Source organism: Triturus cristatus, chromosome 9 (genome assembly GCF_964204655.1).
Source record: "Triturus cristatus chromosome 9, aTriCri1.1, whole genome shotgun sequence".
In the NCBI taxonomy this organism is placed as follows: Eukaryota; Metazoa; Chordata; class Amphibia; order Caudata; family Salamandridae; genus Triturus; species Triturus cristatus.
The window spans coordinates 814138601-814210689 of record NC_140592.1 but is presented as its reverse complement, the minus strand read 5'-3'; the positions used below and the strand labels follow the sequence as shown (position 1 = coordinate 814210689).

The window sequence follows — 72089 nt, the reverse complement described above, 5'->3', positions numbered from 1 at the left end:
GGCGGCAACAAAACATGTCGGCTTTCTGCTTGTGAAATTGAGAGCGCTCACGGCACCAAATAAAATTATACTTAGCAAGTGAGTTGTACCTCGATTTAACTACTGGGAATTCCATTTCTTTTGTCACAGGGACCAGCGGGCACTTTAGTGACACAAGCACTGACAGTGCATTTACACACGTTTTTCACTGTTTCTTTCCCTTTTCTCACCTCTGAGAATTCTTTTGGGTAAGAAAGCTACCGATGATGATAAGTGGGTAAAATTGTGAGTACCAACAGCAAGCCCCCCTTGGTGTTGCTACCGTGAGGTGCTTTCTTACTTTTCTCACATTTTTGCACACTCTGTGTGGATACAAAATCTTTTCTTTCATATGATATGTGGTTTACTGACGTTTTTTTCTTGAAATTGAACAATTAGACACTAGGTTAGTGGTAGTGTGCCTTGCCTTGGAGGAAGTTTTGAAATTTCCAATAAACTCCTCAGCTGTCTTCAGAATACATTTAGTTGTTCAGAATCGGTCAGGTCTACTTGTGTTTGTAAACAAAAACGGAGCCCCAGGCATCCAAAAATGGCCCCCACCCTAGCGGCACAACGGGGAAACGCCAGGTGCCCGTTACAGACAAATCCAGGGCCACTCCACAAACAGGTGGTAGCCTTCTGGTCAGACTTTCCTGGGGTATTTATTTCAGACATTTGTACAGTAGCCACCTGGGCTGCTAAAACCACTTTTGTTTTACAGTGCAGGAGATTTTTCAACTAACTAGGTGCCACCATAAGTAATACGATATCAACTCCCTCCACATGCACTCCTGGTTAAGGCTCAATAATACACAGTGAAACACAAGTGTGCTGAAAACCCCTACATTAGGTGGATTTCCAGATCCGGTTCAGAAGCTCTGCAGAGCCTATGGGCATTATGAAGTGTGAAACATCCCCATGACCCAGTTGGGGGCTGCAGAAGCTTTATTTTGTTTTCGGTGTGGGAATGGGAAGGCAGTCAGTAGAAGTGCTTCAGGCTGAGCTCGACACAAACCTTCGCCCACTTTGCACATGATGGAAAGTTTTAGGAAGTTGGCAGTTCGATTTCTGTCTTCATCCAGATAGGGAGTCTTCACTGCTTTTTAATACTAGTACCCTGTCACGTGGTACTGCACCCTGATTTGGTGGTTTCTGTTGTGGCGTCTGGTTTGGAGATAGTTTGGTACTGCATTGCTTATGTGTACTAGTGTGACTCCTTCCCGGGAATGGGTTTGTGACTAGGGGTGGCTATATTTAATGGTGAATGTCTCAATCAACAAAAGAATAATCAAGAAAAATATGTTTAAAAGGAACACGTGAAATAATAACAATGCACAAATCAGATTTGCTGGGTGGCAAGGTATTTTTTATATAAATTGCATCATTTTATATTATCACCCATATAATTCTTTTTAGCAAAAAAGGCTGCCATAGTTATAAACAATAAAGTGAATTGTGAATAAGTGACATAGTGACATGAGTGACACAATTGGTGCGTAGAATACACAAGGTGATTAGAAAAATATATACACAATAAAACAGGCCAGTATGAGAAAAAGTAATGACACTGCTTCCAGAAATAACTCAAAAGTTTTTTAAGCAAGGTCTTGGACTGGGCCTAGGTGCTGTCGACGTTTCAACCCTATGTATGCGATCTTAAATCGTCATGCGGGTCTTCATCATGACTAAAATAAGCAATGGCAACCTAAGGGAGTAAGTAAAGCACGTGTCAAATATAATCATTATTAAAAGAATCAAGTGTTCCTAATACCACCAAATTGTGGTACCAGAGATAGGTGGCCATAACTCACCTAGCAATTCATATAGAAGGGCCTTAAATTGGCACGGTGCGAAGCAGAATCACTCATCCAATGGAGTTCTGCGGATCAAAGATTTTTAGGTAGAGTAAATTTTCGTAATTTTCACACTGTGCAATTACTTTGAAATGTAAGCTTACTGATAATTCCACAGCCACCAAGTGTGCAATAAAGCACAAAACGAGCAATATAAAGGTCTACATGACGCCCGTGAACACTTGTATCCTGAGCAACATAAAGTGAGTAAGTAATATACAAGCATCTAAAGAATGCTGGCCAAGGCAAGTACAAAGCCATGCAAGGGCATGAAAATTAAATTATAAAATTGTGCTGCGCAATATACCAGACAGTTGTATTATCTCTGATGCTCAATTACGGCTCTGGTTCGCACCTGGGTATCAAGTGCTGGTGGTGGCGCTCAACTGGATGTAAAGCAATCGTCAAGATCGATATAGAGTCATTGCTGGTTGATGATCCTATTACAGGCGTCTCTGAACAAAATCAGACGCGTACTTAGTTAAATGTTATAGTGGGTACAATCAAGATAGACAGATATTGAAAACTACTTGGGGCTCACCTTGAAAACAAGTATCGAGTGCTGGCTGCAACGCTCAGCCGAATATGGAGCAATCCTCAAGGTCAATTTAGAATAATTGTTAGTTGAGAAATCCTTCTACCAGCGTCTATAACAAAAGGCAGACGCGTACTCAGGTGTTCTAGAGGATACAATCGGGACAGACAAATTTGGAAAGCCATATCAAAACAAAAACACTGTAGCACACCACACTAGATTGTAGATCTATTGTAACCAACTTAATTTGATTCACGTCGAGTTGGTAACAATTGGCTTTTATTCCTTGTTCATAAAGATATAATCATTTTCAATTCACAGCCAGCCGACGCGCGTTTCGCCCAATGGGCTTTCTCAAGGCTGTAAAGATCATATATAACAGTCAGCATTTAATGCTTCATATGACATATGCAAATCAGTTAGAAACATATTCATTAATACATATTTGTTTCTATACAAATTCATATAAAACCAAATTTTTGCAAAAGAATATAAGCGTAAAGTTATAGACGATACTATAAACAAGCAGTATCACCGTGATATATATTATACCACAAACATGAAACCACAAATATTAACACAACAGTATCCTAATATGCCGGAAAGAGACCACCACCAGAAAGAAAAATTAGTCAAACACCATTACAGTGAACCTTAAAAACATTTCTTCGTATGTGATTAATACATATTGATTTAGTGGACCTAGTGTGTCACCCATTGCATAACTTTTGAACCAAAAGGGTGAAAAAATTATAGAAATTGTATCCATGAGGGCAAGTATATCTCACCTCCAATACGAAACAGTACTACTTCTAAAAGGATTTCTTCACATATCCACGTTCAAAAAATATAAGTCATAGTGATTCTGCAGGGAAAGTTAAAGGAGTATTTAAATTAAAATAATCACTAGGCAGAAAGCCATGAGAAGATATATGGCACTACCGTACGTCCAAAGATGTAAAATAAACCGGTACCTTATCCGTTCTGAATATGTGATATAGTCGAGTATCCAGTAAATCCCAAATCCAGTAATTGTAGGAAGAGTCTTATTGTCAAAAATAGACCGCAGAAGTCACATTCGGACCATGATAAGTCCAAGCTGTTGGGGGAATATAACAATATCTCCATTTGTCTCTGAATGATCGTAAGATCCCATCTAAGTTGGCCATTATAAGTTGGAACATCATACAGTATGATGTTAACATCACTTGCCATATTTTATGCAATTTATGTCTGTCACACAGTATTGATAGAATTTGAAAAGGATATGTGATATTATTTTAATAAAAACGATAAGCGTATAGCGTGACCGTATTCAATTTGGTCACCATACATTAGTAAGACCTTGTCCAGGTTAGCCATTATGCGTGAAAGCCTCGACAGGCACACGATTATTAAACGGCCACTCTTATTGTCTAACTCATGGACTTAAAGTGTGACACACTCATACCAAGGATGCAATAATAATAAGATTTTGAGGATGTCAATAATAACGTTCTGAATAAAAGATGAATGCGCGTAATCATATCATATTACCGTCCCTTATTCCGAGTTGTCAAAAAATTATTTATGTGATAAGGGTAAAATTCGGCTTTTACTGTCGTCCATCATTTAATAAAAATCAATCTAACACTCCATATTATGAAGGGAATTTCAAATATCCAGAATGATGCAGGACACAAAAAGACTCAGTTTTTAGACTTGAAATACAAGTCATATAGATAGAGTATCCGTTACCTTACGTATCGAGTCAAGGTCGTGTTGTGTCCGGGTTGCTGCGAGTTGGCGTTCTGATCTCGCGCCATTTAACAAATAGCAGCCATTCCCAAACACCAAAAGGGAAAAAGGACTAAGGACTCCGTTTGGCAACAGAATCGGTTTTTGGTGGCCATCTTGGAACGTGCATAATGAACGGGTTAGGCAATTATGAGCATATGAATTGTACCATATTGCTGAGAATAAAAGGCAAGAGTGGCGAAACCGAGCCCAAAAAGAATTTTAAGCGAAAAAAAATTTCAAGTCGGAAGCTGGTAGAATGCATTGTTTAATATATCAAACATATACAGAACCAATCTTAATAGTATTTACTACAAACGGGAATAAACACCCTATACTCTTTGCCATACTAACTTTACCATAATTATGTTCTAAAACCGAGGTTGATGTGCAGGTCCTCATAGCATATCCACTGCTCTTTGTTTTCAAATTTGGAAAGCTACTCAAGGGCTCACCTTGAAAAATGAAGACCGGAACACATCACGGTAAACGTGTAAACGCAGTATTTAATCCTGCTGTTTAACCACCTTTCGTCAATGTGAAAAGACCGCGTTTAAACCGAAACTGGCAGCCCGGCTGATGATTAAACGTATCCGCATACACGTCCATGAATGACGTGAAGCGTGAGATGTTCAGTGTTGGTTGCTAAGCAACAGGGGTCGCGCCAAAAGTCGGACAGAGCAGCTGATAGAAGAACGTATCAGCGTGCACGTCCGTAGGTGACGTGAGGCATCTAACGTGAGGAGTTCCGTGTTGGTTGCTAACCAACAGGGGTCGCGGCAAAAGCCGGACAGAACAGCTGATAAAGAAACATATCAGCCTGCACCTCCGTAGGTGACATGGGGCGACCAATGCTCAATGTTCGTTGTTAAGCAACAAGGGTCTCAACAAAATTAATCTAAATCCTAACGAAGGATATATAATTTTGGAAACATTTACATGCAACAACTTTTAGAACGAATAATCATGAAAAACAGGTTTGTTTCAATACAGTTGCAACATCTCGCCGCAAGCGAGGCAGGCAGAATACGGTGATAACATGCGATGGCATCCTGTGTACAGCACATGCATACATGAAACTAAACAAAGAGTTATTTTGTTCATTAATGTGTGAGTAACACTATTAAGTGTTGAAACTCCAGCAGGATAAAAACACAGAGCGTTTTGGTATGCATCTCTAAAAAGAACAACCTAATAAATTACAATGCAAACAATTTGTAATTATAAAGCCCACTTATACATACTGGTTACAGTGTGTTATCATGTAAAGGCTATACCGAGGTATCCACACCAACGACCTAACGTAATCAAAAAAATAATAAGTCTCGATCGCTAGCGATGTTTTTGTGGTACCAATACAACTAAATGCCACTCAAGTAGTTAAGATATATCAAGGCACATTTAGCAAAATGAGGTCGATTACAATTGCCCCATCTGTCTAGACATCTCTTCGTACTCATTCAAACCGTGTCGGACAGTATTCAAGGAATGTATCCATCTGCATTCCTTTCTATTTAAATTGGTGTAATGGACCCCCCTCTTGGAGCTGGACTTACTTTTTCTAACACACACCATCTGATACTCTCTGGCTGGTGGTTCTGAGAGAGAAAGTGATCCACCATTGGGGCCCCTTGTGTTCTGCATCTAATGCGGCTCATGTGTTGGAATATCCTGGCTTTTATCTTTTGTGTGGTTTGACCCACATACAGTAAGTCAGATGGACAGCTTATTGCATAAATTAAATTAGTGCTGCTGCAATTTGTAAAGCTCAATGATTTATATGTTCTATCATGGTAAGTAAAGGAGGACCCCTCCACTGTCAACGGATAGGCTTTACAGTGGCCGCGTTTATGATGGCCGGTGATGGGAGGCAGGCCCAATTGGTTTCTGAGCCCCAGAGGTTTTGGTGGCTCAAGGTATGCTTTGACCACATTATCTTTTACACTCCTGCCCCGTTTAAAGGCAAATAGTGGTTCCTCAGTGGTCGAAAGTTCACTGGCAACAAGATTCCAGCATTTTTTCATGATCTTCTCCATGTCGTTACTTTTAGTATTAAACGTAGTCACGCATACAATGCTCTCACTTCTTGGTGTTTTCTCCTTCACTTGTAAATGTTGGTCCCTTGGACAGTACCAAGCACGCTTGCGTGCACGTTTCAGTAGGCCCGTTGGATACCTTCTCTCCTTTAAACGAATGGTGAGGATCTCTGTTTCCTTAAAAAAGTCAGTTTGTCGTGTACAGTTCCTTCTCAGCCTGAGGTATTGACCATATGGGAGATTATCCCTCAGGCTGCCTGGGTGGTGGGAATCATATTTGAGGAGGGTATACCTCTCTGTAGGTTTACGATACAAATCACAAACCAACTGTCCATCTTCCACTAAATTTAATTGTAATGCAAAGTAATTGTCTGGTTATACCCAACAGAACCATTGAACTTTTTATAATTTATACCCAGGTTCTGAGGGACACAGGGTTACCCCATTGTTTATGAAATATATTTAATGGTGGTGGTGGGGGGAGGGGGTGACCGGTCACGGGGGGCAGGGGGGATGGAATGAAAATAAAAAATGAAACACTTACCTATGTGCCGCTGCCTCTCGGTCCTCTTCGCCCGCTTGCAGGACAGGATGCAGGAGCACCTGGCTCACAGGCTCCCCATAGCCAATCACAATGCTGCAATGCAGCGTTGTGATTGGTCAAAGCACCGTGGTTCAGCATACAGCCAGGGAATGGGAGCCTGGACATGTTCTTCACACAGGCTGTAATGCACCCAAACTATCAGCGCTGTAATGCAGCCGGGTGGAGAACATGCAAAGAGCTTATGACGGTTTGGCCGGCCCGAGACGGCCGGCCAAAGCCTCATGCGCACTTGGAGTGGGCAAATCACTCGCCCCCAGCCCTGCTCTGTGAGCAGAGCAGCCCCACCCCTACTCAGCTGAGCAAGGACGGAAAAATATTTTTTTCTTATTTTTTTTCCTTTTTGACCTGCTCATTGGAGCGACGCTCCTCTGCTTTAGCTGTTTGTGACAAAGACCTGGGTATACCCTCGTAGAGCATGAAGTGGGACAAGGAAGGGGTTGGGGTGGTAACGAATCCCATACTTGCTAGTAATCTATAATTCTTTGAGGTTCCCTTCCTTGCACTAGTACTTACGGTCCGACTCTCACATCCCACTCTCACATCCGCAGATGCCCCACCTGCGACCCTTGGGTATTCACTCAGTATGGACTGAATGTGCTGACAACATGGGAGCCCTTTACGCCACCCACCCCACCCATGAAGGGGTGTGGCAAAGGGTCACCCAAAAATATGATTTATTTTTACACTTGGATATTGTTGCTCATCTAGGAACGTGGGGCCCAATTTTCAAGGATTCATTCCTTAGGCTAGAAAGGAAGAATCAGAGAAATGTATATTTGCATCCTGCTCATTTCATTCAGACATACAGAGGGAACTGGGCCCAAGGGCATTAGAGTGCTTGACCTCAGCACTAACTAGATTACATTACACAAGGTCAGATTTGTATCTTTAGACAAAGAGAAATTAAGTGATTTGTCCAAAAACACAGAATATTAGCCAACGTAAGCACTCGAACCTGGTTCCCAATCTCTAATGTCGCCAGCTCCAGCTGTTAGGCCAAGTGCGTGAAATGGGCAGGTACTGTGGGTATTGAGAACCTGCACGTTTTTCATTTGAAAAGATGAGTACCTGCACCTCTCATCATGGCTGCAATGCATTTAATGGGAGAGTACAGGCACTTCTTAACAGCAAAGAGCCAGGTTCTCTAAAGAGTACCTGCACTTCTACCTCCTCTCGATCGTTATCCTTCTGAGAACGAGTTACTGGGTGGCTACAGCGTGTAATAAACTGTTAAACTATTTCATCAGATTTATTCTGCGTCAAGATTACGCTTGTACAGGCCCTCAACAAGTCCGGTAACAGTAACACTGTCAGCAAGCATCGGCGAACGTACGTAGATTGCTAAATTATTTTTAACACTGATAATTTACAAATGTCTGCAGGGGTTCAAGTAAAACATCCAATCTTCGTTTATTTTAATTTAAAGTACATTTGCATGTTAACTCGTAGGTGGCGAGGGCTTGCCCGTATTTCTATACCTACACTATATTTAGTACACAAGGACGGTGCGCCCTCTAGCGGCATTTGGTATTGTTTCTTTCTGTGACTTGCCCCACCCTGATTTTCAGTTTTTTTCCAACGGAAAGAAATGTACACACATACATGTCACCTTATCCAAAGAATCCACTTCACTTTTTAACTTTAAAAATGTCACCAAAATCTTAAAATAAGGCCATAATTTGAAGTTAGTGTTATTTAAATGTCACTTGTTAAAAGTGATGTTGGTCCCGAATATCAACTGTTTCCAGCTCATATCGAGCAGGAGGAACGTGATGAACTGTGGAGATATTTGCCGAATGTGAATGAACTTGGGGGCATATCAGCAAGCTGGCGATGAAAAATTATTACAACTTTTCTTATCGCTAACAGGCATAGCGATAAGAAAAGTAGCGCTAACCACAGTTAACGCTACTTTCCTTACGCCTGCTTTCACCCTGACTTAGCCATTATATCAAATGTAAGGTGGATATAATGGCTAAGTATACCCTGCCTTATCAGCAAGCTAACGCCAAAATGTGTGAGATTATCGCTGGATTTCCAGCGATAATCTCACTTTTGGCTGTTAGCGCGAGGAATTTTATCGCTTTTGAGGTAAGCTTTGCTGATAGCACGCTATCTCAGCTATAAAATTCCACGCTAGCCGGCGATAATTATCCTAACGCTAAGTGCGCTTAGCGATAATTATCGCCGGCCCTTGCTGATATGCCCCTTGTTCCGGCTCAGAGTACATATCATAAACGAGTATAGGTCGAGCGACGAGACCTCTTATACCTGTAAGGTGGTGTGGAATCGAGCCGTTTTAGCGCAGGCGCACAAAGAACAGGCCCTCTGCGGCTGCAAGAGAAATCGGGCCAGGGTCGTCTGTACAAAGACGAGGTGCTCTCTGTAATGATTAATCCCAAGACCCCGCGCTCGATGGTGGCATGCATTCCTTCCTGGCAGTGCATAAATGCCAACATTTTAGAGTAGACACATTGGAGATTTAGACAAAATAGAATGTATTTTCCCCGTTGACTTAGACTGAAGCAGAGGCAATCTGTCTGAATCAGGAAACATCGCGGTGTTTACACCGCAATACCTTTACAACGCAGGTATTACAACACAAGTCATTACAATGACTTGCGCTGGAAGGCGCTCTAAGATAAGGAATAGTATGATTTACTATTACAACACCTTCCCTACTGTAATGCAGGCTGGAGTTGGAATAGTAAGTCATACTATTCCTAAATCCAGTGCCCTCCAGCGCAAGTCGTTGTAACGACATGCATTGTAATGCCTGCGTTGTAAAGGTATCATGGTGTAAACACCGCGATGTAACGTCGTATATTCGTCTGAATCGGTCTATTGACATGCATGGTAACAGACATTCAGCATTTTATTTTTGGCAGTTTAAAAAGAAGGTGCAAACAAAAATAGATGTCTATACTTCTATTTTTTTGTATGATCTATGTAGAGCTGCCAAAAAGTAAATGTCGAGATCCCTGTCACACCCTCTAATTTCCTCTTCTAAGAATTAAAGGCAAAGCATTCTGTCTCAGGATACATATTTCAGAGCTCAAGCTGCCTTGTTTTCAGCAGATCATGATTTGGCAATCCAAATCGGAAACTACCGATCAGGTTTCTGCATGCAGGAATCGGGAGGCTGGAGAATAGCCTTGAAATCAGTAGAATCTGTCTGAATCGGGAGTGGTACACTACATTCCTCCCAAAGTTTTCTTTTGCATCAAACAGTAAACAATTAACAACAAGTTCTCAGTATTGTCCCAGAATAGACACAGGCCTATTTCCCTCAGCCACTGACAGACATAGTCCTGCAACCGTAGTAGTGGCTTGACATGGGATCTGAGGTAGTATGGGAAACCGCAGGGTTTGGGGTTAGTGCATGATGAACCTTCAGTTAACCCAGTCGAGACTGGGCTTGTTCTTACCTCTGACATAGATTTATTTTGGCCCTCACTTACCACCTTTGTAGGGGTGTTCCACAACAGCTCTGGCTAACCTTCTTCTCCGCTTTCCAAGCTTGCACTTTCGTCTGCTCGGGGATGTTCACCTTGCCACTTCCTGAAAACAGATGCATTTCTAGTGATCTGCACACTGCTTTCACCAGAGGCGATCATAGTGCCTTGCCGGCAGGTGACAAGGAGTGGCATTCTTTCAAATGGAAGACAGAACTTGCCTTCACCATGCCTGTTGTGTAGCAGCACCCAGTCTTCGACCATTATGTCCAACATTTTCCCCCTCCAGCAGTTGCTGGCTTGTTTATTGTTCTGGCACCAACTTTCTTGGTTGGCTGGTTTGTCAATAAGTGCTGATGTCCAAGAAGATTCATGAGGGATGTTATCCAGCACTGTCCACCCCAACATAAGGTTTCAGGGTGACAAGCAGGTGGGTCTGTTTGGTGTTCACCTGTAGGCTCCTGTAAAGGTTGTGAGAACTTTCTCACTGTCTTCCTGTAGTTCCACACAAATACTGAGGGCTTTGTTAAATGTTTTCAACAGTTTCTCAACCTCCCCGTTGGCTTGTAGCCACTGTATTGTAATTGAGTGATATTGAGGGCTGGGACGTATTCATTAAACTCGTTACTTTGAAAAGTAGGGCCATTATCAGCTTGCAGTATCTTTTGAAGGCAAAACAATGCACACATCTGGTCTATCTTATTTTTCATCTGTTGGTGGTTTTGAGTATGTCGACTAAGGGAAACTTGGAATAAGCGCCTGATACCGCTAGCATGTGGTGCCCATCTGGGAGAGAGCCGAAGCCCAAGCCAGTGTACTGCCATGGCTCTTCAGTTGGTCTCTCTGTGGTGACTGTGCCAGCCTCTCATGCAGGATTTTGGTTTGACACCACAGGCACCTCTTGACAAGTTCCTCATCTCTTTTATCCATTGCTGGGAACCACACTTTGATACAAGTCTTGCTTTGGTCTTGTTCAACCCTTGGTGCCCTACTTGGGCAAGTAGTAAAATCCACTGTTGGATAGTTCCAGGGATAACTATGCAATGCCGCCTGAGAAGGACATCTCCGTCAGTGACACATTTAGTTTGAGGCTGCTGGTGGCATAACAGCTGTGCACACCTCATACAAAGTCCTTGCACCTATTGGAGTTGGTAGCAGTGCATACTTACCTTAGGCAAATATCTATCTTGGTTGTTTCTTCTATTTCTCCAAGGCTTACAGAACATGGACAGTTCACCAATGCTACCCATGCCATGTATTCGTCTGCTCCAGCTGCACTGTTGTCTCCCTGTTGTCTAGATTTTTGGTGTGCTGGTAGATATAGTTTGTGCATCCGAGCTTGTAGCCATGGGTAAACTGGCATTGATGAAGCTGCAAAACCCATTCTTCTATCCTTGGAGGGTGGTGGGTGCTGTGTCAGCAAACATAACAAGTAAAGGTTTGAGGTTGGTCATGACTGAAGGTAGAGATGAAATTGTGTGCAATCCCATTTAATATCAAGGTCTTCCTTTTCCTTGTCTGCATAATTTTTCTCAGTGTCAGGGAACACATGGCTGGCTAATGCAATGGGTCTCCACCCGTCAAGATCAGTGTGGTGCAGTAACACTGCTCCATGCCTGATAGGACTGGCATCGGGGACAAGCTCTGACTTATTTGTGGGGTCAACTTACGCCATGGTTGTGTCTTGCATGAGGGCTGGCTTGATTTTCTGGAATTTATTTTCTTTATCTTTTCCCCACATCCATGTTGTAATGCATTGGTCAGTTCTCTGACTGGGCTGGAGAGGGTGGCTAGGTTGGGACTGAATCTCCCACAGTACATAGCAAGTTCTAGAAAACTCCTGACTTCCAATGGTGATTTGGGAGTTTCTGTGTCTTTGATATCTATGACTTTGGGGGGATCCACCTTTATCTGGTCTCCTGAAAAGTTGTAGACATAACATTCTCTTCCCTGTTGAAGGAACTGACATTTCGACCTTCCCTGTGATCCTTTGGGAAGCTGCTGCCAGGTTTTGGTGGTGTTCTCCGATGGTAGGGGCATGAATAGGGATGGCATTGCTGACATTTAACAAGTCTTTCAGCTCAGAGAATACTTCTGTGATAGCATCTTGAAATACTTTGCCCTCTGATGAGATGCTGAAGTTAGGGCAGCAAGGCCTACATGGGGGGAGATGCTTTTGATGTACCTACTTTCCTTGTTGAGCTCTAGCTAGCGGTGCCGTGAGTTGAGGCTGAGCTTTGAGAACCACGAGCTCCGTTAAGGTTGTTCATCAGGTCGTCAGTTGTCAGCATAATGTGCTGTTCTCTTCTGATTGGTTTTGATTGCTTTAAGGAGCGCATGTCGACACAGATTCTTATGCAGGCTGGCTGTTGCATGTGATGACTATCGGGGAAACCCAAGGAGTGGGCTCGGACCCCTTCTCTATGATCCTGAGGTCTGCGAGCTTCTGGAGCTTCGCTTCGTCTGTTGGGTGTTGATAGAAGGAGACCCTGTGGTGTCTGAGGACTACGGGTCCAACAGTATTGTTGATGTGGAGTGATGGTGGTGTGTCTCACAAGTTTTCAAGTCCTAGGAAGAGGTACTGGAACTGGATCTATGTGGCATGTGTGGATTGCTACTATGAAATGGATGAGGCACAATTCTCATGCCATGAAGGAGCAGAGCAGCTATTCTTCTCCGTTCGATGCAACTAAGAATGGTACTGCACACTTGGTACTCTTGTGGGATACCTGACAGTCTTAAGCACCATCAAGAAGAATGGGTTTGTTCCGCTGTAGGAAAAGGTCTTCACTTTCATGGGCTGCATGTTTGGCTTTGGTTGCAGCTTGGTAAAATTACTTCTACACCTCACATTGACTGAAGCTCCCATTGCAATTATGGCAGTGATCTGTGTTATTGTCTTGGAGATGGAGCATGTCGGTCGTGGTTTGTCTTGGGAACTCTGGCTGCCTACTCGCAAGAGATGAGGAAGCGCTCCTCTTCTTTTTCATTGATGTATACATTCACAAATGCAGTAGTACCTCAGTTGGATGTAGTGTTTCATGGCATGTCATCACAGCATGATCGTCTTGCTGTATGTCTGTATTCTGACTTCTCAGAGGTGCTGAGCGTTGACCCCCTCTGCACACCCTCGTGAAGTGGTTGAGTCACTGACAGTTGGAACAAACTTTTCCCTTGGTCAAGCACTCCTGCAGGGTATGTGAGGTGAGTCCACAGTATCAACATGACCTCTGTGATTGGGCTGCTGCTTGCTTTTGGCATAAATGGTGATCATGTGGCATGGTTAGTCACTACTGCAGACATTGCTTTTCTGTTGATAAGTCAGGTGTGTTAACCTGGCATCTTTTGACATGTTTCCCCAGTCTTTTTATTTGCTGACCTCCTGGTTTTGACTCTGTTTTTGCGGGTTTAGTGCCTCTGAGCACTTTTACACAGCTGTTCAGTGCTAAAGGGCAAGTGCTCCTATTGTAAATGGTATTATGGGTTGGTGTTTCCATGATTGGCATGTTTGATTTACTGGTAAGTCCCTAGTAGAGTGCACTGAGAGTGCCAGGACCTGTAAATCAAATGCTGCTAGTGGGCCTGCAGCACTGATCGTCCCACCCACACAAGCAGCCTTTCAAAGGGTTCTCAGACCTGCCACTGCAGTGTCTGCGCACAGTTTTTACTGCCATGTCGACTTGGCAAGTGCACCCACTTGCCACGCCTTAACCTTCCCTTTTATTACATGTGAGTCACCCCTGAAGTAGGCCCAAGGTACCCCCAAGGGCAGGGTGCAGTGTATGTGAAAGGTAGGACATGTTCTGGTGTTTGTGACATGTCCTGATAGGGAACTACAGTGTAATTTGTTTTTCAATGTTGAATGGCCATCTGTCCCATAGGACGGAATGGGGAATACTGTAACATATTACGAGGATATTTTCCCATTGGGACAAGATAGAGAAATGGAGGTTAGTATGCCTGAACTCAGAATGTAGAAATGCATTTTTTAGTAAAGATGATTTTTATGTTCTGTGTTTGTAAATACCTCTTTTAGAAAGTAAGTATTTTCTTGCTTAGCCATCCAGTGTGCTTCTGCTGGGTTGTGGATTGACTGTCTGGCTTTGGAGTGACAGGGGCTGGGGATGTGTATTCTCTTCAGACAACCACTGGGGGGCAAGGTGTGTCCTGCCTTTCCTGGATGAGTCAGGCCTGGGCTGAATAGACCTGGACTGCATTCAGAGTAGTGGGAGGAGATTTCCTTGCACCTGAATGGGCCCGGTCTGCCTTGGAAAATGCTGTTTCCACCTCCTGCCGGGAAGCTAGGCCAGAGAGGACCAAACTGGTTTGGACTGAGCACAGACACTCTCTGCCTAACAGAACAAAGAGATAGGCAGTATAAATCTTTGGGCCCAGCCCCCAGAACTTTAGAACTCGCTTGCAACAAGGAACCTGCCAAGAAGAAGAGCTGGAAGAATTGCCAGGAGGAGTACTGCTCCTTTGCTGTGTTGTCGCTTTGCTGGCTTGGCCTGCAGTTGCTGCTTCTGCATTGGGCAGTGAAAGGCCTGGACTGAACTTTCGTCACTTGTTACAGGGTGCAGTGTATGTGAAAGGTAGGACATGTTCTGGTGTTTGTGACATGTCCTGATAGGGAACTACAGTGTAATTTGTTTTTCAATGTTGAATGGCCACCTGTCCCCTAGGACGGAATGGGGAATACTCTAACATATTACGAGGATATTTTCCCATTGGGACAAGATAGAGAAATGGAGTTTAGTATGCCTGAACTCAGAATGTAGAAATGCATTTTTTAGTAAAGATGATTTTTATGTTCTGTGTTTGAAAATACCTCTTTTAGAAAGTAAATATTTTCTTGCTTAGCCATCCAGTGTGCTTCTGCTGGGTTGTGGATTGACTGTCTGGCTTTGGAGTGACAGGGGCTGGGGATGTGTATTCTCTTCAGACAACCACTGGGGGGGCAAGGTGTGTCCTGCCTTTCCTGGATGAGTCAGGCCTGGGCTGAATAGACCTGGACTGCATTCAGAGTAGTGGGAGGAGATTTCCTTGCACCTGAATGGGCCCGGTCTGCCTTGGAAAATGCTGTTTCCACCTCCTGCCGGGAAGCTAGGCCAGAGAGGACCAAACTGGTTTGGACTGAGCACAGACACTCTCTGCCTAACAGAACAAAGAGATAGGCAGTATAAATCTTTGGGCCCAGCCCCCAGAACTTTAGAACCCGTTTGCAACAAGGAACCTGCCAAGAAGAAGAGCTGGAAGAATTGCCAGGAGGAGTACTGCTCCTTTGCTGTGTTGTCGCTTTGCTGGCTTGGCCTGCAGTTGCTGCTTCTGCATTGGGCAGTGAAAGGCCTGGACTGAACTTTCGTCACTTGTTGCTGAGTATCTCCAAGGGCTTTAAATAGAGCTTGCTTCCTGTTCACGAAGTCTCAGGGTAGATAAGACTTCACTTACCTCTGGGTACCACCTCTGGAACCGTGGGTTTCCGTTGCCACGGAGGGGGAAAGCAGCCGACACCGACACTGCTGCAGGCTCCGTGTCCTGAAGGCACTGCAGAGGGCACCGCCGCACTTTGCACCACAACCCTGGTCTCACCAGCGATGACGACCGCCACTGCGCCGCAGCTTGCACTGTGACCTGTGGGCACCACATTCCGCACCTCCTTGCTTCACTCCACCACCCTTGCCTCACCGACGACCTCGCAGACTGCGACACCCGTGGCCGCACCATGGTTTGTGGGCACAGCTTGTAAGTCCCATGACGCACCATCCCGTCCCACACTGCAGTCTGGGCCGACCGATGCCAGCTCCCATCAACTGACACGGCCGTTGCACCATGACCTGTCAGCACCGCCAAAAGTACTGCCTCACTTCGCACTGCAGCCCTGGTCTCATCGCTGCCGCTGGACAAACGTCACCGAGCCGCTGCCTGCACTGCGACCTGAGGGTATCACACGCCACACCACTACGTTTCACATCGCAACCGCAATGGTTGTCGCATCCGGCCTACACCACCGCGATTGGCCGCAACTAAAGGTACTGTTTATGAGTCTGCTGACACTAACGCCGGCGCACACTGACTCTGTTGGCCGGAACTGTTGGATTCTGTTGTTTTCAGCATCGCCGTAGCCCCGGACAGAGCTACCGGCTTCAAGGAAGAGCATTTTTAAAATATTCTTGCAAATTGCATATTTTCAATTACTGTATGTTGGTCTTTTATCGTTTTGGTCTTGTTTGCACAGATAAATATTGGTTATTTTTCTTTAAATGGTGTGGTGTCAAACAACAGCAAAGAAAACAAGCATTGGCATAGCCAATAGGTCTCGCCTTTGGGACCTTATAAGTGTTTAGCCATGCAACAGTTGCATAACTAAACACTTATAAGGTCCCAAAAGCGAGACCTATTGGCTATGCCAATGCTTGTTTTAACTGCTGCAATCTATTGAAGCCTCACGGAGAACATCAATGCGGCCGTGTGGCCGAGAAAGTGAATGTGTTCGCGATCAAACGTCAAAGCGGCCGCGAAAGTGAAAGTAATCGCGGTAAAGCGCGCCGCTCGCGCACGCGCACATGCACTGTAGCTCTAGGCTGGCCTGGTAGCACTTTTTGGAGCCCTCACAAAATGTCTCGCCAGATCAGCGCATGTGCTGGGTCATGCGAGACCCGAAAAGGAAGATATAATGCAAACTCAATATAGTATCATTTACAAATTACCAGGAGGGGATATTAAACAATGTTAATACAAAATAAAGGAAGTCAAGGAGGCTTAGCAACTTCTTGTAATGAAGGTTGGGGAGAAAAGGATTTTTTCACACTATCATCTAAAAATTGTGTGACAGGAGACCATAGGTGTAATTGTTTTGTGGCGAGTGAAATTGGATGAACAAGAGTCGTGTCTAATCTGTGATTGTGACAAATAGCATACCACCAGGCGAGATATGATAATTTGGAGGTGTCTATCCAATTCTTTGTAATCTGCTGAAAAGCCACTGCTAATAGTAAATCAATGATTCGTAATTGTGAGTGGTTTTTCTGCCAATCAGGGGACAAACTACCTAAGAAAATATTAATAAAGGACAGGGGAACTTCGGTATTAAAGATGGTGGTAATTTGAGACCAAACCTGTTACCAAAACTTGAACCAGATTTTCTTTACCTTCAGATTTATATATTTTCCAATGTGTTTTCCTTTCAATTCCAATGTACCTATGTTTTATCAATATCCTATATTTACTTATTTATTTATTTATCTTTCCTTCACTTGATTATCTGTACGAAGTATTGTTGATTAATTGCTATTCGTAAATAAACTTACTTTTGAACTTAAAATGGTGTGGTGTCCTTTTGTGTTGTTTTCATTGTATTACTGTTGTTTATGTGCAAATGCTTCATACACTGCCTCTGAGCTAAGCCGGACTGCTCATGCCAAGCTACCAAGGGGGTGAGCAGGGGTTATTCCAGAAGTGTATCCCCCTTATCCTGACTAGAAGGAATGGTCACTATTTGGACGAAGGTGCAAACCATTGCCAACTAGAGACCCCATTTCTAATATTGGTTGTCAGTAATGAGGATCAGACTTGTGTTTGCACTTGACCTACAGTGATTGGTGTACACTACTACTATATCGCAGACCACTACGTCTGTCAGGGCTCACCTTCAGCTTCTTGCTGGTTTCTGTTGTCTTGCACAGGAACAGAAGTCGCTAGCTTCCCAACTCCCACTTCCAACCACTCAGCCCCAAGTAATACTTTGGCGCTAACTGATTAGTTAGGGGGAAGGGGGAAAGTGGATAAAATAATAAACTTTAAGAAGAGACTGGTTCTGGACCTTCAGGTTTTCTATCTGGATATCTTCTTCAGCTTTCGCACTGTCTACCGAAGTCTCCTAAGGATAACTAAACACACAACAATTTTATTTTTTCCCTTCCTCTACACTATCCTATCTCTTTTCTACATTTTCCCTGAGATATGCTACCTACCCAAAATCCTGAACTCCGTGCCTCTCTTCCTGACCAACTCTGTTTTCTTCTTTCCTTGTTATGGATGTCTTTTAATTATCAGCAGTTGGTTTACTGGGGGCTTTCTCTTTTATCACGTCGTTTTTTCTTTTTCTGTTCTTTAAATTATTTAACTCTTGTCTTCTAGATTATTTCTTCCTGAGTTTTTAACCCTTTTTTCTCTGTTCTCTTTCTCTCCTCAGGTTTATGCTGTGCTGGAATAACTCTGATAAGTCTTTCTCCTCACATCTCTTTCCTCTCCTAGCTTACAGTTTTTTAATTGTCTGTGATTCTGCACCACTCTAACTCTCTTCACAAAAAATCGTTAATGTTCTCTTTTTTCTTTTACAGGACCCAGTATACTTATAAATGCAGTCAACGGTAAGTTTTAATTACTTTCAGCGATATTGCGTCTCTTGGCATTACTTGACATTATTTATATGACTGAAAATCTTTCCTGTAATTCACTTAGCTTTCTACTTGTTCTCTGTCAGGTGTAGTTGAATCTTCACTCGGAACTGAAGAGACGAGCCGACTCCTATCTCTACTCCGGTAAGTCTTTCACCGCGAACTCCAAGCGTCTTCTTTTTTCTTCAAGTAAGTATCGGTTCTATGACTCAGAGACAGGTCACGAAGGGGTGGCTCTCTGAAAACTTCTTACTCAAGGGTAATACACTTCAAACTGGGAACACTCGCAAAACAGTCTTCTCTGAGGAAAAGTCTTTAGTGAAGTGCGCAATACTTCAGGCGTGCGCGCGTCACATCAGCCTCTCCGGATTTGCAAACAACTAGACCACAGACCCCAGCGCCTTAGCGGCCATCCTGGAATTGCAGACATGCCACCAACTCGACCATTGATGCCTGTTCAACCCTGTAGCACCACTTGAGTTTAACCCCTTGCGCATCACTTTGAAACTCGCATTAGGGATCCTGACAGTACCCCCACCAAAGATGGTCCTCCCACTCTAGGTTTGGTTGGATTGCGCTGATAAAAAAGTTTTATTAGCCTAGGACCATGAACATCTGAATCTAATTCCCAGGACCGCTCCTCTGGACCATAACCTTTCCAATCAACCAGAAAATACAGTCTTCCTCTAACTAATTTTTAGTCCAGAATTTCTTTTACCTCAAACTCCACTCCTGTATCTAGCTGAATAGGGTTTGGAATCGATTCTTTTCTCAAATTGGGAACTGCCTTCTTCAAGAGAGAAACGTGAAACACTGGGTGAATTTTGAATTTGGAGGTCAAGGTCAATTTATAGGTCACTGGATTAATCTGCTCCACAATAGGGTAAGGACCGATAAATCGTGGCTGGAATTTTCGGTTCCCTTTTAGTCTTAAATTTTTTGTATTCAACCAGACTTCATCTCCAATTTCTAAAGGGGGAGGTTTCTTTCTTTTCTTATCTGCATACTTCTTATACTTTTCCTTAGCCTGTTCTAGATTCTTTGATGCTAATTCATGTACAGAATTTAAATGAGTCACCAAATCCTTGACTGCTGGGACTGAGAGCTCCACATCTTGTACTGCGGAATTTGGATGTCTACCATAGTTTAAATAGAACGGAGAATACCCAGTGGACACATTCTTCGCGTTATTATGAGCGAATTCAGCTGTCCACAAGTAGTCCGGCCATTCCCCATCCTGTTTCAACGAGAACAATCGCAAATATTGCTCCAATTCCTGGTTCACTCTTTCCGTTTGTCCATCCGTCTCCGGATGGAAACTGGTGGAAAAACGAGTTTCTACTCCTAACCCTTTCATAAATGCCTTCCAGAAATGTGAGACAAATTGGGTTCCCCGGTCTGATATTATGACCTTGGGTATTCCGTGCAACCTTACGATCCGTGTACTAAAATGACTTGCTAGCTGTTTCGCTGTAGGGATTCCCTTTAAGGCCAAGAAATGTGTCATTTTCGTGTATGCATCTACTATTACTAGGATTGTATTTGTCCCATGACAGGATGGTAAGTCTGTAATTAAGTCTAGAGTGATTGTGTGCCAAGGATGAGGAGGAATGGGCAGGGGTTGCAACAGTCCCTGAGGAGCGTGCCGTTCTGATTTTCCCTGAGCGCATATCTCAAAAGTTTTTACATATTGTTCTATATCTTTACTCATCTGTGGCCACCAATATTTTCTTTTGATCAGATCTGTGGTCTTGAACTCTCCTTTGTGCCCAGCCAACAAATGGTTGTGACATTCCTGCAAGGCTTGCTTCTGCAACGCTGTAGTCGGCAAATACAATGCACCTTCTTTAAATGGTAATTCATCTCGAACTTCTCTTCCAGGCTCTAGTTGCACCCACTTCTGCATTTCTACTGGGGTCAAAACTTGGATTACTTTTTCCTTGAAGTTCAGTATATCTGTGGCGCCGATGATCTTGGCATCTGGAATGATCACTTGAGCACTTAGTGGGTTCCTTTCTTTTCCAGTTCCCATCCTCGATAAGGCATCCGCCTTTCCATTCTGTGTACCCGGTCGATAGGTTATCATGAAATCATAATCAGCAAAATACAATGACCAACGAAGTTGGCGAGGTGTCAAAGTTCTGGCTGACTTCAGGAATTTTAAGTTACGATGGTCCGTGTAAACTGTTACCACATGGTGGGCGTCCATTAAATAATGTCTCCACTCCTTGAAAGCGTCTTTTATAGCCAGCAACTCTTTTTCTGTAATTGTATAGTTAATTTCAGCTGGCGTCAACTTCCTAGATCGATAAGCCACCGGGTGTAATTGGCCAGTTTTCTTATTCCTTTGAGAAAGAACTCCTCCAACCGCAAAGTCAGAGGCATCTGTCTCAACATAAAAGGGCAAAACCAAAGGAAATGATGGACAGAGTGTTGAACATTGCAAGCACTCACCCCCAGTCAACTGATCTGGGTTTAATCCACCACCGTTCTTTAGCCCACTCTGCCACCCCAGTTCAGACATGGCCATATGCAAATCAGTTTGACCCTGTGCCTCATGGGAACAGTCCAGCCCGAACTGCCAAGCCATGTCTTCCCTGGACCGGAAACAAGCTTCCTAGGACCGGTTTCTGGCATTTCAGCCGTCTTCAGCCAGGCTTGCTTGAATCCAGTGGCAAAGTGAGCAAGGGACTCACGTCTGAGCATACCCTGCAAACTTATGGCGAACAAAGCAAAACCAAAGGAAATGATGGACGGAGTGTTGAACATTGCAAGCACTCACCCCCAGTCAACTGATCTGGGTTTAATCCACCACCGTTCTTTAGCCCACTCTGCCACCCCAGTTCAGACATGGCCATATGCAAATCAGTTTGACCCTGTGCCTCATGGGAACAGTCCAGCCCGAACTGCCAAGCCATGTCTTCCCTGGACCGGAAACAAGCTTCCTAGGACCGGTTTCTGGCATTTCAGCCGTCTTCAGCCAGGCTTGCTTGAATCCAGTGGCAAAGTGAGCAAGGGACTCACGTCTGAGCATACCCTGCCAACTTATGGCGAACAAAGCAAAACCAAAGGAAATGATGGACGGAGTGTTGAACATTGCAAGCACTCACCCCCAGTCAACTGATCTGGGTTTAATCCACCACCGTTCTTTAGCCCACTCTGCCACCCCAGTTCAGACATGGCCATATGCAAATCAGTTTGACCCTGTGCCTCATGGGAACAGTCCAGCCCGAACTGCCAAGCCATGTCTTCCCTGGACCGGAAACAAGCTTCCTAGGACCGGTTTCTGGCATTTCAGCCGTCTTCAGCCAGGCTTGCTTGAATCCAGTGGCAAAGTGAGCAAGGGACTCACGTCTGAGCATACCCTGCCAACTTATGGCGAACAAAGCAAAACCAAAGGAAATGATGGACGGAGTGTTGAACATTGCAAGCACTCACCCCCAGTCAACTGATCTGGGTTTAATCCACCACCGTTCTTTAGCCCACTCTGCCACCCCAGTTCAGACATGGCCATATGCAAATCAGTTTGACCCTGTGCCTCATGGGAACAGTCCAGCCCGAACTGCCAAGCCATGTCTTCATAAAAGGGCTCCATCGGATCGGCATGAAGGAGGATGGGTGCAGTGGTGAACTCAATCTTCAAATCCTTAAAGGCTAGCTCTGCTTCTTCTGACCATTCGAATCGTGTCCCCTTCTTCAGTAATCGCGTCAAGGGTAGTATTCGTCGAGAAAATTCTCCAATAAACCTCCGATAGAAATTTGCAAACCCAATAAACGCTTGGACTTCTTTGACACTGGTGGGTGACTTCCATTCTAGTACAGCCTGAATTTTCCGTCTGTCCATATGAATTCCTGTTGGCGAGATCACAAAGCCCAAGAATTCTACCTGCGAAACTCCAAAAGCACATTTCTCCAACTTGACAAATAATTTATTCTCTCGCAGTTTTTGTAAAACTCCTCGAACTTGTGTCTGATGCTCCTGCGTATCTTCTGAGTAGATCAGTATGTCATCAATATACACAATTGCGCATTGATCAATGAATTCACTGAGTACATCATTTATAAAGTGTTGGAACGCTGCAGGCGCATTACACAACCCATAGGGCATAACCTGGTATTCAAATAGCCCAAAGCGTGTCCTGAAAGCCGTCTTCCACTCGTCTCCTTCTCTAACTCGATTAAGGTGGTAAGCTCCTCTTAAATCCAACTTTGTGAATATCTGTGCTCCTTTGATCTGGTCCAATAAGACGGAGATAAGGGGAAGAGGATACCTGTTCTTCTTTGTTATTCGTTTTATGGCTCTATAATCAATACATGTTCTCATCTCGCCCTGCTCCTTCTTAGGCACAAAAAATAGTGGCGAGGACACTGGAGATTGGGAAGGACGTATAAATCCATTGGCCAGGTACTTGTCGATATATTCCCTCAGATGATGATTCTCTTGTTCTGTTAAGGCATACACCCGACTGCAAGGTAAATTCGCCCCTGGCTCTAGGTCTATCTTGCAGTCGTAAACACGATGAGGCGGCAGTTGTTCAGCTTCTTGTTCGTTGAAAACGTCCTCGAAATCTTGATACTCTGGTGGTATTGATTGCGTATTGATTACGCACACGGAGACTTCAGCCGAACATAAGGCGTGAGCTGGGTTCAGTTTACTTGTTTCCTTGAGAGCTCCAAAACAGTTCTCTCTACAATATACTGAGTTCATTTCGATTGTTCTGTCATTCCAATTAATTAAGGGATTATGCTCCGTGAGCCATGGAAGCCCCAATATAAGTTGAAATTGAGGGGCATCAATTAAATTAAAGTGTATAGCTTCTCTATGCCCATCTTCTCGAATCAGCTCTACCAATTCAGTGTGACTCGTGATAGGCCCTGAGGATAGGTTGGTACCATCAATCACTCTAACTGGTTCTCCTCTTGCCTTGGCGATTGCTTGCAGCCCAATTTTTGCTGTGAATTTCAGATCGCAGAAATTACCTGTGGCTCCTGAGTCCACCATCACCGCTACTCCTTTCATTGTTTCTTGACGGAATCGGATTGTCACAGATAGAATCAAATGGGGTGAAGACGACTGTAATGTATTCGCCAACCGATGTTCCTGGGGAGTTGATTTCAGATTCGCATCCACCTGCACAACTCCTTCTACAGGTGGTGCTGCGAGTTTTCCTTCGGCTTAAATGAACCCTTTGGCTTTTTTGGACAATTTCGCACGAAATGCCCACTAGACCCGCAATACATACATAAGTTGCTGACTCGCCTTTTTTCCTTTTCTTCTTTAGTGAGCGGTCCCCGAATTGTTCCTATTTGCATAGGTTCTGATCCTGAGAAACCTTCTGTGCCCTTTCCTGTTTCAGTCTTAGCTCTGTCGAAACGTGGGACCGTACTTCTGAATTCTCGTCTTCTCTCTCCTCTTCGCTCTCCCTGCCGGAAATCCAATTCTAGAACCAGATCTATTAGGGCGGAAATTTCATTTGGACGGTTCGGTATTTGAGCCAAACCATCTTTTAATTAATCTCGCAGGCCTCGATAGAATATTGCTGTCCTCTTTTCTCCGGCCAATCAGTTTCCATTACAAGCTTGTTGAACTGGGCTAGGTAAGCCACCAAGTCTCTATTTCCCTGCTTCAGGTCCAATAGTTCGTTATCTACAGCTGGAGAGATCCGTCTTCGGTCAAAAATTCTCAGAAATCCTTTCTTGAACTCGTCAAAATTCTGCAATAATGGATCATCTCGTGAAACTATCGGCATCGACCATGCCGCAACATTTCCACTTAAATATGACAAAATGAAGGCTACCTTAGATTGCGCATCAGGAAAGATACAAGGGCGACACATGAAATGAAGTGAGCATTTAGTAATAAACACCTGCGCCTTTTGTGGGTCCCCACTAAATCTCTTGGGCGCTGCCAACGGTATCACTGGTGATAAGGAATGTATTACTTGTGTTGTTAATTGATTTGTGTCTCCCATAGATGTGGTGGGACCCTCCCTTCCAGCAGAATACGGTTGTCTTATTCTCTGTGCTAATTCTGCCGTCTCTTTCCTAGAATTCATGACCTCCTGTCTTAGGCTTTGATTCTGTTCTTTAACTCCTACCAGTTCCTTTGTATCACCTCTAGTACCGACCCTAAGGTCTGTAAATTAATTCCCTCAACCATTTCTTTTCTGTTCGGGTGCAAGATTTAGGACGTGGGCACTTCAGTCTGTGAGGGCTCACCTTCAGCTTCTTGCTGGTTTCTGTTGTCTTGCACAGGAACAGAAGTCGCTAGCTTCCCAACTCCCACTTCCAACCACTCAGCCCCAAGTAATACTTTGGCGCTAACTGATTAGTGAGGGGGAAGGGGGAAAGTGGATAAAATAATAAACTTTAAGAAGAGACTGGTTCTGGACCTTCAAGTTTTCTATCTGGATATCTTCTTCAGCTTTCGCACTGCCTAATGAAGACTCCTAAGGAAAACTAAACACACAACAATTTTCTTTTTTCCCTTCCTCTACACTATCCTATCTCTTTTCTACATTTTCCTTGAGATATGCTACCTACCCAAAATCCTGAACTCCGTGCCTCTCTTCCTGACCAACTCTGTTTTCTTCTTTCCTTGTTATGGATGTCTTTTAATTATCAGCAGTTGGTTTACTGGGGGCTTTCTCTTTTATCACGTCGTTTTTTCTTTTTCTGTTCTTAAAATTCTTTAACTCTTGTCTTCTAGATTATTTCTTCCTGAGTTTTTAACCCTTTTTTCTCTGTTCTCTTTCTCTCCCCGGGTTTATGCTGTGCTGGTATAACTCTGATAAGTCTTTCTCCTCACATCTCTTTCCTCTCCTAGTTTACAGTTTTTTAATTGTCTGTGATTCTGCACCACTCTAACTCTCTTCACAAAAAATCGTTAATGTTCTCTTTTTTTTTTTACAGGACCCAGTATACTTATAAATGCAGTCAACTGTAAGTTTTAATTACTTTCAGCGATATTGCGTCTCTTGGCATTACTTGACATTATTTATATGACTGAAAACCTTTCCTGTAATTCACTTAGCTTTCTACTTGTTCTCTGTCAGGTGTAGCTGAATCTTCACTCGGAACTGAAGAGACGAGCCAACTCCTATCTCTACTCCGGTAAGTCTTTCACCGCGAACTCCAAGCGTCTTCTTTTTTCTTCAATTAAGTATCGGTTCTATGACTAAGAGACAGGTCACGAAGGGGTGGCACTCTGAAAACTTCTTACTCAAGGGTAATACACTTCAAACTGGGAACACTCGCAAAACAGTCTTCTCTGAGGAAAAGTCTTTAGTGAAGTGCGCAATACTTCAGGCGTGCGCGCGTCACATCAGCCTCTTCGGATTTGCAAACAACTAGACCGCAGATCCCAGCGCCTTAGCGGCCATCTTGGAATTGCAGACATGCCACCAACTCGACCATTGATGCCTGTTCAACCCTGTAGCACCACTTGAGTTTAACCCCTTGCGCATCACTTTGAAACTCGCATTAGGGATCCTGACAACGTACCACATACTGTTTCTTTTTGGTCTATTTTTGTGATCCCATTGTTTTTTTTAACTTGAACCTGCTATTGCATCATGCCTGAGTCAAGAGCATCCTCCGTGGCATCCTTGGAAGTGTCCTTTGAGGAGGAGAGGTTAGAAACCTACAAAGTGCAGGAGTTGAAGGCTATTTGCAAGAACCTCAAAGTCCAAATCCAGGCCCTCACCAGGAAAGAGGAGCTACAAAAGGCGCTGAGGGTCTGTTTAGCAGCCAGACATGCCAGTGGGCAGTCTGGAGAGATCAGTGTGGAGCCGTAGGAGCCTGTTCCTAGGATGGATGTGCTTTTGGGAGGGGGAAACCCTCCAGGCCAGGCAGCAGTGGCTTGTCCCCAGAGAAGCTGGAGGACAGGTGAGAGGCAAGGAAGTTTGAACTGGAAAACTCTGGCTGGAGAATGAGAGGGAAGACAAAAGAATAGCCATGGAAGAAAGGAAGATGATCTTGGACCATGAGCATGAAATAATTAAGGAACTGGAGCTAAGAAGTAGGTCCAGCACAGATGGTGGCAGCAATCCCTCAGTGCAGGCAGATAGAATTATGCACATCCCCAAGAATGTAGGCAAGGAATTCAGGAAGGAGGACGACATACAAAGGTGGTTTCAAGGTTATGAGGCAGCGATATACATGAATTTGGTTCCTGAAAAGAGTTGGGGAGCATTGTTGTCCTCTCTTCCCAGAAGAGGGGAGGGACACTTTAGTGACTTTGGGCATGGGGCAGAGCCTCACCTACCCTGACATGAAGGAAGCCCTTCTCACCAGATATGGTCTCACTCCTGACAAGTACAGGGATCAGTTTAGGTATGTAGGAAAACTGATGCAAATACTTTGTTGGAATGTGTGGATTCTTTTTGCAGGTCACTGGATGGTTGGGTGAAGGGCAGTAATGTGACAGATTTTCAGGGGCTCTACAATTTGATTACATGGGAGCACTTGTCTAGTCTATGCTTTGCAGAGTGTTACCTGCACTTGACTGATAGCAAGCTGGCTGACCCCAGGAAACTTGCTATAGAGGCGGACTGCTGGGTTAGTACAAGGGACAACAAGAAGGTGTATAGGGGAGACTCCCCCAAAGGTGGGCAGGGTTCCCAGCAGAAGAGTGGGGGGGACAAGGGTAAGGCACGGGAGTTCTCCAAAGGGTCCCAAACTAATACCCAGGGTAAATGTTCCCATCCCCCAGGAGATGAGAAACAAGGGGTCTCTTCAGGGAAGCCTGACGAGACCGGCCCCTGCAAGTGCTATGCCTGTGAGCAGGTTGGTCATTCGAAGGAGGACCCCAAGTGTCCCAAGAGGGCACAGCCATGCACTGGTGGGAGGTCCAAGGTGTTGGCTAGTTTAGCGCTTTTGGGGAGGAGGGGTACTCACAGGTGGGTGGGGATGACCTCATCTCACTAGGGAACAGTGAGATTGTCCCAGGAAAACAGGTACCTGCTAACACTAAGAAATACAGTGCCTGGTTGAACTTCAATGGAAAAAGGGTAGAGGCTCTCAGAGATACAGGAGCCAGTTTGACCTCAGTCCAGTGTCACCTACTCTCTGAGGAGCAAGTAGTCACTGGGGCATTTCACCTAGTTGCTGTGGACAACTCAGAACGCCACTGTAAGGTGGTGCAGGTTACCTTTGAATGGGAGGGGGTCTCAGGTCCCTTAAGGGTGTTTGTGAGCCCTACCATGCCTGTAGAATGTCTGCTAGGTAACGACCTGGAGCAGTCCTTGTGTAAGGATGTTGCCAAGAGAAAGGGCACAGGGCGTGAGAAACCCGCCCCTGAGGTTCCCACGGTCCAGGAGGAGGCTGGCCTTGAGAGGGACGCCCCTGTGCCCACAAGGGAGTAGGTAGCTGAACTGGGGGACTTATTTGAACTGACCCATTGGCAGCAAGAAGGTGGTCCCAACAGGGAAGAATTCTGCAGGGAGCAGAAAGGGTTTGCAGCAGCAGGCTGCAAACTAGGCAGCTGGTGATCAGTCTGGATCACACTGGATCTACTGGGAGAATGGTCTCCTATACAGTGAGCCTAAGGTCACTGAACCTGGTCAGACCCTGTGCTGGTGGTACCCCAGCATTTCAGGACTTTCCTACTGGATCTGGCTCATGACGTGCCTTTGGCAGGACATCTAGGGCAGGACAAAACCTTTGACAGGATTGTCACCCACTTCTTTTGGCCTCAAATGAGAAGGCAGTTAGATGCGCATTGTAAGTCTTGCCAGGCAAGTGGTTAGAGTGGGAGGAAGTGTAAGGCTTCTCCCTAACCTTTTCCAGTTGTAGTAACCCTTTTCGAAGGGGTTGGGATGCACATTGTGGGGCCCCTGGATCCTAAGACAGCCATGGGCAACAGATACATTCTGGTCTTGGTGGACTATGCCACCCGGTACCCGGAGGCTATCCCTCTCAGGACAAGAATGGCGCCAGTGGTGGGCCAGGCGTTAATGGGGATCTTTTCCTGTGTGGGCTTCCCCAGAGAGGTGGTATCTGACCGTGATACCAATTTCATATCCAAGTAACCCTTGACCTTGCCAGGTAGGTCGCTCCCCCACTACACAGCTCCGCCTGTGTTATCCTGCCCGCTGCTGCTGCTGGTAAGCTCCCCCTCTGCCTACTCTCTCTGTGCCCCGTTTGCCTTCTGTGCCCCGTTTGCCTTCTGTGCCCCGTTTTTGCCTTCTGTGCCCCGCTTTTGCCTTCTATGCCCCATTTGCCTTCTGTGCCCCGTTTTTGCTTTCTGTGCCCCGCTTTTGCCTTCTGTGCCCCGTTGGCATTCTGTGCCACGTTTTTTGCCTTCTGTGCCCCGCTTTTGCCTTCTGTGCCCCGTTTTTTGCCTTCTGTGCCCCGTTTTTTGCCTTCTGTGCCCCGCTTTTGCCCTTCAGTGCCCCGTTTGCCTTCTGTGCCGCGTTTTTGCCTTCTGTGCCCCGTTTGCCTTCTGTGCCCCGCTTTTGCCTTCTGTGCCCCGCTTTTGCCTTTTGTGCCCTGTTTTTTGCCTTCTGTGCCCCGCTTTTGCCTTTTGTGCCCCGTTTGTCTTCTGTGCCCCGTTTTTGCCTTCTGTGCCCTGTTTGCCTTCTGTGCCCCGATTTTGCCTTCTGTGCCCCGCTTTTGCCTTCTTTGCCCCGCTTTTGCCTTCTGTGCCCCGTTACCTTATGTGCCCTGATTCTTGCCCGGTTGCCACCGGCAACCTCCCCACTCCCGATTCCCGCCGCTGCGTCCCCTGCAGCCCTGCCCCCCTCACTGACCATTCGCTGCTGCCCCTGCCTCCCGCCTCCCAGCTGCTCCTCCCTCCCACCTCCCCATATATGGCGGCAGCTGTGCTGCCGCGCAGCGGCCGCGTGTAGCGGGCGCGCTGCTGGCGCACCTAAGGCGTGCCTTAGGCAAACCAGTCTGCACCCGTCCTCGCCTAGACCACGCCCAGCGCCAGAACCCCTGGTCCTCGCACCCCCCGCTCCCACCACGACGACCGCCACCGCTACGATGCCAGCACACTCCATGCACTCAACCCCGAACGGACCCACACCTGCTTCAAGGCCGCCCCGAAATGCACCCATGGTCCCTTCACCTGCCGGAACTGCAGCTACACCAGCCTCAGAGCCGTCGAAGCACCCGCCAAGAAGGACCTCAACCACCTCCGATGCATCCTACTGAACACCCGCTCCGCACGCAAACACGCCGTTGAGCTCTGGGACCTGCTCGACACATCATCACCGGACGTCGCCATCCTGACAGAGACCTGGATGAACGACTCCTCCGCACCTGACATCGCCATAGCCATCCCAGACGGCTATAAGATCACCCGCAGAGACCGCACCAACGGAGTAGGAGGAGGAATCGCCATCGTCCACAAGAACACCAACAGGGTCTCGACCAGCACCGACGACACTCTCTGCACCGCCGAACACTTGCACTTCCAGATCCACACGGACCCCAACACCACCCTTAGAGGCACCCTTGTCTACAGACCCTCCGGACCCCAACCCCAGTTCAGCGACTCCATCGCTGACTTCATCAGCACGCACGCCCTGACCTCCGCCGACTACATCCTCCTCGGAGACCTGAATTTTCACCTGGAGAACAACAACGACCTCAACTCCACCACTCTGAATGACAGCCTTGCCAACCTCGGACTAAGACAGCTCATCACAACGCCGACCCATTCCGCTGGCCACATGCCCCAGTCTTCTCCTCAAGCTCCCTCATCTCCTTCACCTTCCAGAAACCCACCACACACCACCGCACCCAACACATCCCAGGCCACTGTTGGAATAAAGTCACCGGAGACCAACTACAGGCAAACCTCGTTCTCAGCCCACCCACCGACCCCTCCAACACCGACGACGCTGCCCAAAACCTCAGACGATGGATAGGCGACTGCGCCAACACCCTCGCCCGCTGAAAAAACCCACCTACAGAGACACCAGCAAGAGAGCCAGCTGGTTCACCCTGGAATTCCTAGCATCCAAGCGTACCTGCCGGAAACTAGAGAAAAAATGGCACAGCGAAAAGACACCGGACAGCCACGCAGCCCACAAAGACGCCGTCTGCAACCACCATCACCTCATCAGGCCTGCCAAGAGGATCTCCTTCAAAGACCGCCTTGACAACAACGCACACAACAGCAAGGAGCTCTTCAACATCGTGAAAGAACTCTCCAACCCCAGCTCCAACACCATCGACATCCCGCCATCGCAAGCCCTGTGCGACTCCATCGCCACCTTCTTCCACCGCAAGATCGCTGAAATCCACGACAGCTTCAACACCCAGACAGTCCCAAAAAGACACCGACACACTGGACTCGCCGCCCACCATCAACCACGACCCCCTGACAGCATGGACCAACGTGAACATCGATGACACCATCAAGACCATGAGCACAATCCACTCCGGCTCCCCGTCAGACCCTTTCCCACACCACATCTTTAACAAAGCCAGCAGCTCTATCGCTCCCCACCTACGCAACATCATCAACCTTTCCTTCGAGACCGCGACCTTCCCAGAGAGCTGGAAGCACACCGAGATCAACGCCCTACTCAAAAAACCCAAGGCGGACCCGAGGGACCTCAAGAACTTCCGGCCCATCTCCCTGCTCCCGTTCCCAGCCAAGATCATTGAGAAGATAGTCAACAGACAGCTAACCCGATACCTCGAAGAAAACAGCATCCTGGACCCATCCCAGTCAGGGTTCCGCAGCAGCCACAGCACAGAGACTGCCCTCATCGCGGCCACCGATGACATCAGGACTCTGCTGGACAACGGCGAGACCGTAGCCCTCATCCTGCTGGACATCTCCGCCGCCTTCGACACCGTCTTCCACCGTACCCTACGCGCATGCCTCCATGACGCAGGGATCCAAGACAAGGCCCTGGAATGGACTACCTCCTTCCTCTCCGGCAGAACCCAGAGAGTCCGCCTCCCCCCATTCCGATCCGAAGCCTCCGAGATCATCTGCGTCGTACCCCAGGGTTCTTTCCTCAGCCCAACACTCTTCAACATTTACATGGCCCCGCTCGCATGCATCGCCCAACAGCACGACCTCAACATAATCTCCTACGCTGACGACACTCAACTGATCCTCTCCCTCACCAAGGACCCCCTCACTGCCAAACCCAACCTCCATGAAGGAATGAAGGCCGTCGCCGGATGGATGAAGAGCAGCTGACTAAAGCTGAACACGGACAAGACGGAGGTCCTCATCCTCGGCTCCAACCCATCAGCCTGGGATGACTCCTGGTGGCCAACGGCACTAGGGGCAGCCCCGACACCCACCGACCACGCACGCAACCTGGGAGTCATCCTCGACTCAACTCTCTCCATGACCAAGCAAGTCAATGCTATCTCCTCCTCCTGCTTCAACACCCTCCGCGTGCTCCGCAGGATCTACAGGTGGATCTCAACAGATACAAGAAGAACAGTCATCCAGGCCCTCATCAGCAGCAGACTCTACTATGGAAACGCCCTCTATGCGGGAGCCCCGGCCCAGCTCATCAAACGACTGCAACGCATTCAAAAGGCCTCTGCACGCCTCATCCTCGATGTACCACGCCACAGCCACATCACCCCCCACCTGAGAAGCCTGCACTGGCTCCCTGTCGACAGGAGAATCTCCTTCAAACTCCTCATCCATGCACACAAGGCACTGCACAAGACCTGCCCAGCTTACCTCAACAGACGACTCCTCTTCTACGTCCCTAACCGCCAGCTCCGCTCCGCCGACCTCTCCCTCGCCACCGTCCCGCGCATCCGAAGAACAACCACCGGCAGCAGATCCATCTCCCACCTCGCCGCCAAGACCTGGAACACCCTCCCACTCAGCCTACGACAGACCCAAGACCTGCTGACCTTCAGGAGGCTACTCAAGACCTGGCTGTTCGGCCAGTAGCGGCACCCCCCCCTTTTTTTTCCGCAGCGCCTTGAGACCCTCACGGGTAAGTAGTGCGCTCTACAAATTCTATGATTGATTGATTGATTGAAGTATATGACATCCCTGTGGGAGGAGTGCTGTGTGACCTACAAGTTCACTCCTTACCACCCCAAGGTAATGGTTTGGTGGAGAGATTTAACCAAACCTTGATGGGCATGATCAAGGGTCTAACCGAACCCATGAGGCGGAATCGGGACATCATCTTACCATGTCTTCTCTTTGTATACAGGGAGGTACCACAGAAGTCATTAGGGTTCAGTCCCTTTGAACTACTATATGGGCACCCTGTGCGAGGACCCCTCAGTTTGGTCAAGGAAGGCTGGGAGACAGCTCCCAGGAAAATGCCCCAGGATATATTTAGCTGCATGCTGGCCTTCAGGAACCAAACTTCACGCTTCAGGAAACTTTCTTAGGCAAACCTGAAAGCAAGCCAGGAGGACATGAAACACTGCTACAACCAGAATGCCACCCTGGTAGAATTTCAGCCTGGCTAGAAAGTGTGGGTCATGACCCCAGTCAAACCTTGTGCCTTGCAGGACAAGTGGACTGGGCCTTTGAGGTGGTGGAGCACAAATGTAATGTCACTGGTGAATTTGTAGACTCCCAGGAACCCTTTGAGGGTCCTCCATGTGAACCGCCTCAAGTCTCACTTTGAGGGGTCCGAAGTGAACATGCTCTTAGTGATAGATGATGGGGTGGAAGAGGAGAGTGAACCTCTCCCTGACCTCCTGTCTACCAAGTAGCAAGATGGGTCAGTGGAGGGTGTGATCCTCTGCCCTACACTGACCCCAGAGCAGCAGCATGATTGTCTCCAATTGTTTAGGCAGTTTGCAGCGCTGTTCTCCCTGACCCCCTGTGTTACGCACTGATGTACCCATGACGTGGACACTGGTGACAGCCCTCCTGTGAAACACAAGATTTACAGGTTGACTGACTGGGTCAGAACCTGTATCAAAGAGGAAGTCTCTAAGATGTTGCTGTTAGGGTTGTTCGAGCCCTTCAACCATCCTTGGGCCAGCCCAGTGGTCTTGCTCCCAAAGGCTGCTGCACCCAATGCCACTCCTGAACTGTGGTTCTGCGTGGACTGCCGTGGGCTCAACGCCATCACCAGGACTGATGCACACCATATCGCCAGAGCTGATGAGCTCATTGATCGGTTGGGAGCTGCAAGCTCCTTGGCCTGTTTGATTTGACGCCTGGGTACTGGAAGATTGCCTTAACAGAGGGGGCCAAGGAGAGGTCAGCATTTTCAACCCCAGAGGGGTACTACCAGTTTTGGGTGATGCCCTTTGAGTTGAAGAATGACCCTGTCACCTTTTGGAGATTGGTCAACCAGGTGTTAGCTGGGCTGGAGGATTTCAGTGCTGCCTACCTGGACGACATTGCAGTGTTAAGTTCCAGTTGGGAAGAACACTTGCAACAGCTCTTGGAACTGCTGAAGGGTCTTCAGAAGGCACGCCTCATGGTCAAGGCCATTAAGTGCCAGATCGGGCAGGGCTCTGTAGTGTACTTAGGCATCAGGTAGGAAGCGGCCAGGTGATACCCCTACACCTAAGATTGACACCATTCTGGCTGGAGAGGCCCCCAGGACCCAGACAGAGGTGAGAGCTTTTTTAAGTGTCCCCGGCTACTTTCAAGGGCTATGGCACCATTGTTGCCCCCTTGACAGAGCTGACTTCCAGGATCAGCCAGGAAGGTGATCTGGACTGATGCCTGCCAGAAAGCTTTTGATGCCCTAAAGGCAGCCATGTGCAAGGCGCCCGTGCTCAAGACACCCAATTTCTTAAGGAATTTGTAGTGCAGATTGATGCTTCAGAGCATGGTGCGAGAACGGTGCTCTCGCAACTAAACGATGAGGGCCTAGACAAGCCTGTAGTCTTCCTTAGCAGGAGACTACTCCCCAGGGAACAGAGGTGGTGTGCCATAGAAAGAGAAGTTTTCGCTGTGGTCTGGTTACAGAAGAGGCTAAGACCCTAGCTCTTTGGGACTCACTTTCAAGTTCAGTCAGACCACAGGCCCCTCAGATGGTTGATGCAAATGAGGGGTGAGAACCCAAAACTGTTGAGGTGTTCCATCTCACTACAGGGACTTTATGGTGGGACACCGCCCTGGCACAGAACACGACCAACTCTGACGGTCTGTCTAGGTTCTTACGCCTTAGTGAAGAGAACTCCAAGGAGGTTGGGTAGTTCTCCCTACTTTCAGATGGAGGGGACATGTGTTAGACCTGGCATCTTTTGGCGCGTTTCCCCAGTCTTTTTGCTTTCTGGTCCCCTGGTTTTGACACTGTTATTGCTGGTTTAGTGCCTCTGTGCACTTTCTCACTGCTGTTCAGTGTTAAAGTGCAAGTGCTCCTATTGTAATGGTATTATGGATTGGTGTTAGCATGATTGGCATATTTGACTTACTGGTAAGTCCCTAGTAGAGTGCACTGAGAGTGCCAGGGCCTGTAAAACAAATGCTGCTAGTGGGCCTGCAGCACTGATTGTCCCACCCACATGAGCAGCCTTTCAAAGGGTTCTCAGACCTGCCACTGCAGTGTCTGTGCGCAGTTTTTACTGCCATTTCGACTTGGCAAGTGCACCCACTTGCCAAGCCCTAACCTTCCCTTTTATTACATGTAGTCCCAAGGTACCCCTATGTGTAGGGCGCAATGTATGCGAAAGGTCGGACATTTCCTGGTGTGTGTGACATGTCCTGATAGTGAACTACAGTGTAGGCTATCTGACCCATATGATAGAATGGGGAATTTTCTGTAGCATATTACGAGTATATCTGAGACAAGATCGAGAAATGGAGTTTAGTATGCCTGAACTCAGAATTTAGAAATGTATATTTCAGTAAAGATGATTTTTATGTTCCGTGTTTGAACATTTTCAAAATACCACTTTTAGAATGTAGGTATTTTCTTGCTTAGCCATCCAGTGTGCCTCTGCTGGGTTGTGGATTGACTGTCTGGCTTTGGAGAGACAGGGGCTGGAGATGTGCATTCTCTTCAGACAGCCACTGGGAGGGTTGAGGTGTGTCCTGCCTTTCCTGGATGAGTCAGGGCTGGGCTGTATAGACCTGGGCTGCATTTAGAGCAGTGGAAGGAGAATTTCTTGCACCTGAATGGGCCTGGTCTGCCTTGGACAATGCTGTCGCCACCTCCTGCCAGGAAGCTGGGCCAGAGAGGACCAAACTGGTTTGGATTGAGCACAGACACTCTCTGCCCAAGAGAACAAAGAGAAAGGCAGTATAAATATAGGTGCCCAGACCCCAGAACTTTAGAACTCGCTTCGATCAAGGAACCTGCCAAGAAGAAGAGCTGGAAGAACTGCCAGGAGGAGTACTGCCCATTTGCTGTGTTGTTGCTTTGCTGGGTTGGCCTGCAGTTGCTGCTTCTGCATTGGGCAGTGAAAGGCCTGGACTGAACTTTCGTCACTTGTTGCTGAGTATCTCCAAGGGCTTTAAATAGAGCTTGCCTCCTGTTCATGAAGTCTCAGGGACAGATAAGACTTCACTTACCTTTGGGTACCACCTCTGGAACTGTGGGCTTCAGTTGCCACAGAGGGGGAAAGCAGCCAACACCATCACCGACACTGCTCTAGGCTCCGTGTTCTGAAGGCACCGCAAAGGGCACCACAAAGGGCACCGCCGCACTTCGCACCGCAACCCTGGTCTCATCTACGACAAAGACCGAGCCGCTGCTTGCACCGGGGCCTGTGGGCACTGCACTCTGCACCGCCCCGCTCCACTCCGCCACCCTGGCCTCACCGACTATGTCGCTGCCCGCTGACCGCAACACCTGTGACTGCACCGTCGTGTGGGAGCACCGCTGGTAAGTCACTCAATGCACCACCCTGTCCCACACCCCAGTCTGGGTCCACAGATGCCAGCTCCCACCAACCGACATGCCGTTGCACCGTCAGTACCGCCACGAGCACTGCCTCACTTTGCACGGCAGCCTTGGTCTTACTGGCGCTGCTGGTTGACCATCACCGAGCTGCTGCCTGCACCTCAACTGCACGCTCCACCGATATGTTTCACATTGTAACCACAACGGTTATCCTCTCTCTGCCTAAAGCGTTTCAGCATAGTTGCTGCACTGCACTATACTATAAATTAATATACATGCGATTGGCTGCAACCAAAGGTACTGTTTACGAGTCTACTGAGACTAACGCCGGTCTGCATCGACGCGGTCTGCCGGAATTGTTGGATCCTGTTGTTTTCAGCACGGACAGAGCTACCTGCTTCAAGGAAGTGCATGTTTAAAGTATTCTTGCAAAGTGCATATTTCTGATTACTGTATGTTGGTCTTTTATCGTTTTGGTCTTGTTTGCACAGATAAATATTGGTTATTTTTCTAAAACTGGTGTGGTGTCTTTTTGTAGTGTTTTCACTGTATTACTGTTGGTTATGTACAAATGCTTCACATACTGCCTCTGAGATAAGCCTGACTGCTCGTGCCAAGCTAACAAGGGGGTGAGCAGGAGTTATTTCAGTAGTGTATCTCCCTTGTCCTGACTAGAAGGAAGGGTCCCTATTTAGACAAAAGTGCAAACCATTGCCAACTAGACACCCCCATTTCCAACAAGGTGTCACTTGGTTCTAGTTTGGGAGAGGGTTTGGCAAATGCCAGGTACATTTGCTGCTTTCGGTCATTAGACAGTTTTGTGGTACTGAGCTACTGTGAGGATTTTCTCAAGTTTAATGTCTGGATGTTGCCATATTTGATGTTTGGGGCACCAGATTTACATCCATGTATAGGCTGGGACCTTACCTCCTTCAGAGGGTCAATGTCTGTGCCTGCCTCAGTTTGAATCTTTAAAATCCAGTTTCATCTGCGGGTCACAATGTCTATGTAGTGCTGCAAAGGCGCGGTCATAGTTGATGTCCTCTCCTGTGATAGAGAGATTCCTAAAGCGGTGGAAGATCTTTTGCCTGTGTAATGCAGCAACAATGATCTTCTTGTTTCCCCCATCTGTTTCTTTTGTTGCCTTGAAGTAGTTATTCAGTCTAGCCACCCAGATGTGTCATCTGCGTGCTGCTGTCGCCAGACAACTGAGTTCACTGAAGGGTGGTTGGAGTAGCTGGTCCCACCTATTGGGTGTGATGTGCGCACCCATCTCTGTGGTTCATGGGAAACTAAAGCAAGGTTCTGCACCGGAGCATTGGGTTAGGTGGAAGCATTATCTCCTGGATGGGCTTGCCTCATAATGCTGGACTCCATGCTGATTAGTCCAGCTTTGTGGCCAGATGGTGTGAGAGACAGTCTGCCCTTTTAACATGTGCTATGTTATCAGGGTGGGTACTCTTTTGGCACTCTGGTAGTAGTGCAGTGTCCCTTGTTGGTGTTTGCACTAATACTTGTTATTGAAGGGTGAAAACATTCTTAAGGTAGCTAGAATAGATAATGTCCAGTATGATGTTGACTCTCTTGCCTCTGTGGTGGCTTTGTTGCGTCTAAGTTCACTTACTCATGTGGGTTGTATATGGTGTTGACGCTGTCTTTCTGAGCTCACAAGGGTAAAGGATTGCATTTTGTAAGTGCGAGTCGGGCCTTTGACTCGTGGCAACAGAGGCGTAGAGTAGATTTTTTCTGTTGATGGGTCAGGACACACCGCCGTGTCGCCATTGTAGAATTGAACCCCGTGGTAGCGTAGGTGCGCAAAGAATAAACTGAACGTGGGAGTGCGGGGTAAATTGGGCCAGGGCTCTCCGCATATTCTGCATCTGGCGGCCGAATGGATTGTTCCCACCCTCACATCCCTGATTAATGAGGTACTGGCCGCGGGGACTTATCCTGCCACTTGGAAGATGGCCAGCATTAAGCCTCTTCTTAAAAACCATCTTTGGAGCCGTCAGAGTTTAAAACTTATCGACCCATTTCGGGCCTTCCAATTATAGCCAAGGTCACGGAGAGGGCTATAAACTTAAGTCTGACTGACCACTTAGATAAACATGGCCTCCTTGATCGGTCCCAGCATGGCCTCCGGCATAAACACTCTACTGAATCGGCCCTAATAACTGCATCAGAGGGTATTCGGGCAGTAGTTGACGGAGGAGGGAGGGCAATTCTTGTCCTCCTTGACCTATCTGCTGCTTTCGATACCGTCAACCATGCGGTATTGGTACAGCGATTAAAAGAGGTAGGGATTACGGAACAGGCCTTGGCCCTATTATCTAGTTTTTGGACGACAGAAAGCAAAGACTAAATTGGGCTGGCCTATATTCAGGTAATTTCACCTTGCCGTGTGGCGTCCCACAAGGTTCCGCTCTTTCCCCGACCCTCTTTAATATATACGTTAGGCCATTAGCTAGAGTTGTTAGGAATCATGGTTTTACACTGGTATCTTACGCTGATGATTCACAATTGGTGATATCAGTAACGGACAATCCTGAGTTAATAGCGACCAAATTTCATGGTTGTTTAACGGATGTGATGGAATGGATGCGCTTGAGCTTCCTAAAAATAAATACCGAGAAAACAGAAGTCATGGAGTTCGGCAGCGGTCCCCCGCTGTGGAACACTCAGTGGTGGCCACCTGAGGCCGGTCAATGTCCCTCACCGGTCACTAAGGTGAGGAGCCTGGGGGTGATTTTTGATGATAAGCTGAGTATGTCAGCTCAGGTCAACAGTTTAACCTCCTCATGTTTTCTCCTGCTAAAAACACTGCGTAAAATCTTCCCCTTCATCCCTCAGGTGCTGCAGAAGACGGTGATGGCCGCTCTTTTTATGTCCAGATTGGACTATTGTAATGCTATGTTCCTGGGTATTGATAAATACCAGGTTGCAAAGATACAGTCATTACAAAATGCGGCGGTTCGTGTCATTCTGAATTTACCTAGGGAACACCCCACTTCTAAGGGAAGAAGATCATTACATTGGCTCCCGGTTCAGCAGAGAATTGAGTTTAAGGCACTCTGTCTGGTACACCGCGCACGTTTTGGCGGGGGTGCAACTGATGGAAGGGATAGGTTTAGGCATTATACCCCCTCTCGTGATCTGCGTTCAGCCAGTCTTGGCCTCATCTGCACTTCAAGATTTAGATTAGAAAGATGGGGTGGTCGCTCCTTTGCCATTTGTGCAACAAAACTCTGGAACAAGTTACCAGTGGGTATGCGACTCCAACAGAATTATGTACATTTTAGGAAGGCCCTGAAGTCCCAGCTGTTTAATATCCATTAGTACTGTTCCTCCGTCATTAACTATTCACACCTTAGCGCCAAGACGCCGTTTGGCATTCGAGCGCTTTACAAGCTTCTTTATACTTATACTTACACATCCAAGATCCTCTCTTTGATGAATAATCCCCTAGCGCCACGTTTGGCGCAAGGATAACAGTAAGCGCGCTTGGCAGTATGATGTGTACACATACATCACGCGGTACACTACAGCGAACAGTATCTCAGACCACGCAGTAGACTGCCTAAAATGGCACAGGCCTCTGTGGATCGTAAGATGGAGAACTGTCTGGCATCAGGACGATGCACTTAGAGTAGAAGACTGCTGTGCATCGTATATAGCTCTACTCAGACATGTTTATTAATTTATAGTGCAGTGCAGCAACTTTGCTGAAACGCTTTAGGGAGAGAGAGCATTGCACAGCCATCTCTGATAAGATATGGCACTGCTGTTATATTTCATAGCGCAAGCTCAAACATATGGCCGTCTCCATAGTGCAAAGGTGTGTGCGTGCTGTCTTGCATGGAGTTTGCACTGGAAGTATACCCTTCCAGTCCAAAATACTATGCACAATCAAATGTATAAACTCTGTATGTAACATAGCTCAGTGGGTTAATGATTTTGTTGCAGAGATCCTTACCTAGAATGAGATTAAATGGCATACTGAGTAATGCAGCCTTGCAGATATTGACATGTAACCTGCAAGGCATATTTTGAATCTTTGCAGGTTTTAACTCAATATTTCTTATGTAAATTGGTTTGGTAGGGAAGTAATGAATACTTATTAAGTGTCAAAAACGGTAACTTTGTGTTGTGCCCTTTTTAAATGATTATTCCAAATGGTTCCTCCAAAGTACACATTCTTACCAATATGGGTGCGGGAGTAAATAACTCACTTTTAAATCTGATTGTATCTTGTTGAATTTTGTGAAGTGAAACCAAAGAGTTCTGTTCTGAGGGAGAGAAGGTGATTTCTGGATGGGCAAAGGAGGTAAGGGTCCCGGCAAAGGGGGCACCAAGAGGCACAGGAAGGTGCTTCGGGACACATCCAGGGCATCACCGTCCTCCTGTTTATGGCCTTTGGTGGAGTCAAGCGCATCTTCAGCCTCATCTATGAGGAGCCCCGCAATGTGCTCAAGGTTTTTTATAGAAACCATAGAGTACCAGTGGGGCATATTATCAAGGACTGCGTTAAAATTATCGCCGTTTTAGCGGCAGAAAACTGTCGCTAAAGCAGCGATAATGGGCTTGATAACATGCCTTGGAAAATTCCAATAGAAGCCCATGTTGACACCAGAACATGGGCTTCTTTGGAATTCTCTGCGGCATATTATCAAGCCCATTATCGCCGCTTTAGCGAAAGCAGCGATAATTTTTAACTAAGCCCGGGCGTAGTGCTCCGCTCCGCCCACGGAGTGTACGTAGCGCTGCCTGCTTCGCGGTTTGCGAAGTAGGCGTAGCAGGCAGCGCTACGCACACGCCACGGTGAAGCAGAGTTGCCCGCCGGCCCTCATTTTAAAAAAATTTAAAGAATTTTAAAGTAAGTAATATGCCTTACATGTGGTGCGGAAAAATGCGCATGCGCGGGCGTCCGCGCATGTGCATTTGTGAGAAGAAGTTGCCGTCAACCAGGAAGAGGGAGCCCCGGGACGCCGCAGCGCAGGTAAGGCATTTTCTCTTACTTTTAAAATACTTTAACTTATTTTAAATGAGGGCGGGCGAGAGGCGGGCGGCGCGTAGTGGGGCTACACGGAGCGCGCGAGTGTGCGTAGATTTGGCCACACTACGCGATGCTCCACGTAGCCCCACTACGCCCACTACGCCCAGGGTTATTTTTAACGCCGTCCTTGATAATATGCCCCAGTGTTTGTTGCTTACACTACATCAAATTGCGTTCCATTCCCATCTTACCCAACACTGCTTCCTCGGTGCTAATGCAACCTGAATCCAGTGTTTCATTTGAGCCAGTGGTTGGCGGTGGGGCACGCAGGCAGTTTTTTGAGGAGCAGCACTTATTTTTCTCTCAACAGACTTTGAGGTAGAGAGAGAAAAACACACAAGTGGGAAAGAAGGAGAAGGAGGAAGACGGACAACCCATCATTAAGGGAGAAAGCAAACACCTGCAAGAGTGATATAAAGGGACGGAGTGTTTGGTGGTGGATTAAAGAGGCATAAGGTGGAATCGAGACTACACAACCATGATATATAGCACACTGACATTCAATAGCGCTTGCTGCAGGCTTCTGAGCAAACCTTTGCCACTATTCTTTAAAAAAAATAGGCCCTGCCTGAAGCTCAAAAGGTGTTCCCTCTGCCACTCTGGTCGCCAGTTGTCAAGGGCCTTTACCAATGACAGTTTCAATTTATATGACGAAAAAAGTGACATAGTTGAAGCTATGCACTCCAAATGCACTGGCCTTATCCTAATGTGGCAGATTCCTCGAGGGCCATCCTAATGTGGCAGATTCCTCGAGGGCCAGATCCTTCGAGCCCCCCCCCACCGCTGATCCAGGGCCGCATCAGCGGCTGAGGTCACTGACCCTCTCTCCTTGCTCTGCCATACCAATGGCTCCCTCCACAGAGGTATCATTTATTAGCAAGATGGAAGTAAAACAAGCATTCTTACATGAGTTGTGTCAGACACATTCTTTGCCACAGCACCTTCCTCCCACACAGTTAACTATGTAAACAAATGGCCGCCGCAGAGTGACAGTGTTGAGGAGAGCATTGCATCAGATTGGAAAGTGGGCCCCCGCTGCTTCATGCTTGGGCTGGTGGGCCCACGTCACTCACCCCAGTTCCCATCTACTTAAGGCTCTAAGCAAAATCAGTATTCGTGACACTGAGATCTGAAGAAACATAATCCAAGTAGTTACTTCATGGTACAATCGATTTGCAAGAAACTGAAGTACAAATAAATGACAAGTGTTTGTTTATGTCACGGTGCCCTATAAACGCCGACAGACACCAGACAGAAGAGGAAAAATAACTCGGGGGATTTTCTTTGAAGGAACTAGCAAGAGGTATTTCCCAAGACAAGTCTGGTATGTGGATTTCAGAAGAAAGCAGGTTCGTACATGGGATGGTTCTTTAGATAAACTTCTCAACAAGATACCGCAGTTTCAAAAAGTAACTTTTCGTAAGAACAGTAGATGTCAATCAGGCTCTAACACTAAAAATTAACAATGTCGTTATTTTAAAGCCTACTATTAATAATGTTTGTGTTGAATATATGTTTACGTAGATTTTTATGATCTGAAAATAGCTATACATTTTGCATAGGCCAGTACAAGCCATATCAACAGAAAAAAGTTCACAGCTAAAGGTGTTGTTCAATGGACTTGTAAAGTCTAGTTCCATTTCCTTTACTCTGCGAAGATCTCAACAGGAATCTGCTCCGTTGTTTATATGTTCTGATGGCGCCATCTTGAATGCAATACCCTCAGGCCCACAAGGAAAGCAAACTAGGGGGCTTATTTACAAGCTCCTTGCGCCACTTTTGCGTCATTTTTAACATGGGAAAGTGACGTACGGGTGGCGCAAGGGGCTTGTAAATAAGCCCCTAGGCTTTTATCTATTACTGTATTTGAGGTCACACTTGCACACATACATTTCATAGCACCAATGCAGCAGAGCAACACTAAGCACAGGAGAGAGAAGAAGCTCTCGAAGGCTTAGTGCATGGAATGCCTAATGCTGACCTCTTAGTGGGTCTTACATCATGGCTTTGTATTCTTACCAATCCCAGCTCAGCCTTTGTTATAATCTTTGCTTTTCTCCCGCTCCTGCCCTCTCTCTCTCCTTCCCTCCTACTTTTTCCCTTCCCTTGGTACGTTCCGTTTCTCCCCACTCCTTACCCACCATGGTTCTACCTTGGAATGCCACTGAGAGTGCATGATAGAATGTTGAAGATCTTCCACCTGAGGTGCTGTGGGTTGACAGTTGGGGAACTGTATGGTAATAAATCCACTTACCTACAACTGATACTGCCTTCTGGATTCATTTACTACAGCCTTTCATTCTTGTGAAGTCGATACATTGTGATCCATTAAATTGCGAAATGAAAGCAACTGCTAATATGGCAATTACAGCATTTTAAAATGGCAAAGCTCTGGTAGAGCATTAAAATATTCATTATTCTTATAGTTATATTCGTCTTCTTCTTATTATTATTAGAAAAGCAGCGTTTCTATGTATTTTTCTATAGGGAGAATGGTGAACCATTGCGAGATACTTCCGAACTCCGCTTCATCAGGATGTGATGCACATGAGGTACTTGAAGAGGCATAGGCCTTACATTTTTCACATAACTCCGAAGGGCTGATTTGGAATCCAGTGGATTTTTCTTAATTGACTAGAGACTGGATCATATTGATCTTCTCCGTCGCCACCATTAGGTAAGCTGCTGCTATTTCTGAACGTGTCGGAGTTGCGTCATAAGACGGCATGATAGGCAGAGAGAGGGCGTTCCTGTGGTCTAACCTACACCCTGTAATCACAGTAACAGCTGACAAGCAACAAGTGTTTTGAAGGGAGGAACAATTCAACAGTATGCAGATGATAGGGGTGGAAATAAAACACCTGGGCAGCTTCGGACAGGTTGGCATCCATTTTGAACGTAGGCGCTGTGACAAATTGGACTGAGTGGAACATATTGCCACTTTGGCCGACCAGATTGTGGAGGAACCAAAGTCTTTGCTGCCGTCCTCTACCACATCCCAGTTTTATTGGAGTTCTCTTTCATCAAACATGTCCATTTAGTTCCAAACTGCCAGCTTGCAGGCATTAAAGAATACCACCATCACATCAGAATTACCAAAAGAACCTTCATCCAAAACAAAATCCTCTCCAACGTCAGCAACTCCAAGGAGCTCTTCAGCATCATCCAGGAATTCACCAAACCCGCCAGCAAAACCACAGACATTACCCCCTCCCAGGACCTCTGGGACAAACTCGGAATGTACTTCCACCTAAAAATCAAGAACCTCTACGATAACTTAAACAACCAAACCCCTGACTCCGTGACCTTCCCCCCTTCCAGCAACACCAGCCAGCCCACCATCGCCTCATGGACACTGGTTACGACTGAAAAAACCACTTTGACCATGAAAGGCATCTACTCGGGGCCCCCACGGACCCCTGCTCACCGCACATTTACCACAGAACCGCCACCGCCATCGCATCAGAACTATGACACACCATCAACGCCACCTTCAGGACCGGCACCTTCCCTGACGACTGGAAACACGCCAAAGTCAGACTCCTGCTTAAGAAACCCTCAGCAGATCACACGGACCTCAAGATCTACCGACTCATCTCTCTCCTCCCCTTCACGGCAAAAGTCATTGAGAAGACGGTCAATGCTCAGCTAACTAAGTTCATCGAAGACAACTCCATCCTTGACCCCTCCCAATCCGCATTCTGCAGCAACCACAGCACAGAGACCACCCTGCTCGCTGCCACAGACGGCATCCGCACCCTCCTCGACCAAGGCCACACTGCAGCCCTGATACTCTTCGACCTGTCAGCAGCATTTGACACTGTCTCCCACCGCACACTCGCCGCCAGACTACACGACGTTGGCATACAAGGAACCACTCATTCCTCACTGGCAGAAGCCAAAGAATCAGACTACCACCCTTCCTCTCCAAACCCACAGAAATCACCTGCAGAGTACCCCAGGGATCATCACTCAGCTCAACCCTCTTCAACATCTATATGCCCCCCTGTCCAGCATCGTCAGACAGCACAGCCTCAACATAGTATCCTACGCCGACGACACCCAGCTCATCCTCTCCCTCACCAAGGACCCCACCACCACCAGACTCAACTTCCAGGAAGGAATGCAGGACGTCGCATCCTGGATGAGCAACAGCTGCCTGAAGCTCAACTCGGAGAAGACAGAAGTCCCCGTACTCTGAACCACCCCTTCAGCATGGAACAACACCTGGTGGTCCACCGCACACGGCAACCCTCTGACCCCCAAGGACCACGCCAGAAACCTCGGCATCTTACTCGGCTCCTCCCTATCCATGAACAAGCAAGTCAACGCCGTCTCGTCCAGCTGTTTCAACACCCTTTGCATCCTCCGGGAAACCTTCAAATGGATCGCCCCCAGAATCAAGGAAGTCAGTCACCCACGCACTCATAGCCAGCAGATTGAAATACAGAAATGCCCTCTACGCCGGCATCAACAAGTCTCTACTCTGCAAGCTGCAGATGATACAGAACACTGCAGCCAGACTCGTCCTCGGCATTCCCCGACATGAGCACATCAGCCAACACCTACGGAACCTCCACTGGCGCCCCGTCGAGAAGAGAGTCACCTTCAAGATACTCACCCATGCCTACAAATGCCTCCACAACCCAGAACCCCAAAACCTCAACAAGAGAATGGCCTTCAACATACACAAAAGAAACATCCGCTCCACAAACTTCACCGAAACCCTGCGCATCCGCAGAGCCAGAGCAGGGGGAAGAGCGTTCTCCTACATCGCGGCTAAGACCTGGAACGAGCTCACTGTCAACATTAGACGCGCCCCCTCCCTGAACGCCTTCAGGAAGATGCTCAAGACCTGGCTATTTGACTGGACGGAACTGCTGTCCCCTCCCCCCTGTGCCTCGAGACCCTCACGGGTGAGTAGTGCTCTTAAAACTCCCTGATTGATTGATTGATTGAAAGTGTCTGGGCATGGCACCCAGGACACTCCCGATTTCAGGGAGGACTTTTGGGCATTAAGATACATATAAAAATGAAAAAGGTGACCAGACAAGGAGAGCAAGAGGTTGAACATGAAAATAAACATTAAAGAGCAGGCGTGGGGTGGAACTAGGCTTGGGAAGATGTGAGATGTGTCTTCTTGAGACTCTGGCAATGGCCTTTGAGATTTTACCTTGGTACCCTTCCAAAAAGCTGACTATGGATGACAACTGACTCAGCATGGCAGTAGACTGTAGCAGATAGTAGAAGAGCTGCGCAGCATTGATCATTGCAACCACTGAAAAGGCCAGCAGCGAGATGGCCCACCCCCATGACACGTGAGGGAAGAAGACGATTGGTGGAGAGGCATTAGCCTGCATTGGCAGTCTGTTATCAGGACAGTGCGATGGCCGGTTGCCGGAGGAGGGTGGAAGCAGCAGCACTGTGCCCATATCCATACTTTGGGCGGCTGCCTTCCTGTAGCCAGAGCCAGAGGGAATGGGCCAACATAATCAAAACAGGAGACAGTTGGGCAGTGCAGAGAGTGTGGAAAGAGGCCTGGTGATCACTGGGCAGAAGAGACACAAAGACTTCATCGATGGTGAACTGGGAGTAGCGGCTGCCCCCTTGAAGTAGCAGTGGAGTGAGGGGGGGGTTTAAAAGACAAAAAAACAAAAAAACGCTTACCTGCCGGCTGGCCAGCCTCTCTGGCTCTTCCTGACTTCTCTGCAAGCAGGAAGCAGGGAGCAGGCTCCCCTAGGCCAATCACAATGCTGCAATACAGCATTGTGATTGGTCTGAGTGCTGCGGTCAGACAGGAAATGGGAGCCTGGGCATGTTCTCCACTCAGGCTGTAATGCAGCCTGGATGGAGAACATGCAAAGGGCGCATGACTGTTTAGCCCAGGGCTGGACTGGCCGTAGTGGGCACTGGACATTTCCCCGGTGGGCCGCCAGGCTGGGGGCCGGTTTTGGGTCCCTGGGGGCCTTTTTTGTTACCGGGCGCTGACAATATCGGCCTCCTGTCACAAAATCATCTGAAACTGGCCCTAGCAAACAGCTCGGTCGCTCCCCGTCTCCCCTGGAGGGGGGCCTGCCAAGCAGTTTGCCAGGGCCGGTTTCGGTTCCCAGTATGGCCCTTGTTAGCCAACCCCAGACGGCTGGCCAAACAGTCATATTCACTTAGAGAATGCCACGACTAACCCTGGGCGTAGTTTGTGTAGTAGCGCTACGCGTAGCTACGCAAAGTGCACTTCGTACTACGCAAGCTACGCGTAGCTACGCGAGCTGCGTAGTGCTGTAGGGAAAATGCTGTTTGCACTGATTGCACAGTGCCGGATGCTTGTCCGCACTGTGCAATCATTGCAAACGGCATCTTGCACAGTGCAAGCGGTCGTGTTCTGCTGCTCGAGTAGATTTGTACTCGAGCAGCAGTTTTCTCAACGCGGACTGGTAGTTTCTCATCGCAAGCGGTCGCGAGCATACGTTACCACTCGCAATGAGAAACCTGACCTCCCCGCGTTGAGAATCTCACCAGAAGGTTTATTTTCCACGCGCGTAAAACGGCAACTTGATGTTGCTGATCGCGAATGAGGAAAAAGTCTCGCCGGGATGTCATTTTGCTCGCTTGCGGTCGCCAACTTGACGTTGAGGACCGCGAGCAAGCAAAAAATACTCGCTACACTACGCTATGCGTTTTTGCATTGTGCAACGTGCAATTCGCATAGTGCGTAGTTGCGCAAACTACACGAGTGTAGCGTAGTACTACGCCCAAGGTTAGCCACGACTCCTCCCCCTTGCGCTGCTCAGCCCAGCCCTGCCCTGTAAAACTGCCTCAGCACAGAAAAATAAAATGATAATAACCATGCGTTATTATCATTTTATTTTTCCTTTTTTACAGGCAGTGGGGCGACACCCCTCCACCTTAGCTCAATCCCTGATAGTCAGTCACTACTGTAAAACTGGCACATGCGGGCAGCCACAGATCAGGGCTTAATTCATGCGGTCAGACCGCAGAGGTCAGAGGAAAAGACAGCCGCCTCCGACAGGATCCAAGATCTTGTCAGGGCGGCGATCGGTATCCTATCCCTACAATGGAGGCAGTGCCTGCCCACGCACCATCGCAGGGATTAGAATGTCCCTTTCCAACTGCCTTTTGATGGCGGTTCAACTGCCATGAAAAAGCAGCCAGAATGTGACTTTAGGGGCACCATACAGGGCCCATTCCCCTTGGGCTACTGCTAAGTGTCACTGGGGGCACATGCAGTGCCCCCACACATCCATACACCGTGTGCCAGGCACCACAAGGTGTCTGACATACAGTGCATGGATGTGCACAAAGTGCTTTTTTCTACTGCGAATTGTGATGCGGTCCATTTTCTGGGCCGCGGCAGAAGCCACAGTAGAACAAAACACCTTGTGACTGCCACCACAGTGGTCTGATCAAAAATTGGGCGGTCGGACTGCCACCTGCCTGTATGGCGGTCTCTGGACCACTATAATGGTAGGTGGTGGTCCGACGGTCCGGCATCCAAATCATGCCTTTACCATTTAGCTGCAGATCTTCCTCTGTATCCACTAGTCAAAGTCCACTAAAACCAGGAAAAATATTTCCCAAAAATCACAAAAAAATGCAAAAATAAAACAAATCCAATAAAGATCCACTGAAGTAATCCAAAGTATCTAGGAACCATAAAAAATCTGAAAAATTGTTTACAAAAACAGAAACCCTCCAGGAAACCCACTAAAAAGGAAATTAAAGTAAAAAGCTTTGGCTTATTATAATCCAAAATTGAATTGGTTAAAAAAAAAAAAGGAAACTCCCAATGCCCATAGGACACGTTTGCATACAAAAACCCATAAAGCAAATAAGAAAACCCACCCATAAAACAAAGTGCAATCCCCAAAAATACATCACACTTAATCATCAAAATTCAAGTAACATAACACATTTAACATAACATAACAATATATTACTAAAACAGTGTGGAAAACCCAAAACTGCAAACTAGTGAAAAAACACTTCTATTATCACATCTAAATAAACAACAACCCACAAACAACCCTATACCTACCTTCTGGACCTCCCCTCAATCACCTCCTACCCTTAGACAATCCTTAAAAATGGGCTTACTTGTTCCGTTGATCAGTAGCACCTTACCACGACTAAGTTCTAGGAAAATAGACGAAAAGCAATGCAAATAGATTACAAAATAGAAGGTAGCTGCTGGTTTTCTTTTCAAAGCTAATGGGCAGGCTGGAGGAGGAGTCCAGAATCTTCCTGGCTTTCAGTTTCATTAGTTGGAGAAGTGTTTGAAAGCAGGTCTCAGTGAGTGTTTCAATTTAACCCTTTAGTCCCTTGAAAAATAGAGAAGGCACACATTTTCTACCAGTGGTGTTTGTATATACTCCCCAAAGCCTATGTGTTATTGGAAAATGACATTGGCTCGCATGCTGCATGTGGTTATGTCATTATGTTCCTTCAGGAATGCATTTTTTCTGTTTTAACTGCAAACATTTGGCCACAGCTTGTCAGGGGGTCAGAGAGAGGACGGGTAGAGATAAACATTCAGATATGTTTGGAGAGAAAGACAAAGATCTTCCGCTCCCCCTCCTACCTAGTATGAGAAATGAATTAAGGAGAGAGCATGGACATGTGCTGGTTGACATTTCATTATCTTACTTTCGCTTTTCTTTTTCGATCTATGTTGAGAACACACATTATTGATTGAAAAATAATGTGAAACTGCTTTTGTAACCAAGTTAGATGGTTATGGAAATGTGAAACCGAATGTGCAGCTGCATGCTGTTTTTCTGTCATTAATGGGAAATCTCAGCACAGATGGATGTAACAACTACAGAATAATGTATAGGTCTGCATGTTTTCCTTGAAAAGTATGTGACTGGAGCAACAACCAAACAACAAATAACTGCTTGTGTGATTGTTGCTGAAGTCCTCGATGGCTTATGTTGAAAGAGCAAGCCACGCAAAATGAAACAAGTCCTAGGCTTTGGCCTATCTCCCAAGCAGGAAGAGTATTTAAATGCCTCCTAAGAGAGGAATTGTATTTTCCACAAATACGTATTTAATATTTAGGTCCAACAGAACTCTTTTGGAACAGAACAGGCGCCAGTATCAGCTAAGATTTTTGAGATACGTTTTTAGTCAGATTGCTGTACGCCTCACCACTTTCAAATTTCACCTGCCGCAACTGGTAATGAAAGTCCTAGAGGATTACAGAGCAGACTCAGCATATAAAATATATGTAGCAAAGATAGTTTTCCTACCGGCTGACTTAGAGGGGGCTGAAAAGGAAAATTTACAGACTTTGAGCCCATCTAAAGTGTCAGAAAGATCATGAAATAGTTAGGTTCAACTATTGGAGTTTAAACAAAATATCAGAGAAAAAATATCATGCAGACAAAATATTGTGGTAAAAATATCGAGAACAAAAATATTGTGAAAGTAAGTTTCTATACGTAGACAAAGTTTTACTATATATAAAACTGCACATCTATGCATCTTGACGTTATATATATCATCAAGGTACATAGATGTAGAGTTAAGAATAGTAAATCTACACAAACCTATTTGCACTTTAGTCCCGATAGTTTGCTCCTCGTTATTTTTGACACAATATTCTAGCCAAGGGATATTTTTGGTTCTGATATTCTGTCAGTGATCCATATATATTACTTACACAATATCAGCTATTTGCCATGCCAACGCATCTGTGATTGTGCATGATTTTAAAAAATGACAGAGGAAAATAGAGAACTATGTACATTTCCTAGATAAGCAAAAATAACATCTTGAAGATGACTGTCCTCCATTGTCTGCTATATCCAATAGTATTTAGAGAAATCCAAATGCATATACTAGACTTTGTGTGCCAGTGAAAGCCACCAAGATTGACGTACACAACTACTACAGAGCAGCATAGCTATGAAACGTTAGAGAATGGAAATGAAGGCTATGTTCTAAGCATTGGTTGCATACGGATTCTGCGAAAGCTAAGAGGGCTTTACGGTATATTAGCTGGAGGCCTATGGGCAACAGGCCAACTCTGCAATACTGCAGCCACATCATTGCACTGATGTATGGAATTAAATTCAATAGTCCAGGCTAGGTAACTGACCTCATATCCTTCATCATGCACGCACATATACAACAACCAGACTTCAGACCTCCATGAGATAGAGAGGCATTAAAGAGATGGAGAGAAGAGAATGTAAAAGGCTAAGTGTTATGTTTGAAGTCAGGATTCGATCCTTTGAAAATCGTAAGAAATATTTGACCTACCTCAGTGGAAAAGGATGAGCTGCTACCAAATTAGACACTGGGCCATGCCTCCCACTAAAAGCATGACAGTATGCAGAAACATGGCTGTATTGGCTGTATGGTCTTTTGCGGATTCCCGAGGGGCTGGGTTCGACCTAGTACGAATTGCTGACAGTGCTTGCTAAATCAGTTAGATGATGGTACATGGTTAGCTGTGAAGAACACATTGGGGAGATGACCTGCAATGAATCATCAGAGATCCTGTGGAAAGATGGTGTAAAGCATAACAAGTCAATATACAAAGAAGAGTAGTCCATACAATTAATGATAGGATGGTACGTAATGCCAGATGTTCCTGGGAACCAGACAGATTTTGAAGTAGCTGTGAAGCAAGGGTTGGCCCAGTGCATATTTGGAGGCCCTGTCCAATTGGAAGGCGGTGCTATCTGCCTTAAATCAAATAGGAGGGTTTCCAATACCAGACACTGTGAGTATCACATTAATGGACCAATGTTTAGACATGCTAGAGGCTACGACAGGAGGGGAATGGCCAGTGGGAAGAATGATCATAATGAGAAGGAGGAAAATGCACTCTCAGCACCTCTAAACATGTGCTATTGGATGGTATAGGAAACCATTACAATGGAACTATTGACTCCCTCCCTAGCTAAAGATAGAGATGACTCTTCAAGCATACTGAAGCTAGCCCATATTTACATGCCAGAAGGGAAGAGGGATATATTTTGACCCCAAGGTTAAGGGTCCTGCTTCTTGTTCAGAACCAGTGGATTACAGGTGTAATGAATGACACAAGCATACATGACCACAATACTTGAATTTTGAACCAATGATTACCTGATAGCTGGCTGAGGGAGAAAAGAGATCGGAGAAAAGAAGTGTAATTTTCTTTCAATATGGCGTCCTTTGTTTAAAGGTTACAGTATCGATTTTCACGTCCAAGACGCACTTTGCCCAATTTATTATATCATTGATGACACAATGTGATAAGCCAAGACTAAACAGAGAGTGTGATGACAGAGAAGAGCAGGAATGACATCAAGGGACTGAGGGGAGTAAACCAAAGTTGATTAAACTTGTTTCATATGAAAATATTTGCAAGACAACTTATTCAAAGTGACCCGAAAGATAGGGCGATAGGCCCGTAGTGATTAATCCAATCACTTATAGGTGACCAACCAAGATCTCACAGACGACAATGTCCCTACTCAAGCAGGAGATCAGTGTCTTTTCAGAACAACTGCACAAATTGGGCTCTTCTACAGATAATTTATCTTGTCTCTTCTGGTCACGCTATGCTGGAACTAGTAAAATGCTGCCATTTTGGTGGCATTGGCATGTGAAACATAAGTTTATTTCACATATATTGCATCAGGGATTTTGCTAGGTTGAATAAAGTATATGGACAGGAGACCTGTGCTCAATACATACTTGAGAATAAAAATATGACAAAAATATGTCATTAAATGCATTGGTTATAAAGGAAAAAGTTAATAAGTATAACAAATAAAAATAAAATGAATAAGTGCATTTGTATGTTGTAATTATGTAACTTTGCATATGTATTCAAACCCATACTAGATTCAATCATTGGTAAAGAAATATAGGTCATAGGGAAGCATTCTTATTCTAATGGACGTGAACATTGCCACGGTAGTACATAGATTTGGTTTCTGTCTCTCTGTAGGGATAAGGCAAAAGCCTTTGAAACGGCAGCTGGTCACAGGAGATGTCAGAGAACATCTTGACATCTTCAGCTTGTACACTGGGTGCCTGTGGTGAATATGTGTGAAGAATATGGGAATGCTCTGGGTAAGAGCAGACATTGCCAGAAGCCAAAGCAGGATGCAAGGCCCTTAGTATGAAGCAGTGTTTTCTCTAGGTTGGTTTTTGTGTGAACCCTGAAAGTATTTCAGCAGGTTGTTGTTGGTAACAAGTGTTTGATACGCAAACCGCTCCTTTGGTACTCACATTCCTGTTGAGACAGATTTTGACAAATATAATTTTGTGAACTTTTTTTGGTGTCAGTGGTGTGCATGGGGCAGGTGACAGTTGGATTTTCTGTACCAATTATTTTCTTTGCTCACTCCAAGGCAGCAGGACAAGATCAGCAGGTTCACCAATGTGGGGGTTAGCCCTCCCCTGGACACCAGAGTAACAAATCTGTACTGAAATGCTTAAGTACTAGAGCTAATGAAGAAAGGCACCAGAAGTTTGTTTTTCTTGGGTTCCTGGTCAAGGGGTGAAGCGGATAGTGCAGATCTTGAAAGAGCTTGCAGAAACAGCCTTTTAGCAGAAACAAATGACCTGGGGGCATATCAGCAAGGCGAGGCGATAGAATTAATTTTATCGCCTAATTAGCAAGCTCACGCTAACGCGTGAAAACTTGCGTTAGCGCAGGAATTCCTAACGCCCAGCTTTGCATCTCTAATGAGATGCAAAGTGGGCGTTCCAGACCTGACATGATAGGAGAAATGTCGCTAAGCGACATTTCTCCTATCATCAAGCCCCACGCTATGAAGCATAGCGGCAAGAAAAGTAGCAATAACCCATGTTATCGCTACTTTCCTTACGTCTGCTTCAGAACTGACTTAGCCATGATATCCTATGGAAGGTGGATATCATGGCTAAGTTTGTGGGGCCCCATCCACAAGCTAACGCCACATTGCATGAGATTATCGCTGAGTTTCCAGCGATAATCTCACGTTAGGCACTTAGCGCGAGGATTTTTATCGCTATTGAGATAAGCGTTGCTAATAGCACGCTATCTCAGCGATAAAAAAATCACGCTAGCCGGCGATAATTTTCCTAGCGCTAAGTGCGCTTAGAGATAATTATCGCCGGTTGTTGCTGATATGCCCCCGGGTGAGTTGAAATATGTTATCTCCTTCATGACTAGGAAGGCTAGTTGGCCAAAGAGGTTTCGAACACTTTGCTAGTTCTTGGCACCACTAACACACAGCTCTGTCCAGGACCATGCATATGTGCAAGCTGCATGCACTACTCCAGCTGACCTGGTTAACACACCTTTGTTGTCCTGCAGCAGTGTCAGTATCTTCAAGAACTCAGCAAGGCACACAAATGCCAATTCTATCTACTGACCTAGCAGATCATGTGGAACTAAAAAGGCACACCTATATTATTTTTTTCCTCATCAGGGAAGGAGCTGCCTCCAGGCTATATTATTTAATGCTTTGGGCCTGGTTCTCTGACAGCGACATTTTTTCAAGATGATCAGCAGCGTCCTGTTTTTTATTCTCTGCTTGTTGTTTCAAGGCGTCAGCGAGTTTGACACTGACAGGTGAATAAAGAAACATTTTTTGGATATTTGATAAGCATACAAAACTATAACATCGGCTTCGGGCTTTTCTTTTGAAAGAAGAAATATTAGTGCAAATATAGTGTATATCAAACGAGTGAATATCAAACGAAGAGCGCTGATAGACGGGTTCCACCTTTTACCCAAATGCAGTGTAATTCAGTATGCACCGTCCTGAAACGTCTCTTGGCTTAGGGCCCCCGGTGGTTTATTCTTGCAGTGGAAGAGAAGGAAACCGACAAAGAGGTGGATGGAAAATCTATATTGCTGGATTTGGGCCTTTTTGCAGGGTCTCCCCCATATTTTTGTCTTCTGTTGAAGAACCCATGTTTTGGGGCATTAGGACACTGTGAACTTTTTCCCTTCTAACCAGCGGTCAGAGCCCTGGAATTAAGCGGCAGGAGAAGGCCAAATTAAGTGGGAGGGTTGAGTAAATTATGTGGCAAGAAAAGGCAAATTATGCGTCATAATGAGGCAAATTTTGTAATAGTATTACTTCATCATTTTGGCATTTTTAAACTTGGTAACACTCTCTATTGGTTACTCCTGATTAATGGGGTAACAGTTCCTGAGAAAAACAGTGCCGGTATGGTCTGCTGTCTAAGGGGTGGATGTGGATGTGATGTAGACCAGATACTCCTGGACGGTGTTCAAAGTGCCCTCACACACCCTTGCGGGTGCAAAGCATCATCATGGGGCGGAGCTCCTCGTGGGGGTGGCGTTGCAGTCCCTCACGGGCCCTTCAAGAGGGCTCTCTGTCGGAGATCTTTTATTGGAGTAGCCGTAGTTGTGCATGCGGGTGTGTGGGGATAATGAGTGACGTGGTGAGGCTAAAAAGACCCTCTGGTACTCTAAAAAGATTTATTAGTGAGTCCGTTGGGTCTGGGTAAAATCTAACGGGGAGTAGTGTCTGAATAGCACTGTGGTGAGTAGGGGAGTAGATTGGCAATCCCACTGCTCTCAACCCTTATGTGAGGTCTAGAGTGAGAGTGAGGATGTGGAGAGGGTGGTCAACATGTTTTGCGCTGCCCGTGGTCCCTAGTGGATCCTTAGCGCTTCGTCAGGACCTTAGTGAAAAAGAGGAAAAAAATATATCGAGATAAAGGACCAGGTATGTCCTAAAATCCCATCATAAGTGGAGGGAAACACGTATTATTCGTGTCCCATACGTCGAACCTAAAGGAAAGAGGGAAGACGAAAGAGAAGCACAATGTTGGAGGTCATCGCTTTGTCCAGGGTCATGGTACAAGTCACCAGTGTGGAGAGCGAACCAGCTCAAAATCATGCTGGGGAAGTGGTTGTATCTAATGCCAGGAAGGAAATAAATAAAGGGGGCGGGGTGAGTACAACCAGGCCCTCGTTGGTGCAAGAACAAGATAAACAGTTAGCTCGAAGAACTATGCAGATCATGCACGTCTGCTAGGAATGGCAAACATGGCACATGGGTGACGGGGAGTGCGGGGCATGGTAATGCTAAGATCATGCGTGGTGACGGTGGATGGGAGCCAAACCATCGTGAAACCAGCGTAGAACAAGGTGGTATGGCGACTCAAATGAAGTCTGCGCGGTTATAGGTATAACGTGACGTCGTCAGATGGTGGGGGTGTCATAGTGCCAAAGGGTACGACCGTCAACGGAGTGTTGGTGCAGGCGTTTCTCTATGGCGAGGAGTGAGTGGAAATAGATAACGGCTGAGCTAGTAGTGCCGGTTCAGGGTGGCCGTGTCACTGTGACATGCTAAAAAGCATGAAGACAGTGAGGGAGATGGAAATCCTACCCGCGTATATGTGGATCCAGGCTCTACCGGGAAGAGACCAACTGGGGCGGGGGCAACTGCTAGAGAGAAACCGTAAGGTAGGCTCAAAATACGGACTGTATCCATGTGATATCAGACGGAATGAAAACAGACAGTTGAGTACAGATTAACGAGGTCTATGTCACCTGCTGCAAAGGGTAAGACGGGTAATAACACTGTGCTATCGGAACTTACATGAGCCTCAAGGAATGCTGGTCCGTAAACCTAAGGTGCCTCCAGGGTCGCCGGTAGCTGGTGTAGTGTGGAAGCGCATTATATGCGGACAGTGAGTTGGATAGTGGTGATCCCGGAAGTACGTCAGTTGGGTCTGTGTAGGCAACTGAAAAGGGACTAAGGTGTCCCTGGTGGTGGCGGCCATGATGGAAAGGTCGGCATCGCGCTAGTGAAAATAATGGGTTATTCCAATGTGTGGATAACTGGTTACAATGAGACTAGAGAAGTTAGTCTAAGAGTCTTGTGAAGAGAACCTGGGTAGCAGGTTCAATTTAAAAATATAGAAAAATCGGACCGAAATTCACGTCCTCATCCCAGCGTCAGGCTAGCATATACCTGGAAGCAGCCATGATGGAACAAGTCCATGGCAGGACTTGTGGACGTGTGGATCTGTAAAAAATCTCTTATCTGGTCTACATCACATCCACATCCACGAACCTCTTCTTCCCTGTTGCTCTGTTTCTTACCCCTTAAACAGCAGACCATACCGGCACTGTTGTTCTCAGGAACTGTTACCCCATTGTCTGTGTAGTTATCTCAGGAGCATTGGTACAGGACCTACTCTTTAACTTAATTTGCTCCTTGTCCCCCCCTCTCAGTGTGTTTATACTCCTGATTAATACCTGTTTAATATCCAAATATAGAAATAAGCAACAGAAAGGTGACCAGTGCAGCTTTGGAAAGGGCCTTCCACTGCGCTGCAACATGTCAAATTTTTAGTGCGTTGTGAACTGTTCGAGCTGGAAGCAAAATTTTTATTTTTTTTAATCTGCAGATTATGCAGCAGATGATGGATTAAGTGTCAAATTTGGCAAGTATACAATTATGGAAAAGTTGTAGCGGCCGCACAATTGCAAAATTCCAGTGTGAGTCTCTAGTAAATGGTACTACATGTATCCAGGACCTGTCAAATAAATGCTACTAGTGGGCTACAGGTCTCATTGTGCCACCCACCAAAGTAGCCTTTTAAAACATGTCTGAGACCTGCCACTGCCTGTGTGCAGTTTTAAACTGCCATTTCGATCAAGCAAACTAAACCTTCTGCCAGGCCTAAACCTGCTTTTTAATACTTGTAAGTCACTCCTAAGGTAGGGCCTAAAGGTTTGTAGCACAGTGTACAAGTGAATAGTAGGATAGATGATAAAATCTAAAGAAGAAACTTATTAGAACAGCTCACAGAGGGGCTGTAATGACGGAGTACCTTAGAGCTAATGCAGTACCAGTAAAAGTCTACTATCATTGGTGTGCAGTGTATTGGAATGAATGCGGGACTGAATACACAAAAATTGGGAGACACCACATCCTCATGTTTGCTTCTGCCCCTTACAAATCTAGCTTAATCCACTGGCAATGAGACATGTTGGTATTCACTAATTAAGGTCTTACATATGGCTTATGTTTTTTTAATATGTGCCATGTGGGCTCCGAATAAACAGAAGCATACACCACCTTTGACTCATTTGTAAACTCAGATGACCGAATAGAACTTCATACAGGTAAAGGACAGAGGGATTGTAATGCCAGATGGACCCTATGAGCCTGGACAAGGGGTAAGTGTGGTGAGTAATTAGGGGCGCACTAGCAACAGATGGAGGGAGTAGCCATCACAGGCAGTCATCTTAGTCTAGACTGATGTTGAAGGACAACCAGCATAAGTGTGAACCCCTGGGTATTTGGCCAGCGCATCGGTGAACATCCCCTTATGGTCCACAATGGCCTGGACATTGATGGACTACTTGTGATTTTGGTTCCTGTAGAAATGGAATGTTGCTGATGGGGGAACCAGTTGCACATGTGTGCAGTCCATGCCACCCAACACATGTGGGAAACCGGAAATGACATGGAAGCCTTGCTTGATCTCCAGCTGCAGATGTTGGTTGTTGGGGAAGAGGAGGTACTGTGGTGTTAGGCGGATAATGGCATCCAGGAGAGAGGGTAGAAAAGCAGAGAAAGATGGTTGGTAGATTCCTACCACTTTGGCTGTTGTGATCTGGAATGCACCAGATGCCAACATGTGTAGGACAGCCATGAGCTTCACCTGCGGAGGGATGTTGGTGGCCCTGGGATTTGGTGACTGGAGCCTTGACGCTATCTGGTGTAGCAGTAGGACAATGGACTCCCTGCTGAGCCGGTAGTAGGTGATGACCTCATCCTCCCTGAGATCAATTAGGGTAGTCCGCTCCCTTGTCCTGTGCTGCCTTTGTGGTGGTGAAGGGGAGAGGGGTGGGTGCCATCTCCTTGCATGTCCCAGCTGCAAAATAAGCACCTCCACAGTACTCTTCTCTCTGGCTTCACTTTATATACCAATTCCAATGCATAATTTCCAATGCGTTGGCTTCAGAGGAACAGGATTTTTGAGCGAATTGGGCTGCTGCGTGACACTAGCCAGCGATGCGCCACTTTTCTAAAAACTCATAAATATCCATGCATCTGTTTTACTGTGGAAATTACGATGGAACGCCTACCTTGCAAATAGTTACTTACGCGATGCAGCCGGTTCCCACTCAGGTTCATTTTGACACAGGACTCCAAAAAGTGACGCATTTTGGGTAGGGGAATGCTCTTTGCTGCTTTTGTGGATCTGCAATCCGCTTTCGACCTTGTGCCAAGAGCAAAATTATGGGAGGTCCTATTGAGACTGGGGATGCCTAAAGAGTTAGTCGCCCTCGTGGTTAGACTCCACGAATCAACGTATGCTCAGGTTCGTTGGGGGAAACCGGGCGAGGTTACAAAGAAATTTGAGGTAGGAAAGGGCGTCCGGCAAGGGTGTGTGCTGGCACCAACCCTGTATTCTTTATTTATCAACGGGGTAGTGCAGTATTTTTTTAACCAACCAACGGACGTGCCGATGCTCGCCGGCCAAAAGGTGCCCCTGCTCATGTTCGCGGATGACGCACTGATATTATCCAAGATGAGACAGGGGTTGCAGTTAGCTCTGTCTCGTTTTGAGGAATTTTGCTGCGAACATGAGCTTGTGGTTAACGTAGGGAAGACTAAATTTATGGTGTGCTCCATGGGTCCAAGCCAGTTAAAGCACGAGTCCTTATGGGTGGGAAACCTCTAGAGCAGACAAAAGTCTTCACCTATTTGGGTGTCACTTTTAGCGATAAATTGAGCTGGGATCCACAAGTTAAGATCCTCGCACTGAAACATACTCAATTAGCGGGAGCATAGACCAAGGAACACAGGCTATCATTAACTAAGCCAATAGCTCCAGTGGTCAAAATTTACACGACTAAAATCATTCCCGCTATTTTATATGGTGCTGAAATCTGGGGGTTTTGTAACCTGACCCAATTGTCCACAGCCCAGAACAAATTTATGAGATCGGTTATGGGCCTGCCCCAATTGACCCCCCGTACTCCACTGCTGTTTGACTTAGGCTGTCATAGTATTGAGGACACTGCCCATTATAGGCCGTTGGCCTTCTGGAGGTATCTCTGGATCACTCCAGAGCTCCATTTCTTTGCTAGGGCATTGTCCGAAGTAAGGGGATTGGATCGCCTGCATAGGATCCCATGGCTGATTGGCATAAAATCTCTCCTTATTGACATGGGGATGAGGGAATTTTGGGAGAGACCTGAATCGGTGGAATTTCCTTCAAAAGAATCCTATCGAGCAGCATATTGGGAGCTAATTAAAATAAGGAAGTTCTCCTCTGTCATTAGTCCTACTCTGTCAAGAGATTTTTTAGATCTAAAAGATGAACCCTGCTTGGAAAGCTGTTGGGAACTTATCTCAAAGCCATTAGACCACAAGCTTTACCACCAATTCAGAGTTGGGTCATTGCCACTCCGGAATTTTACATGTAAGTGGCAACCAGGAATTGGTGATAAGTGCCGATTTTGCCCGGATCATACTGAAGATATTGACCATCTCCTATTTGTATGTCCGGTCTATCACAAACCTCGTAGCTTGTGGCTAAAACCAGTATGTCGGTCCTTAGGAACTAGCTCTGCGATGGCCGCTAAGAGGCTGCTGAAATCTGGCTACAATGAGATTGCAGAAATAGGAGTTGCTAAGTTCCTGAGTTGGGGATGGGTGTTGCGGATGAAAAACGTGGGGCCCTAATAGCTAAGATATTTCCCCTTGGGGTATCGAACGAACTACGTGGAATTATGTATTTTTATGTTTTTTTTACGATGTGCTCAAAGTCTTGTGCGTGGGATATATTTAATCTTGTATTAGGAACTGTTTTAATATGTAAATATAGTTTTTTTTTTTTTTAAACCTTACTGAGAAACTTGTAAACCAGTCTTAGGTCTTGGTATGGTATATATGTGGCTGCATCTAATTTTAATATACTGACTGTTTTGTCTTTTAAGATGAATAATCGCAATAAAGACTTTTTTAAATTGAATTGACACAGGACTCCAAAAAGTGACGCATCATCCAAGATACGTCACCTTGTAAATATGGAGAACTGAAAACGCTGGCATAGCATCAAACATTTTGATGCATTGGAGGTGCAATCTCCTTGTAAATAAGCCCCATGGTATTTTCACAAACTTATAAATGTAGGGGAAATTGTCCTAATGTGCTGTTTCCTATCACTTGGGACACCTGCAAGGTGTCAAATTGGGGTAAAACATATATGCTTAGTTTCAATTTGCAGGTCCCAACACACTACATCCATATCTTATGGGAAGTCATGATTTATCATATTCCCTGACTCTGCTCTTAATTAGTTTCAAGACTTTTGTCCCCCCAACAGGTCAAGTTAATTACTCTTTTCTCAAGCAGAGGGAAAAAAAGACACAAATGGAGCAACTATAAGTGATTGTTTCAGTTCCTGGGTGACGAAAGGGGTATGGAGGAAATCTGCATCTGATAATTAGCTTGTCACACTGCACCTGGACTATTACTGCCCAGGCCCACTAGAACAAAGGGAGAGGGTCATATCTCTGGAATCAACACAGTAGGCCTATGCAAAGTGTCTCCTCCATCACTAGGGGAGCACCAGGAATGAGGCAGAGGAGAAGACTAGCACAGGGAGCCAGAAAGTACAGCTCCCTGCCAGAGGCACTCCTTTAGAGGTCAGGGGACATGCTGAAAATGCTCCTAGACGCTAGACCTTGCCTCAAAGAGGAAAACATGCCCAAGAAAGGAATGCAGGAAGTTAATCCAGACCCGAAAGAGAAAGGGAGGAGGCGCTGGTTGGAGAGAGGCTCAGAGCAGAAGAGTGCAGCGGATCCAGGCAAGGAAATAGAGACTGGAGTGGGAGAGGGGTGCACCAGCAGCAGAAGAGGCCTGGAGCCAGGAAGAACCACGGCAAACTTGGGATTGAAGATGTTGGCTTTGTGTTGATGGGCCGTATCGGACTGAAAGAGGCAACTGTCCTGCTCCAGCAGCAGATGAGCATCTATTCGGGGGAAGCATAATCATGGCCCTAGCCGTGTACCAGGGGCTGTGGATGAGCAGCGCCATCCAGAGCACGGATCAGATGCAGTGCAAGGTATATGGCAGCATACTCAACCTTCCCGCTTCTCTACAGGCCATGCTAGCTCTGACGGTGGTTTCCATTGTGGCGGTCGCTTTGGGCATCAGCATCTCCAGCCATAGGCATGGAATGCGCAAAGTGTGGTGGAGATGACTAGGTGAAGAAGGCACGTATCGCCATGACTGGGGGCATCGTTTTCCTGCTGGGAGGTCTGGCTGCTCTGATTGCATGTTCATAGTACAGCAACAAGATTGTGCAGGACTTCTAGAACCTGGAACACACAGCATGTGTTTGGAGCTGCAATCCACATTGACTGGGCAGGGTCTTTGCTGGTGGTCCTTGATGGTGCTCTGCTTGCTTGCTCTTGCCCAAGGAGGTCTAGGTCCAATGGCTGCGAGTACCCAAAATTAAAGGACGACTTCAGTGCTGATGGCTGGGAATATGTATAAGACATGCCAGACAACAATCATCAAATACTACCAGTGACCAAAATGCCCTCTCTTCTTGAACTCTGTAGAACTGATCAGTTGGTACAAACTGAATTAAGTCCTCTTTGTATCAGGCAGGCAGATAAAGCATTCCATTGTAAACTGGGCAAGGGGTTCAGGTCTTCTGTAGCACACACTTCATCGCCTTAATTTCCCAAAGTGGCCTTGGTCCCTGGGTGACGCTTTATTTAGTAATCATTAACGCTGTCCTCATTTTAAATTGTCTTCAGTCCTTCAAGCGCTTGAGCCACACAAAAGCAAACAGAATCACAGGCCTCATACTCCTTGTTAGGGAGAAGGAATGCATAAGCAGGTCCACTTTGGGAAATGGACCCGGGCTTGATGCTCAGGCATATCCAGTTTGGGGGAAGGTCACTGGCTGCAGGCCTGGTTGAATACCTTTGTCACTAATTTGTGTAGGGAGTAGGGGGGAGGCGTGGGTTCACATGTAAAGCAATTGCCTTGCGGACCATAGGGTTCTTTGAAATCTGATTTTATTAAAAGTTGGGGGGGGGGGGCTGGGAGTGTTCTTAAAACGCTATTTGGAAGTATGTCACGACACCTGTGGGAGTGTTGCTCTGTTTAAAGTGACTGCAGTATCCCGGACGAGGTAGTAGAACCCTTGCTCCCCAGCATTGACAACAAGGTTACCACAGCATCCTGGTCACTGTGAACAAACTTCTGTTAACACGTTCTGTTAGCTGGTGGTGCGCTTCTGTAGACGTGGCAAAGTGACTTGACAGCATCCTCATTGCTGCCCGCTGCAGACTTGTTGACCATGTGTAGTGTACCCTGGCCACTGGAAGCCTGGCTTAGTTCATCGTAGAAGGGCTGTTTAATCTCTGAAATGATGTTTTAGAAAACCGAATAGTTTTGTAAAAACGAATATTTAAGTCTTGAGTTTATTTTTTATTTTGGTGTTGTATCATTGAGACTTTTTTTTAAATGTTTGTACATAAGTAATAAAACGTTTTGGAAAGTAGTTCAGCGCAAGGGGGCCAGAGTTACTCTGCTTCGAAACATTTGCTCACTTTGAATGAATTGATGAAAAAGAAGTGTTCGGTGCTATGTTGCAGTTTAGAAAATTACACCCAGGAAGGTTCAGGGTCCTGAGGTCGGCACATTGGTGTTTTATTTAACCACCCTGAGAGGGTGGCATGTTTGGGGCCCATTCCCACAAATCTATATTGCCCCCAGGGCCCCCATTTCCCCGGGAGTCGGTGCATTAACTGTGGGCCCCAGGATCCAATTCCTCAGTCGCGGCTGGCATGGCTCACTGGTGGGGGGGGAAGGCGTGGGGGAGGGCGCATGGGGAGGGTGGCTCACACGGATAGGGGGTTCGCAGGGGAGGTAGTGTGGGGTGGTTAATTGAAAGAATTTAAAAAATACAATAATTTAAACTTACCTTGAGTCCAGGTCCCGTGTCTTCTCGACTCCTGCTATCCTGCATCTGATAGGAACAGGAAGCAAGCAGCCAGGCTCCCTACCCTAAGTCAATCACAACAATGCAAGCAGAGTTGTGATTGTAGGGACGGCCCCCAGCCAGGGGCTTATGAGGTAGGCATGTTCTCCATGCAGGCTGCCTGCATAGAGAAGGGTAGAGTGCTCATGACTGGTTTGGACAGCCCAAGAGGTCCGACCAAACAGTCTTTGCGCACTCAGGAGTGGACACACCACTCCTCCCCTCCCCTGCCCTGCTTGGAGAGCAGGGCAGCCCCGCCCCCCTGCCCGCCCACAACGCAAACATAAAATGGTAATAACTTAAAGGTATTACAATTTTATGTTTCTGCTTCTTGCACTGCGAGAAAGCAGTGGGGTGACGCTCCTCCGCCATAGCACAGGAGCCACCCCTGCAATTCCTGGGGCAATCCTTTGGTCCACTACTGTGTTCCAACTTCAGCTCTCTGGAACGATGCATTCCACCTTGTCTGACCCTCGTGGCCATGTCTATGGGACAGAGGGTCTGCAGCTGTAGCACCCTGCTCACGCTCCATGTGTTCAGCAGAGAGTCACCAGGGAGCTCCCCACCTGCTGGAGCGTGGGCGTGGTGGAAGGGCGAGCACTCTTGGCAGCGCAGGAGTGGGCTCCCTTAGCTGTTGGTAGAAATAAAAATAAAAGAAACAAGGCTCACAGGCGTCTCAGGTGAGGCACCTTCAACGCTCGTCCAATGTGTTCCACCTCATTGCCCCAACAAACATGCCCTAAGTTTCAGGGGACATTGAAAACATGACCACAGGAGAGGTTTACCTATTTTCAAGTATTTCTTAAAAAATCATTTTTGCTTTGGGCTCTTGAGTGTGGGAAGTCAGACACCAGGTGAGTGGTCATACGATTGCATAATATGGCCTGTAGATAGTGAAAAAAGACTCTGATACACAAGTTCATGATTGCTTTGCATTGAAATGCTTTATTAAAAAAATATTTATGAACATTGTAGTGCCTTAAATGATTGCCTTTGAATATGGTTATTATCTCCATTGGATTTAATGGCGATACTATGGTCAAGCTATAGTTAGTGACACCCTGACAAAAGCCGGCACCCTTATATATATTTATCTGATGACGCCTTGACTAAGCGAGTAGGCCTGCCTTATATAAAATAGACACCCCCTATAATGTGAAGGTGTCACCAAAGAAATTTCCATGTCTCTGCTGTACATATTTGTAATTTAAAGCATAGTATTTAGTAGTGTGTGTGTAATAAAATATGTTTTCCTTTTAAAAGAAAAAGCACAGATTGGACAATAATTTATTTATTATGAGTGTTGTGTGCCATCGAACTGGGATTGCTAACCCACTTCACCTACCCTGAGTAGGCCTTAGTCTGCTCTTCTTTACTACCTGAAAGAGTGAAGTGCTGCGACGAGGTACTTAGTCCCCCAGTGGAAAGGCAACAGTATTTATTTATTTATTTATTTGAAAAGTTTTATATAGCGCTGGCTAGACCCTGAGGTATCAGAGCGCTTTACATGAGGACAAGCATTGTTTCATAGCATAGTTACAAGTTACAACGTTGCAAGATACAGTTTCAGAGCATAGATACCAGTTGCTGGAGCGCAGTTGCATGCGTTAAAAACGAATACTTAAGGGAAAAAGCAGGCAAGGGGAGATATTCTGAGGAGAGAGGATAGGAGCAGGAGAGGGAGACCAAGAATGAAAGAGGGAAAGAGGTGGCGGAGGGAGAAGGTAGCTTAACCGGGAGACATGGAAAAACAGTGTCCAACGTCCGGTGTGCAGTGATCCCATTGGAAAATGTGTTGTTCCCACACCTCCGCTGTGTGTGGCTCCCTATACGCTGTGGGCTCTCTCAGAGGGGTCATTGAGACTCCAGGGCATAAATACTGGATCCCTCCCCAACAAGGGGAAAGGGAGTGCTTTGGCAAGGGGCGCCATTCCCACAACTCTGCTGTGTGGGAGCGCCCTTAACGCTGTGGACTCTCACAGAGGGGTCTCTGAGACTCCAGGGAATAAATGCTGGATACCTCCCCAACCAGGGAAGAGGGAGCGCTTTGGTAAAGGGCACATTCATAACAATAGTTACAAGATACACAGTTTCAGAGACTAGTGACCAGTAGTTGGGGCGCGGTTGCATGCGTTATAAACGAGGCAAGGGGAGAGATTCAAGCCAGGGAGGAAGACAAAGAATGAACGGACGAAAGTTTGAAGAGATGGTAGGCTTATTCCTTGCACAAGACTCATTTCCTTCACAATCAATAACCCAATTTCTTACACTTGACCTTGTTTAACAATCAGTTGTCTCCAAATTCACATGTAACTGAAACACATGATAATATATAACAAAACTGTGCAAAATAATAAAAGAATTGATCTGTTCAGATGTGCGTCACAAGCTAACTAACATATTTAATGTGAATTCATTTAAAGAAAGAAACATGATTTATGTTTGCAGTCTTTCAAATGGAAGGCATATATTCCTGTAAGACGATGAATAAGTGGGCTTGTCTGTCTGCGCATCATGACTGCCCATCTCCATGTCAACATGAGAGAGCCTGTCTTCCTGTATGTGAAGAGAGAGCATTTCTATATGCATGAGTCAACTTCAGAGCGTCTCAGGATATGCACCTTAGTTCTTATGTGTGCATGCACAGTTTTGGCAGGCTGCGGGGCACCCCCTAAGAAAGAGTGTGGGTTGTTTCTACAAAGGGCAGAAGAAAGCGTATCACAGGCCGGCTCTCTGCAGCCTCCAGCTTCAACCTGGGCTGGTTTCAATGAGGTCACTGTTAGGACAGACTGCTCCTCAAGTGAGAGTGAGTGAGGTCTTTTGAGACCAGGACAGAACACCACAGCAGTAGCAACACACAGCTTTCTCGCAGCTGAAATGTGGTCAACAGCTAGAGTCTTTTCTGTGAATCTCAGCGGTGCTCATATTAGCAACTCTGTGCATGCATGTTCACCTGCACACACCAGCATGGCTCTCCAATATTAGCCTAAGGGGCGGCTCCTCTGTAATGGCAGGGTAGAGCTGCTCCACTACTCAGAATCAGCAGATGATCGTTAAAATGATAATAAAACAATGTTATTATAATTTTACTTATCAATATCTGAGCCGTAAAGCAGATGGAGTTTAGGGCATGGCGCAGCCGGGGGTTGCAGGTTGGAGGAGTGGTTGACACTTTAAGTGCGCATGTCAGTTTGGCCGGCCGTCTTAGGATGGCCAAACCGACATGCACTCTTATGGTTCTCCAACTCAGCAGTGTTGCACAGCCGGGTGGAGAAAAGGCACAGGCTCCCTTTGCCTGAACGAGCATCAGATCAGCTCGCTTAGGCCAAGCCCAGTGATCTCTTGTACTAGGTATAGCATGAGAGGAGCGTCTGGATTGGGTGGGGAACCTGTGCTTTGTAGCCCATCAGCTGCTTGGATGAGAGGAGCATTGAGGCGGCAGGCAGCATCAACTGGAGTGGCAGGTAAGTCATTTTATTTTTATTCCCCCCTCCCCGCACTGCCCTACTACTTCAGATAGGCGGCAGCAGCCACTGGATTCTCTTCGCCTTTGTACATGCTTTACAGGTACTGGGTGTTTTTGAGTTAAATGGCTTTTAATGGTCTAAGTTAAATGTGTTCTTATTGTAAAGTTAGGTTTAGCTAGTTTGGTAAAAATCTGAATACAGTATTTTTAAAATAGAGATAACATGCGTGCTACTGCTCATAGTTCATCATTTATGTGTGTTTGGATCATGTTTTTCTGCAGCCCATGCTGTACCCATGCTTTGTATAGGGCATACTAACACCATTCCCTACTACATTTACAAAAGGAATGTTGGGGGAACACCCCAAAGGGTCCAGTAATGTGGTATTTAGCTCTAATCTGGTATATCAGCTCCAATGTATGTCCCTGAACAATGTAATTCAAAATTACTTTTTTCTAGAAAATGTCCCAAATATTGTGCAGGAGGTCCGCAAACATCCCTTCTAAAGACATGTAATTGCTGTCTAATGGCAACGGCCAATTCTGCTTTATTTTCACGAGTCCTTTCTATTTACAGAAATTACATTTCGGGACCGTCACCCCGACTGTATGCTGAAGAGGACTTCAAACCATGTTCAGTTCTGACCAAAGTTATTGGTCTATCGTGCATTAAAATTCGCCAGTAAGACTACATTTCTACATTGGGAACAAACACCAGTTTATCTGCGACTCGCTGACTGTTAGGAGGCCCTGGGCAAATATCACCTTTGTTTTTGTCATGAAAAGTTGACAGGCATGGGTGAATTGACAGGGCTGTCCCACGCAAATCCCCAGAGATAGGCGTGCACGCACAAACCCATGTAGGCACACAAACATATACATATGGGCTTGTTGACTTCCACATGAACATACAGACATGTTCACTCAAGCGTGTACACATACAGGTTGTAAGGGCTAAACAGGTCTGCTTCTATGTTCACACAGGCTTTGTCATGTTCGGATTTCTTACTAATTTTTAATCATACCATTGCATTTTTTGCATTTTACTCTTGCTGTGCTTCAATTGAACCAATTAGACATATGTGATCTGAGAGCAATGATTTGCAGGGAAATACCCAAGTCTGGAACCAGTGTCCTCAATGACATTAAGCGAGATGGCCAACCTAATGCACACAGACATGTTGTCTCACGTTTACACATTCTCTCACAACACCTACGACTAATCGCTTTGTCTACCATGGAAAGCTAAGCCAGCCATGCTTAGGACTAAAAAATGTGACTTGAATGTTACAAAATGATCGCTGCATTGAGCCTACAAGCCAAATGCCCTACTCAGCCAGATTCATAGTTTCACAAGATGCCAAAATTATTACCTATCTAACTCTGGTGTATTTTCTTTATGGGCCCATATGATTTACCTGCCTCAAATTAAAAATACCATAATCCATCCTGCATGGGGGAGTCTGCAACCCAAATAGGCACTAAAGTTTGCCCAGAAGTACAATCGAGCCACAGATCGCTGGGTCTTTCCACACATCCTGGTGCTTTCATCATATCAATGGTAGCACAGTATCAGAAAGGTAAATTCTACCTCTCTCTTGTGGCTCCTTGATCAGTGGGGGCCATTTTGAACCTTGCAGGGCGGTGGCCATTTTGGTCTGGGGTGAACATACTGACCAGTTACTTGCGCAACTTGAATGAGATTACCACAAGTTAAGATGAAACTAGTGCTCCTTGTGTTCCCCTGAACATATGTACAGTGCTTGCTCATTGCTCTTCATCCATAGTGCACATGTACTGATGTGGCTGCTTTCACTTTCCGGTCTGATCCCTGTATTGTCTTGCGTTAAACACTACAGAAGAAGTGCTGAATGTCCAAGGATTATTTCATTCTTTCTCAGAACCCTCACAACGGCAATACTCAAGACTGGGCTACACGCAGGATGGCCTTCTCCTCTGCCGCTCTTCCTTGTAATGCACTCCCAACATTCCCCACTACAACTGCCGCTGACCGAGGCACCCACAGGGGGCCACTAGAGAGGTCAGCGCTCTAGTGTCTCCTGGGCACCCTACACCCCCCGCCCTTTGGGGGCAGGGACTCCGGTTGGAGTCCTCCCCCACTTCCTGCCAGGTCATGACGCTAGGGGCGTCACATCCTGGGTGTCTTCGACTTGGGGGAGGGTATATAGCCCTCCCCCACCATGTTGGCGACCTCTTTGTTCGCTGTGCACGCCGTCTTGCTGTCTCGAGGGTTGTGAGCCACCCGCCGCCCTGTCGTCGCACCCCGTTTTGTGCGCTTTACATCTACCTACGGTGAGTGCTGCTCGTTGTCCCCCGGCCCGGCCCCGTCGCTGGGCAGTACCAGGTTGTACAGGGGCCAATGGCATGGCTTGCCATGGGTGGGGGGGCATGAGCCCACGGGTGGCTTTCCCGCTTGCCGCCCCAGGGATGTGCAGGCCCCTGGGGGGCCCTTGCGGGGCTCTGATTTGCTAGCGCATGCCGGGTCCCGGGGTATGCCAGCGGGGTGCACTCTGTCAGGCCTTCGCTTGTGAGGCCCTGCGGGCTGAGACTCGGATGCCAACCCAGGTCAAAGTTCACGCCCCTTCTGCCAGCGCTGGTCTCGTCTCGGTGCCTCGTTAGGCGTCTGACTTCGCAACCAAGTTTGCGGGTGCGAGCCCCTGTGTGCCAGCTCCTCAGTGCGGGCTCTGATCAATTCCCTCCAGCGGCGGGGGGGGAGTGCCGGCCTTCCTGCCCCGGCGTGCGCTGCTCCCGGTGCTCCCCTCCCTCCCTTGATTCCTTTGCCCCGGAGCCTGCACCGATCGGCCACGGGCCATGGCGGGCTCTGGGGTCCCTCTCAGGGTGCGCGCGCTCATTTTTGCCTGGCTGCAGTCCGCGTGGCAGCCGGGCGGGGGGGCAGGGGGCGCGGTCCTTCAGGCCAGTGCTGCATTTTGTCCTGGTCGCGAGAGTCACTGTGGCCTAATGGTTAGGGTCCGTGACTCTTACCCTCGGGGTTATGTGTTCATTACCCATTGCTACCCATGCTATTCTCTTCTGTTATCAACGGTTACCATGCGCAGCCCTCCTGCGCGCCTGTGGGGGTGGGGGGCAGGGGCCAGGCGGTGCTCGCTGCCATGTCCCTCGTCCTTGGCCACTTGGCTCTCCGCACCCCCGCCCTTCCCCCCCACATCGGGTGTATTGCATGTGGGGTCTTGCGTGTTGCGGGGATTTCGGTGGTGGCCCCAGCGGGTCACCTTCCGGTTCCGCTGGGGTTACTGCCTGCTGTTCTGGGGCGCGGTGTTCTCCCACTCTCGTGCCAGGGGTTAGGCGCTGCCAGTGCTGGGGGCGAACTTTCGGGTTCGTCCCCCCCCTCCAGCGCTGGCGTGAGTCACCATGGCCTATTGTCCACGATCTGTGACTCGCTCTCCTAGGTTAGTGCCTGGGTCCCCTTCGCTGTGGTCGAGGTTCGCCCCCCGTGCAGCATGCAGCCGCTGGGTCAAGGGTCCTTCTCCTCATTTTGGGTTCAAGGAGATGCCCGTGCCCTGGTCCTGTTTTGGGCGTCAGAGCCCCGCACTGCCCCAGTTCCTGCTCCGCTCCCTCGCAGTGCGGGTGGTGCACTCGCGTTGTGCTCCCCTCGGTGCCTACCCCCGCCGGGGCGGCGCCATACGGAGGGCCGGCGTGAGTGTCAATGTGGCCTAACGGCCTTGGACTTTCACTTTTCGTGGTTACGTGTTCAGTTCCCTGGGTTTTTCTTTCCTGTCCAGGAGCTACCAGGGGCCACCTCCACAGACCTCCATCCTGGGTTTCTGTGGCCAGTATTTCTTCTATGGGTAGCAACGCGTGGTCACCCGGCGGTGCACCAGTGGGGCTAGGGTAGCCCAGCACTGGTTGCTGGGGGGATTAGGGTTCCCGCGGCCTTGGCTCGGGCCCCTCGTCCTGCTGCATCGTGCACGTGGGGTCTCATGCGCCATGCGTGGGCCGGAACCTCCCGGGCGTGCCATCCCTTGGTACTCCTCCGCAGGGAGGGTTCTTTCGTCTTGATTTCAAGTAGATCTTCTTTCCTGGTATTTATCAATCCACTGCGTACGGTCACTTCTCCCAATCCCTAGCGGCCCT

At 46.9% G+C, this 72089-nt stretch overlaps 1 pseudogene; it reads left to right on the top strand.

Annotated features, from left to right (window-relative positions):
- Positions 1–12896: 12896 nt before the first annotated feature.
- Positions 12897–63009, top strand: LOC146798888 (claudin-7-like; annotated as a pseudogene).
- The last annotated feature ends 9080 nt before the right edge of the window (positions 63010–72089 follow it).